Source organism: Pleurodeles waltl, chromosome 1_2 (genome assembly GCF_031143425.1).
Source record: "Pleurodeles waltl isolate 20211129_DDA chromosome 1_2, aPleWal1.hap1.20221129, whole genome shotgun sequence".
Classification (NCBI taxonomy): domain Eukaryota; kingdom Metazoa; phylum Chordata; class Amphibia; order Caudata; family Salamandridae; genus Pleurodeles; species Pleurodeles waltl.
In genome coordinates this window covers 206,934,375-207,006,463 of record NC_090437.1, presented here as the reverse complement: position 1 = coordinate 207,006,463, position 72,089 = coordinate 206,934,375, and positions in this window count along the sequence as shown.

Sequence of the window (72,089 nt, the reverse complement as noted above, 5' to 3'; positions counted from 1 at the left end):
GTGAGACTAATAGACTGGACTCTGACATGGACATTCCTCCACCATCACCCCTGACCATTTTACAACCCCCCTCAAATATTTAGCACTTAAATAAACACCCTTAAAGCACAAAACAATTTGTAGTCAGTCTGTGCTTTCGAAAATGTGTATTTGCAATAACTGTGTAAAAATGATATATCCATTGTAATGTCACACAGATCTAGTCCATGAGGAAACAAAGCAGATGTCACACATTGAGACCCACATCTGTGAAATTGAAAGGGAAAGTGACAACACAGGGTCCATACACTGGGTGAAGGTGACAGGCAGATGAGAGGTCAAACAATTATATCAGATGTAGCAGGCAGTGATGTCTTCTTACCTGTGTCTCACTGGAAGTATTGTTGGATCACCGTGATTCTGTTGTCGATGTCCTCTTCTTCTGCTTCCTCTTCTTCACTGTCCACAGGCTCCACAGCTGCTACAAAACCTCCATCTGGACCATCCTCCTGCAGAAAAGGCACCTGTCATCGCAAAGCCAAGTTGTAAAGAACAGCAGGCCACGATGATCTGGCACACCTTCTTTGGTGAGTAGAATAGGGAACCACCTGTCAGATGGAGGCACCGGAACCTGGCCTTCAGGAGGCCGAAGGTCCTCTCTATAACCCTCCTAGTTCGCCCATGGGCCTCATTGTAGCGTTCCTCTGCCCTTGTCCTGAGATTCCTCACTGGGGTCAGTAGCCATGACAGGTTGGGGTAGCCAGAGTCACCTGCAAATGTCGAGGGAAATCTGTTAGACACACACTAACTCTTAGGGACATCCCCAGAACCAGACACCTAGTCACACTGTATAGGGTCCATGTCCTTGCCTAATAGCCACACACGGTGCCTCTGAAGTTGCCCCATCACATAAGGGATGCTGCTATTCCTCAAAATGTAAGCGTCATGCACTGATCCAGGAAACTTGGCATTCACATGGGAGATGTACTGGTCGGCCAAACAAACCATCTGCACATTCATTGAATGGTAACTCTTCCGGTTTCTGTACACCTGTTCACTCCTGCGGGGCGGACCAAGGCCACATGTGTCCCATCAATGGTACCTATGTTGGGGATATGTCCCAGGGAATAGAAGTCACTTTTCACTGTAGGCAAATTCTCCACCTGAGGGAAAACGATGTAGCTGCGCATGTGTTTCAGCAGGGCAGACAACACTCTGGATAACACGTTGGAAAACATAGGCTGGCACATCCCTGATGCTATGGCCACTGTCGTTTGAAAAGACCCACTTGCCAGGAAATGGAGTACTGAAAGGACCTGCACTAGAGGGGAGATTCCTGTGGGATGGCGGATAGCTGACATCAGGTCTGGCTAAAACTGGGCACACAGTTCCTGGATTGTGGCACGATCAAGTCTGTAGGTAACAATTCCATGTCGCTCCTCCATTGTCGACAGGTCCACCAGCGGTCTGTACACCGGAGGATGCCGCCACCTCCTCATCTGGCCCAGCAGACGTGCTCTATGGAGGAGAACAGCGAGCAGAGAGTCAACCAACACTGAGGTACGTTAACACAACTTTATTCCTCAATTTTTTAAAACTGCTATGTGCCTGTATTAGTGTGTATGCAAGGCCTAGATATGTGTGACACATTTAAAATTAATACCATGTGGCCCCCTGAAATGGTGGCTGCCTGACCTGTAATGTGGGACATGGGGATATGAGGTAACTGTGCTGGTGTTGTACACCGTCGCGGTAGGCGGTCGTAGACCACGGCGCAATCCTGCATTGGTTAACATTGGACCCTATGGGTCCGAGGAACCAATGACGATGTACGCCGGCGGTGACAGTACGCACCGCAGCAGACATGACCGCCATTTTCTCTCTGTTCAATCACTTGATACCTGATCGTTGACAGGAGAGGACCTACACTGCAAGTGCTGCTCTGACCTCAGTCTGGAAGAGACAATGGCTCATGTGTCTGGGGAAAGGGCCCCTGCCTTCAGCACGGAGGAGTTGGAGAAACTAGTGGAATGGGTCCTCCCCCAGAACAAGCTACTCTACGGTCCTCCAGACAAACAGGTGAGTACACTGTGAGCATGCCAAATGGGCAATGCCTGTGTGGAGTGGTGTGGATGGAAGATAGGGAGGAGAGAATGAGGCGTGCATGAAACGATGGTGAGTGCATGTGCGTCATGGCAAGGTTAGGGATGCGGGCCAATTACTGTGATGGTGTTGACGGTTATATCTTCTCCTTTTCCCCGTACTATTCCTTTAGGTCAGCACCCACCAGAAGAAGGATATTTGGCGTGCCATCGTCAAGGAAGTCCGGGCCCTAGAGGTCCTCCATAGACGGAGCACCCACTGCCGGAAAAGATGGGAGGACATTCGCCGCTAGAGCAAGAAGATGGCGGACGCCCAGCTGGGGATGGCCTCCCAACATGGGAGGGGTGCCTGTCGCACCATGACCCCCTGATGTTCCGGATCCTGGCGGTGGCGTATCCAGAGTTGGATGGGCACTTGAGGGCATCACAGCAGCCACAAGGGGGTGAGTACAGTCACATTCAGCTGATTCTGCGCGCAGTGGAGGTGTCTGGGTGGGGGAGGTGGGCTGTGAGTTCCCCTAGGGCAGGGCGAGTTTAGTAGGCAAGGTCCCGTCGTAAGGCAGGCCATGTGGCACCCCACCCCACGTGTGTTCAGAGGCAACTACACCTAGTCAGGCTCCTGTGACTTCCATGTGTGCAGCAATCGGGCATAGGCCTTGTAATTCATGTCCCTGTGATTAATTTGGGAACTCAAAGTGCACGGCGTAGTACAGGGGGCTTCTGTGTCTGTAGTGTCCGCCAACGGTAGCGGTATTGCATGCACTCAACATGTCTTTCTTCTGCCCCCCCCCCCCTTTTTGTGGTATCCCTGTTCTTGTGTGCATTAGCATCTTCAGGCGGAGGAACAGTGGCACTGGAGCTGGAGGGAGCTGCATCCCACATGGCCCGGGTCGGCCAGACAACAGAGTGTGAAGCCACCAGTGGGACGGAGGGCGCGGGTAGCTCCACGGCGGGGACAGGAGCTGGAACCAGTGACACGGACTTGTCCTCTGATGGGAGCTCCCTTGCGGTGGCGGGCCCCTCTGTGCCCACTGCATCTACAGGTACAGCCGCCACCCCCCTACCAACACTGCCCTTCCAGCAGCCCCTCAGCGTGTGCGCCATGGCCGCTCACCCAGGAGGGTGGGCATCTCCTTCGCCCCAGGCCCCTCAGCCCCTGCCCCAGTCAGCCCTGCTGCACTCAGTGAGGCCATTGACCTCCTCAGGTCCCTCACTGTTGGGCAGTCTACCATTTTTAATGCCATCCAGGGTGTAGAGAGGCAGTTGCAACAGACCAATGCATACCTGGAGGGCATTCATTCTGGTCAGGCAGCCCAACAGAGAACTTTTCAGACTCTGGCCTCTGCACTGATGGCAGCCATTGTCCCTGTGTCCAGCCTCCCCCCTCCAACTTCCTCTACTCAGACCCAAACCCCTGTACCTCAGCCTATCCCAAGCACACCATCAGATCAGCATGCACCCACCTCAACACAAAAGGGAAGCTCTGGCAAACATAAGCACCACACATCACACAGGCACTCACACAAGCATCATACCCATGCACACATACCAACATCCACTGCCTCCACTGTGTCCCCCTTCTCCACGTCTCCCTCCTCCCTCCCAGTCTCGTCTCCACTCACACCTGCATGCACTACATCTTCAGCCACTACATCCATCACCAGCACACCCATCACCACACCATGCTCACTTGCACTCACCACCCCCACTACCATTCACACACCCCCTGTGTCCTCTCCCAGTGTGTCTGTGAGCCCACCTTCCAAGGTACACAAACGCAGCCACACACCCACCCAACAGCCTCCAGCCCATGCACCTTGACCCAAAGTCAGCAAAAGTACACCTCCTACAACCACTACCTCTTCCTCCACTCCAAAACCCCCTCCATCTACCCGTCTCCGTGTGTCCCAAAAACTTTTCCTGTCCAACCTTGACCTCTTACCCTCACCTCCCCCACCCCTTCAGTCCCCTAGGGCCCGCCTTTCCAGGTCCCAACCCAGCACCTCAGCCACCACATCACCGGGCACAGTGGTACCAGCAGTAACTGGCTTCTTGAGTGCGGCAAGCAACAGGGCAGCCAGTGTGCCAAGAAGCCAGACCACGGACAGTCCCCCACCTCAAAAGCATAAAAAGTTGGCCAGTGCCCGGCAGGAGAAAGGCAAAACATCTACCACCAAAGCCTCTCCCAGGAGTACAGTTGGGAGTGGGAAGACAGCTGTGCCACCATCCAAGGTGGCGAAGGGGCACAGAAAGACAGGCAAGTCACAGAAAATCTGCACGGTGGACAAGACCGCCACCAGCACCGCTGCCAAGGACACCACCGCCACAAGCACCGCTGCCAAGGACACCGCCGCCACAAGCACCACTTCAGAGGACACCGCCGCCACCAGCACTGCTGCTAATGACACACCGCCACAAGCACCACTTCAGAGGACACCACCGCCACAAGCACTGCTGCCAAGGACACCGCCGACACCGCTGCCACAAGCACCGCTACCAAGGACACCGCCGCCACAAGCACCACTTCAGAGGACACCGCCGCCACAAGCACCGCTGCCAAGGACACCGCCGCCACAAGCACCACAGGCCAATGAGCGCCAAAACCTCAGACGCTACTGGGGCCTCCATGAGCAGGATGAAGCACTCTGGGCACCAAGCCCCCTCCAGAACCAGTGGACTATGGCATCAACTACCTCAGTCCTTGGCAGGATGAAGCACTCTGGGCACCAAGCCCCCTCCAGAACCAGTGGAGTATCCCATCCACTACCTCAGTCCTTGGCAGGATGAAGCACTCTGGGCATCAAGCCCCCTCCAGAACCAGTGGAGACTGTTATCCAGTTGAGAGACTTTGGCTTTGCACTCCCCAGGATAAAGCAGTGGGAAAACCACCCACTTGAGAGACTTGTGATTCTGTGGCTTTGCACTCCCCAGGATAAAGCAGTGGGCAAACCACCCACTTGAGAGACTTGTGAGACTGTGGCTTTGCACTCCCCAGGATAAAGCAGTGGGCAAACCACCCACTTGAGAGACTTGTGAGATTGTGGCTTTGCACTCCCCAGGATAAAGCAGTGGGCAAACCACCCCCTTGAGAGAGTTGTGAGACTATGGCTTTGCACTCCCCAGGATACATCAATGGGCATGGAGCCCCCTTGTGGATCTGGCATCATGCACTCATCCGGCTGTGGTCCCCCCCTTTCCTTCCCCCTGAGGTGCCTGTATTTCAAACTGGTGCCCCAGCAGTGTTCTCTCCGTTTTCATCGGGTATCTTGTGTGGACCTCGCCCATGCATTTTCGGCCCAGTGGTCCACGGACTTTAATGGTGAAATACCTTGGACTTGTATTACTGGTGTATATATTTGGTAATAGTGTATATATATTTTTTGAATACTGAATTTTAATAGATTACAAACGTTCAACTAATTTCCTTTTGTCTTTGCATTCTTCCGGGGGGCTGAGGGGTGTAACTGTAATGTGTCATGATGTATTAGTGTGTGTGTTGTCGTGGGTGTGGGTGGGGGTGTTGCGTGTTGCATGTTACGTATGTGTGTCTTTCTCTTTTCCCTCCCCCTCCCCTGTGTCGTAGGTGCAGTACTCACCGTGGTCTTCGCCGCCGGCGTACGTGCTCCTGGTAGAGGAGCAGGAAGACAAAGGCAGGGAGTATGTGGAGTTCCGGTTCCATGACATCCGTGTTCCTCGTGGGGTGTGTAGTGGTGAGCGTTTTCTCTTCCAAGTCCTGTTTCCACCGTGTTTTTGTTCACGGTGAATCCGTCCCGGAAAAGGTGGCGGATTGGACTGTTGTAATACTGTGGGCGGTACTTTGTCCTCTGCCTGTCTGCTGGCAATTACCGCCGCAGTGTTTATTTGTACAGCCGTGGAAGTCGGAGTGTAAAGTGGCTGTCTATGTTGGCGGTTTCCACCACCGTTGTGATTCAATTTTTTTTACCGCCGGCCTGTTGGTGGTTTTACCGCCACTTTAACACCGACTGCCAGGGTTGTAATGACCACCATAATGTTGCACAAAGGGTTACATATTGGGGCAATGCATGCATTGCGCCACTTTGTAACTATGGTGTGGCGATTTCAGTCTTGTTGGGCCTCATTTGTGTAAAAAGAATGACGCTAATGTGGTGCAAGTAGCGCTAGGTGCTCTTAAAAATGCCTCTTGGGGGCTCATCAAAGCTGCTGTTACACGACTACGTACAAAAGACAGTCATAAAAAGCAGGTTTAAACTGTCTCAGTGTTGTGCTGTCAAGTGCTCCAATAATGAAGACAGAATTAAACCAAACATCACATGAAAGTGGAACTTTGCCTATAAAGCATGCAGTGTGTAATTTAGAATAAATCCATTCAGTGGTTTTAAGAAATTAGCATTTCAAAAAGGCACCCTTCAAAGGTCTAATTATTTTGTTGACTTAACAAACATGACATTTGCTCAGTTATGATAATGAAATTTGAATGTTTAGATAGATTTGATTGATTCATTTATTTTCATCTGAACATTTTAAATTATGAATTTCACAAAACTGTGAGATCAACATTCTGGAAAAATATTTTCGAGGGAAACAGGGGAGCATGATGAACCTTGCTGAGTACAGAGGTAGTGAGGGGAATCCCCAGATGCATGGAAAATGTCCTTTCTTTTGAGAAAGACAGTCATTAGATGTGCCAATTCACAGGTTTGTGCAAATATGACTTAATTTCCAAATTTGGTCTGTCAGTTTGAATATGCACATGTGATTAAACTTATGATTCCAATGAAATAGGTGTTTCTTGATTTGCTTACAACTGTCTGTTCATTTGCTAAATCTCCACACAGTTTGGCATACATTCATGAGCATGTTGTGATGTGAGCAATTCTGGTTGGTCTGTTTTGTTTTGTGAAGCAATTCTAAGGTTTTGATCCACTGTTTTTTGTTTGCATATTAAGCATTTGTAAATATTTTTGTAAGCAACACTTTATTTTTAATTTTGCTTTTTTTTCACAAGTCTTTGTGTTTTTCTTAAAGTGCTCTTCTTTGGATTCTGAAAAACATGGGTCCTGATTTACTCAAAAGTGGCGCAGTCCAGGGCCAAAAATAGCAGTGCCGCACTGCACTACTTTTGAAACGCAGGGATGCACCGTATTTACAGGAATACAGTGCACCCCTGCATTTCCACCTGTGCCGGCGCCAAATTAAGCTGCCTGCACCAACGCAGGCATCCTTTCACCATATAGAAAGGTGTCTGTGTTGAGGGGATAGATTGTTTATGTGCAGGAAGGTGCTCCTTTCTGCATATAAACAATCTATAATGGTGATTAGGCACTACTATGTGTGCAAAATGCAGCACGCATAGAAGTACCAAAGCATCATTTTGGAATTATTGTTTATGTGCAGCAGGGGACTCTATGGCATTTTGCTCTTTCAATGTGTGCTGCAGGATGCAGCACACATGGAAAAAGCGAAAAAGTAGTAGAAATAAAAGCATTCCTTTTCGTTATGCCATGCTAACCCCACCTCTGGAGTGGCGGTAGATTTTGGTGCTGCCACAGGTTTACGATTACTCGTTAATCTGGGGCAGCGTCAAAAGCAATGGGTCTTGCTGTCGAACGCCCACTGCAACACCCATTATACACCCCTCTGATGGAGAAAACATGTTGGAGGGGCCCATATTTACGAAGAGGCGTAACAACACAAATAGTGATGTTACACCTCCTTGGAAATATGGAGCAATGGTTAGCGCCACCGGAGTGTCACTAAAAGTGATGTTCCAGTGGCACTAGATGCTATTAAATCTGGCCTGTGCTTTATATGTTTCTGTAGAGTCCATAACCTGCAGGTAGTGCCTGCAAAATGTAGCAAAATGTTCCATCTTCTCTTACTCCTCTTGTCTCTGATGCAGAACTTCCGCTGATGCCATCTGTTCCATTTCTCCTGTTTAACTCCTGTTATTGGAATACATGGCTCTTTAGACGTTTCCTCATTCTATTCATTCATATGAAATATTAGCCAACGGTACCCCATGGAGCACCTGCTTGCACAAAGTGCATGCAACTTATTCTGCGCTTTTTTGAAGAAGTGGAAGTTGAAAAAACTCGCACACTAATTATTTTTTACGGTGGTTGTGATGCTGCAGATGTTGAAGCAATCATAACAACGTCATCATCTTGTGATGCTACACATGTGCTATGACCTGTGCATGGTAATGCCTATGCCCAAGGCTGTGCCGTGCCCTCTAAGGCTTTGATAGATAGTGCTTATTTTCACACTAAACTGCCTCTCTAAAACACAAATGTGTTAATGATGTTCAGGTAATTTTTTGAGCCTTTTTCCAAAAGCTGCAGGCTTATTTTTAGTAGTGTTTACTGGTGGGGCAATCAAACACCTGATTTTATTTCTTTATATCTCCTTGGTCCTGCAGTGCCCATACATCCAATGATATAGTTCTGGTTCATTCTTTAAGGCTTTAATTTCCTTTTACATGTGATGGTGTCATACCACTGCAACTGGACATTTTAAAAAAGATTGTGCTTAGTATGAACTGGTGCATTACTTTGAGCTAGGGGGTTCCTGTCATGTCCAAATAATTAAGATATTTTGTAGATCTTATTAAAATTGTATAGAATTTAGGAGATACAGTACAGCAGGACCTATAATGGTACAACAGTACCAGTGACTAAAAGTAAAAGCACATCTGATTGGTTGAAATAACAGTATGTGGATGCATTTTTCCAGAAAGTAATACCCCATTATCATCATTAGGGATTTGCACTTGGGTGTATCAACATTTTGTGGCATCCCCTGTCTCTTTTGGTGGGAATTATCTGTTTATTTGAGGTCTTGATCAAATACATAACATGGCATCTGTAGGAAAGCAGAAACCAGATGAAGAGCCTCGGGAGCAGAAGGAGCAGCCAAGGACCTCACCAGAATTTGTCACCAGTTTTTCTATTCCAAATAGAAAGAAGAAAGTGTCATCTAAAGTGGTCAAATGCACTCTATGCTACAGAGTTTAGCAGGGGTACTGAGACAGTTTACTCTTTTGGTGGTTCTTGAATGATACACCACCTGATCAGATTGCGCCTGAATGCTGCAATATGTAGATGTGAAGCAGAAAAGTGGGATTCAACCTCTTCTGCTGCATGCCTATCTGCGTAACGTGACAATGTTTTACCAGTAGAAGTGCTTGCCACACAGTGAGTTGCCAACCATTATATATTAGTATAGGTTTGTAATGTACCACATTCTCTAAAGTAATATATGTAGGAGAGCAGAGGACTGCACCTGATGACATCCATGTGGATACACATCAGCTGCACTGTACATACGCACTCACACATACGGAAGTGAGTCAAGGAGTGCAGCATTCTGCTGGAGACTGGCTGTCCCAGGAGAGGAGGGGCCGCAGCCTGAAACCAGTGCTCAAAACACTTTCCAGCATCCCGCTGTGCAGGAGTCAAGGAGTGCGACATTCTGCTGGGGACTCGCTGTCCAAGGTGCCCCGTGTCAGGAGAAGAGGGGCCGGACCCTGAAACCAGCGCTCAAAACGCTTTCTAGCATCCCGCTGCGCGGGAGTCAAGGAGTGCGGCATTCTGCTGGGGACTCGCTGTCCCAGGTGCCCCATGTCAGGAGAGGAGGGGCCAGAGCCTGAAACCAGCGTTCAAAGTGCTTTCCAGCGTCCCGCTGCACGGGACAATCGTGAGGGCAGAACCCGAGCAAAGCCCGGGCCAAGGGCGGGTCTGTCTGTGCCCGTCTGAGACCGTGTGAGGCCGGGCTGGGCCACCCCACTTGAATTTAATGTAAGAACTTTTTTGATACCTTTGTTTGGCTTCTGTATATCTGCTAGTCCCAGCGCCATAATGGCGAAGCGCAAGGCGAAAGGAAGCCCAAACATGGGCCCAGCACAACCTAAATTGCCGAGGCTCCACAAACCATTGCAGGTTCTCAATAATTGTGTATCCAATGAGATTGACAACTTGATTGAAGAGGTTGAATCCATAATCAAACAAAAGGAAAAGAAGTTCCCACAGAAAAGGCCTAAATCTGGTTCCCTTGCCTCCTTTTTTTCTGCAAGTCACTCAGCCAAGTGGAGTATTACCCCAAAGGATGATTCTTCGCTCATGTCTGGATCTTAGCCTGATGGACCAGTCGCAAAATCAACAGAACAGACTGTAGTACAATTAGATCCAGTCAACCATATGTCAGATACCACGATTGTTCACACCATCCCATGTTCCAATCGTTTTCTCCCATTAGTCTCACAACCTCAAACAAGCGACCCTGGGGGCTCGCTTTGAAGTTCACGTCCCTTAGACCTCTTATCCCCTGTGGCTCCTTCTCAAAAGGAGTTGATTCCTCTTATATTGGGTTTGCAAAAAGAGGTCATGGAACTAAAGCAAGCATTATCAGAAGTACTATCTATTTTCGGTGTTATCAGTCCACTGGGGGCTACAGCTTCTGTACATAAAAAAGTTTGTTCGAGCACTACTATTTCTCCACTTTTGCATTTAGACTCTATTGTGAATGCAGCTGGTCCTAATGTGTGTGTCTGGCCACCTTATAACCCAAGAGAAGCTCCAATCAAGCATTATAGGCCATTGTGTTCTAGGGCTCTTCCTAGAGCTTTATCCAGGTCAGGATTGCATGCTAAAATGAAGTGGGACTCTATGGTAGTACAAACATCTTGTACGCCCCCCAATACGACCAATTTTCTATACATGTGTAGGGTTCCTCCATTATCTCCGAACTTGGGTGAAGATGAGGCATTCCTGAAAAACAAGGTCGTACATTGGCTGAGACACACTAGACAATGTTGTTGCATCATTTATTCTGATATAATTTCGGTTAAACGTTTTACCAATCAGCCAGGTCAATGGGACTTTATTAGGTTAAATCTAGCCAGCCCAAGTTTGGTAAAGGGTTTGTTATCCATGGAAGTCCGTCATTCTATCCAAAATGGTTCAAGTATCTGTTTCCAAAACACCCGCCCTGAGCCTATGCCTTTGCAGACTATATTGCCTTCATGTGCAAGTAATAGGTTCCATAAGGTGGGATCTGACCTATTAGATAAACACAAAATTCAAAGCCAAGAAATTACAGGAGGTTGTTCATCAGTTAATTCCCAATTTAGGAAATGCAACTCTTCAGAGCACCGGCTTGGCTTATCTGCATTAGATTCTCAAGAGGTATTATCAGATATTGACTGACTGCCATCTGGGACAACTCCAAAAGATAGAAGTTTATTCCTTCCAAAATCCATCGCAAACGTTGCTAAAGGTCGGCCTACAGACCCTCTTCTGCATAGGATCTCAGCGCTGTCAGCTAAAGATATCATATCTAAACCACAACCTACTCAGACCAAAGTGGGGACAAGTCTCTTTGAGACCCCTCCTGAGAACGCCAGGGCCCACATGACTTTAACCTCAAATTTCTTAACATGGAATGTGGAAAGAATTAAAAATAAAATAGATGACGTTGATTGGGGATTGTATATAGACAAATTTAGTGTATGTTTGTTTCAAGAAACTTGGTCTACCACAAATATACATAGACAGGGGTTTAGTTCCTTTTGCAAGGAAGCCAGGCATTCCCCTGCAAGTAGAGCAGCAGGAGGGCTTATTACATGGTTAAGAATATCAGAGGTGAGTAAAGTTAGAGAACTCCATGTGGAGTCGCCAGATATACTAGCTCTGTCCATTCAGACAAAGCAAGACTTACCCTTACTTTGTGTTAATGTATATATTAGACCTGGACATCAAAACCAACTGTCTAAAACTATCCAGATTCTGAATGCTTTTTTGTTAGAATGTAGCGAGACTCATTGTATTATTATAGCTGGCGATTTTAATGTATTGTTGGAGCCGAATTCTGCGTTCTCAGAAGCTACTCAGATAGATGATAGAGTATGGAACATTCTCCCATACACATCACAGCGAAAGCAGTTAAAATCTAATGTCAGGGCTTTGCAAATTATTGATCTTATGTTAACCTATGGTCTTCGCCCAGGAAATGGTTGTTTTCCATCTGATACTCCCACAAAATCTACGTATTTTAGAGGGTCCTATAGTAGCATTCTTGATCTCGCACTTATTGATGTGAAGCTATGGCACATTGTTAAAGACCTCAATGTGGGTGATCAATATAATAGAGACCATGCCCGTTTTATTGTAATTTATGATAGGCAACTTCTTTTAGGAAACACTGTATGATTAACTCATGAAGTTTCCTTTCCACTAGAGGTTTCTTCCAAAAAACGTACCCTGAAATGGGATTCATTTAGAAATTCAACTAAATTGTGGGGGAAGCTCTGTAAACTAGTTTCTAGTTATCAATAGTCTATTACTTCTTTTCCATGCTCTCCAAATGAGGCATTGGATTTTCATGAGAACTTATTTGCGGCTGTAAGAATGCTATCTATTAGATCTAGTGGTGGGAAAATATGTTTGGGCAAATAATTGCACCTAAGTTGGTATGGTAAGCCATGTAAAGATGCCAAGAGCAATCTCTTACGAGCAATTAAATTGAAAGATAGAACCGGGATAATGCACGTCAGGTGTGAGTACGCATCTGCCATTAAAACCAGTAAACACCTATGGGAAGAAACATCATGGCAGGAATCATTGCTGGCGGCTAGGGATAAAGATTATTTTCGTTTCTGGACCCTGGTTGCCAGAAATAGGCGTGGTGACAACTCAAGGCCTGACTGTCACATTTCTTCTGAGGTCTGGACTGCCAACTTTACAGAACTTTACAGCCGTGAGTCTGCCATTTCTTGCGTTCTTGAGAATGACCCCATTGAGGAATTGCCACCTATATCTAGCATCACCCCCTTTTCCCTTAAGGAAACTGAGATGGCTAATAGGGCCCAAAAATCAGGTAAAGATCCCGGATTGGATGGCATCCCGGTGGACTTGTTTAAATCTGATCCTGCTTTTTGGGGTCCCTATGTTAATAGGGTGTCCAATGCCGTTTTAGCAAGTGGCAATTATCCAAAAACTTGGAAGGGAGCAATTATTGTCCCTATCCACAAAAAATGTAAAAGTGGGGTTCTGGGTAATTATAGACCCATCAGTTTGTTGGACAATTTACAAAACATTTTTTGTCATCAGGTATTGTGTAGATTAAAAGAGTGGTTGGAAGATAATCAAGTATTGAGCCATTTACAGGCTGGTTTTAGGCAGAAGATCAGTACGGTTGACCAGGCTTTCTGTTTCCTTACGATTAAGTGGAAGGTAGTGGACGTGGAGGCCAGGAAACTATTTGTTGCCTTTGTTGATCTCAGGTCTGCCTCCGATTTGGTCCCATGTAGGAAACTTTGGGAAGTTCTGAATAAAGTTGGAGTCCCGGGCCCTTTCTTAAACCTAATTAAGGAGTTGCATTCAGAATTAGATGGGGGATGCAAGGAGAACTAACAGATGAGATTGCAGTATGAAGAAGAGTCAGGCAGGGATGTGTGTTGGCGCCTACATTATTTTTTACTGTTTATTAACGTCTGTATCTCCAACTTAATGGATTGTGACAGTGATGCACCCAAGGTAGTGGGGCAAAGGGTGCCGTGCCTGCTCTTTGCTGATGATACCTTGCTATTATCGCAAACTGCTTCTGGTTTAAATAAATTGCTTGAAAAGTTCTCATGCTTTTGCAAAGACCATGGTTTGGAAATAAACAGTGCCAAAACCAAATACATGACGTTTGGTGTTCTCAAACAAAAAGCCAGAAAGAAGATTTACTTGGAAAGAGAGGCTCTAGTAAGAGTTTTTGACTGTGATTATTTGGGTATAAGGTTGGAGGACTCATAGATGGAAGGCACATTTATCCAAGTCCTCTATGAGTTTAAAACAGAAATCGGGATGTATTCTGAGATATGTTGCTAAATCTCCCAGCTTTGTAATTACTCCTCCAATAGAAATATACAAAGCTCATGCTAGGGGAGGAGTGTTATATGGTGCCGAGCTATGGGGTTATTGTAATTTAAACGACCTGGAGAAAGCCAAAAATTCTTTTTTGAAAATGCTATTAAAAATTCCGGTAAGCTCTCCAACTTTGCCCATTCAGTTGGATTTAAACCTTTATCCTATTTCACACATTACTGCCCTACGGCCACTGGTGTACTGGATCAGGTTATGGTCCTCGGACATCCTTGGCCCATACAGAGTTGGACTTAGTACTCTGATGAGTGCGCAAGCCCTAAAGAGGGTTAGGTGGTGCAGTTATGTGAAAGAAACTTTTTCTGATCTTGGACTGAGTAGTCTCTGGCTGGATCCTGTACACCTCCCAAAAACGCTGTACAGCTTGTGAAAGATGCATATTAGTTGAGAGTACAAATGGAAAAATTAGCAGAGGTTTCCTCGCCTAGTTTAACCAATAGTTTTTTATCTTTGAAATGCCACTATGAATTTGAGCACTTTATGGACTTGATTGTAACTCCTTCGGCATGTGCACTTTATATTAGATTCAGGTTGGGAACATTACCATTTCGTTCGTTTACTTGTAAATGGTCTAATATTGGTGTTGATAGTGATTTATGTCCAATGGGTTGTGGAGTTGTTGAACACATAGACCATGTTTTATTCTGTTGTCCAGCGTATCATAAGCAAAGAGCACGTTGGCTGATATCACTCTGTAGATCCATGGACTTTGGGAGTGGGTCAGTAGCCTTTAGGATTCTTAAACACCCATGATAAAGTGGCATATCAATTGGCAAAGTTTCTGGAGGCTACTTGGCCTTTCAGATGCAAATTATTGAAGACATGAGTATGAAGAGATAAGAACGAGTCTTTATGTGCTGAGGATTGTAGTTATTTATCTTTCTCTGTTATTGCATTTGATTATTCTCCATTTAACATATCATATGTATATTTATTTAAGAGTTGTGAGCTGATTGAATTGCTGCTTTATAGCTGTTATTTTTATCTATCTATTTTACTATTGTTCATTTTATTATTATGATGTATTTATGTGTTTGTATGTGCTTTGATGGTATTTTATTTTGCCGAATAAAGTTATTACTTACAATTTTTATTTTTTATTTTGTTTGGTTCAGATGTACTATTTTGTTGAAGTAAAAATGTTTTTAAAAATCAAAAGGTTCTTGTTGGAATCACCTTTCTTGGTTAAAAATAGAAAAAACAATTTTGTTGTTTGTCAAGTTTATTTATTTAAAGGCGTTACTATATTTTAAATGGGAAATGTATTTTTCTTTGGCATGCCGGCATGCACCATTCAAAAATGGTGCACAGTGTTTTGCAAAAGTCAAAAAGGGAGAAAACATAACCAAGATATGGTGTTCTCTTTTTCTCTCCCATAGCATTGACAGACTTTTGTCTGCTGTGCACTAATGCAGATACCCTTCCAGCATATTGGAAGAGTGTGTGCATTGTATTAAGCATATGTGTTTGTACTGAAAGGGGACCCTTCTAGTATAATAAAAATACTTCAATATTGTTCCAGCTTTGAATGTTTACTATAGAATGCAGCACACATGCAAAGTTGATAAGGTATAGAGGGGTAAACCCATTTGCTCCTGTAATGCTTGTCTTCATGAGGTGTAATATTGTGAGTCAAATCCCTGTGTATAAGTTTGGGAACATGAGTATTTGCATTAAAATCTCGCTGTCCATTGAAAACAAAGGGGCAGATGCACAAAAGGTTTTAGCGGTCACAAACAGAGAATCGGGCCGTTTGAGACTGACAAATTGTCTTTTGCCATGCCTATTACCAACTTGCAAAATAAGTGCTGTGAGTGGGTATTAGGAATACGCATGGTAAGGATATCCCTTAATAATAGCGAGTTGCAAGTGCATGTATGAATGTTTTGCAACCGGTATGTGGTCGCAAAACATTCATATTTTACTGACTCCATGAAGGAGAAGGTAATCCATTCACAAATGGGAAGGAGTCTCCAAGGAACTCATTTTCCTTTGTGTATGGGGGCGCCAACATTTTCTAAGAGCAAGTAGTGGTCACACCGACCACTGCCTACTCTTAAAAAATGAAAAGAAAACTTTTCATTATTGTTTCTGTAATGCACCCTGTTTTTATTTAAGGAAAACATGCTGCATTACAAAATTAAGGGCCAGATGTCTGAACAAAGGCCTCTGTGAATCGCAAATTTCGATTTTTAAGAAATTGCTATTTCTGAGTCGCAAGATGCTATGTAACATATTTGCAAATCGGAATTAGTGATTTCTGAAAAATCGCTATTTGCGAGGCCCAAATACTGAATCGCAAAAATTTTGTGATTCGGTAATTGAAAATCACAAATTGCAAGAACCCACACCTGGCAGAGCCTGATGACATCACAAGCAGGAAGTGAGTCATCCCAGGCAGTTTGCAGGTGCCACACCCAGAGGAACAGTGAGAGAGACACAGCCCAGCCACAGGGAGCAAGTCTGTGAAAAAGGCAGGACTGCACATCACCATGGACACCTCTGCACATAGAAAGGAGAAGGGAGAGAGGAAAAGAAAACTCAAGTTCAGTGAGCAGGAACTGGAGGTGCTCACTGAGGAGGTGGTGAGGAGCCATGACCGGCTGTTCGAGAAGAGCTCACTCAAGGTCCCTGAGAGTGAGAAGCGCAAACTTTGGGCGGACATACAAACAAAAATCTGGGCTGTGGGGGTTGCGCAGCGCTCAGTGGAGGAGATCAAAAAGAGGTGGTAAGACCTGCGTTCCCGTGCCAAGGAGAGGGTGGCAAGAAGACTACAGGAGGCAAGGAGCACAGGAGGCGGACCATCCACTGAGACACCCTCCACCCCGATGGAAAACCTGGTTGAGTCGACACTTGTAGGAGGCTGGCCTGACTTGTAGTGGGTACCAGAGGTACTTACACCTTGTGTCAGGTCCAGTTATCCCTTATTAGTGTAGAAGAGGTGTTTCTAGCAGCTTAGGCTGATAGAAGGTAGCTATGGCAAAGCAGCTTAGGCTGAACTAGGAGACATTTGGTATTTCATGTCGCAAATTGCAAGACACAAAATGCGACACGCAAAACCATGTCGCAACGCAAAAAACAACATTTATGTGATTCCTTATTTTTGGTTTGCGAATGCCTTTCATGCATCGCAGATCACGTTTTTGTATTCGCAAACAGCTGAATTTTGCGATTCGCACCGTTTGCGAATGCATAATTCTTTGATACATCTGGCCCTAAATGCTTTATTGAAAAAGCAATCACAGACATAGATGTCTGCTGACCCCATCAGGCCACCATCCCTGTTATTGTGGCCATTCCCAATGTGGGACCACATTTAATCAACCGGAACTGGATGACTGGTGTTAGATACAAACAACTTTGGCATCAACAAGGATTCATATACCCTTTCAACAAAGTGCCACCATTCTAAAATGAGTGTAGCATGCTTGAACAAACTTTTGTTCTGGTCCTGTGAGGTTGGGGACCTAAGTATGATTTTAGACAATGCTGGTACCTAGAAGTTTATGTCCTCTTTTGACATTACTTTGTTTCCAGAATTATCTTTACTTAATGAAGAATTAATATCAGGATTTACTGGTGAAAATTGAAGGGTTCGCTAGTCGGAGTGATTAAGCAAACCATGCTGGTTGCAACAATAGTGGCGTTGCTCGCTATTCATGAAGCTTAATAAAATAGAACCACATAATGAATATGTATATTGATCCTACAGGTATTGCACCATAACACATTTTGCAACAGCTCAAACGAGGATTCAAGAATTACGTCAAAGTTTGACATTTATTATAGATGACTTAAACTAAAAGCTAGAACCTTTAAGAATCATTCTTAGTCCTTCCTAAACATTATGTATGGTTTCTGTCACGTCACTATCTTCCGCCTGTTCATCACTTGTTTTTGGCTTCCTTATGTAGGATACACTGTTCTATGAATGCCACCTCACGCCTGAAGCAAAGATGCTTTGTGAAAAGTGTCTACTGTCCCTTGGAGTTAGGCCCATTCTATATACCAAATACTTAAAAATATAGAAAGCTGCTTTGAGGCTACACACACACACTAAGACACACACACACACACACATTTCACAGACACGTGTTTTGTGAAGCAGGAACATTCGCCCACTTATTGTTTTAGCAGCATTGTAACATGACCTGAAAATATGTATGCACAAGTCAGAGCAGTAGTCAAATAACCTTGTTAGCTATCTAATTGGTTTGGAGCCTGTAAAGTGCAGCTGACAGTGTCGCGTAGCCTCTCATTATTCTAATGAGACCACTGGAATTGAGCGGCAGAATCACCCACTGTGTGGGAGACTGAGTCCATCCCACTACAGGTGACACCTGTCGCTCCAATCTGGGTTTTTCTCCGGCTAACTAGCAGTGCCTCATCTCTACCAAAAGATAGTGATGACTGGGCAGCCGAGCGCATGACATACTAGGCTTCTCAGGGAAGTCGTGGTCAGTCAGGTCGCATCCGGTTCTCTCATCTACTATTCAGTCTCATATATAAATGACAAACAGAGGCAGTATATGTTTCAATAATGAGTTTAATAAAACGACTGCATCTTAGATAGAAAAGCGTGAGTTGCAATAACCAGGATGACACAACATGACAGTATTAAAATTGTGACAAGAAGGGAAGCATAAAACAACTCTATCATATTGTCACTATGATCGATGGACTATTTCCTAACTAGGTGGTAATTGAGCACAGCATGTTAAGCTCTTATTCTGCCTTTCAGGTTCCCCTGGGAAGAGATCCACCCCCATACAAGGAAGTGTTTATATAATAACACAGCTGAGGCTCGGAGAAAATGTCCCTACGTTAGGATGTGTATTTTCTACGAATGTTGGAGACTAAACTTCTACCACGTTCACTGGCAATGTACCGAGCTGCAGCCTTGAATGAAGCACAGAGTGATAAAAAATGTCTTGTTTGAGAACAGAGTGCTGGCTTAGGCAAAAACAGTTAGATAGATGAAAATAAAACAAGACTGTAAAAATGGTTATTGTAATAATAATAAAGCGAAGCTGCATAAAATATATCTAGGTTAAAGTGCACAGCGGTCTAGTGTGTTAAAATAACATGCATGGAGCTATAACTAAAATGGCTACACAACAACAGGTTCCTACTGGTGAATGTATCCAATAGCTTGTGGCAAAGGTTGTTAGCAAGCTCATCCTATACCACAACAAAATGCATATATAGACATAAATGGCTTCAAGATGAATAAGTAATTAAAAAGGTCATTCTGTTTTTTGACTCGTTTAACCTCTACCCTCCTGATGATGGTTGTGCAACCACCCAACCCTTGCTTAGATCAATTTCTCTTAACAGGGTACACCTCAGAGATGGTTGAAAAATGTCAAACACCCATGAATCTCACTGAGTAAACTACCCCTGACCTCTTAACTTCCATGTTACCTTCAGCAAGATGGAGTAGCTGAACAGCTAAGGCATATAAGGTAGTTACTTGGTATGGATGCAAAGATTGAAAATTGAGTGATGTCTAATGAAGTATTCATAGAAAATATGCTTTTGACCATTGACATCAGCCTTGCTAGAACTGGTAACTGGTAAATGGAGACAATCTCTTTATATAACCAATTAGCAAGGTCATCAAGATTTGTAAGGGAAGATTGTAACTGTTATAAGAAGAATAGCTGGTTTTCTAAAGACTTCAAAAGACTATAAATTGTGAAATTAGAACTATCAATAGAACACTAAAGCACCACAATCATATAGAATAGTTAGGCTCTCTCTGAAAGGCTTGTCAGAAACCCACTTGCCAAGCAAAGAAGTAATTTATGCAAAACATTAGTCACCATTTGTAAACAAAATGACTAAAGAAAAGGAAGCAATGAAGCAAATGCCATAAATAAAAAAAACTATAAAATGAGTCATAAAAATGTCCTGGCTATAGGTTAGCTTATCAAACATGATTAAAAATTCCATTGCTGTCAACATGCGACTTCATTTTAAGAGTATTGCTACAGTTTTCAAGGTAAGCATGGGACTTTGGGCCCTAATATTCCAGGAATTCTTGACATGTAGGGTCTCCATTCTGACTCCTGAATGTTGGAAAGGTCATACATTGAGCCCCATGCTCAGGGCAGGTGTTAAAAGGAGGCACATCATTGATTACAGTGGGCCTCAATTGACTTTGCAGGATTAGAGTAAAAAAAAATTACGGTAATCCTGCAAAGCTCTGGACTAGCGTAAACAATTACGATGCAAGTCCCCTAACTACATCCCTGGCGTGCAGTATTTTAAATACAATGCAAACATGGTGGCATTAGGTGGGCGCTAAGGGGCACAAGAAAAGTGGCGCTGCACTGCGCGCAGCATAATTTTTCTTAAATATGCCTTTTGTACCTGAAGTAGTCAAGCACAGTACTTCTTATCAAAATTGCTTTTGCCCTCCAAAACACTACTTGATAATTCAAGCATCGATTAGAAGGCAAACCAATTGGCTCTCAATGTTGATAGAACAAAAATTATTATTATTGGTCAACACCACATATGGAATTTTGAGGATCGAATCCTGAAACATATTCAACAGTAAAAATATCTTGGGGTATGGTTGGAGTCAAAGGAACGCCATCTGACACCTTTAGTTTCCCTAAAGAATATGTAAAAAGTATGTGATGTTTTCCCTTTGCCTTCTTGGAATATACATTAAAACCCATCACTTTTACCTATCCTCCCAGTTGTTAAACCTCGGCTAATGTCCACAGTTTCCTGATGCAGAGAGGCAATTGCCTTTAAATACTTTGCTTCCTTGGTCTTTGTAAAGTGGAACACAAATTGAGCTTTATTTCATCCACCACACATTCCTTTCAAGTGCAGATTCTGCCAAGTATCAAAACTGGAAACATCTCCCACAGTACCAAATTGTTTGAACAGATTGGTATCGTGGAGAGATGCTACCAGTTGCGATAGTTTCATGAAACCCACATTGTGTGAACTAAAATTGAAACCGATCTTGATCATTTTTTTCATAGTTGGGGCAACCGTTTCAGAAAAAAAGAGACACATCAAAACAAAAGACATTCGATGGAAATATCCTTTCAGGGTTTCTATATAAGTGAGGATAAATAGCACACTAACTCTGAGCATCGTTAAAGAGGGTTACCTCGAAACATGTGTTGCTTGTTTGTGATGTTTCAAAAAGAAGTAATAATAGAGAGATTACAAACCACATTTTAGCGCATGATACATATTTACTAATTGGATGTTGTGTGATCATCAAGGAGTCAACAATATGTTTTGAAAGCATTTATTAAATAACAACCTCATGTGCTACACAATAAATTAAAGATAGACCATTTGTTCAAATCCATAGAAAATTCACTGGACTCTCTCAGTATCAGAGCAAATTGACAGTCCAATGTCATTTCCATTTAATAAAAAATAACATAAGGAGTGGGCAATAAATTCTGATCTGCCAGTGGAGTTGGCAACTTCGTGTTACACTTGTAATGCATAATTTTGGCTAAATTCCACCAACCGCTGAATGATTGAATTTTTTTCTCTTGCAAGGCTCGCCAACGGTAAGTTGGTGAGTGAGAATAGGCATCCCTCAGCATGATTTTTGGGAGCTGGGAGGGAAACCAGCAAGATTTTCCTACCTTGAATGATCGCAGGCGGTCTCAACAGTTCACGGTGAGAAACTGCAGTTCGAGTACAAAATCTACTTGAGCAGCAGCAAAATAGGCTCAAGCAGCAGCACCCTCCGACGGGCCGCACAGTGCCATTCGCACAGATTTTTCAGAGTGGAACAAGCTCATGGCGCTAAAAACTTTCACAGAACTCCACGGAATCTCAGAGTTATACTGTAACTTCATGGAATTCTGTGACGTGAAACTCCACGAGTTCTGCTCACCCCTAATTAATATACAAGTTAAGGGGATTACTTTCAACAAGGTAATCTGTAAGTGGCTCAACATAAGTATTCTCAGTATGTACTCCCATTGTGTCAATGGTGAATTTGTGAACAAAATATTTTCTTTGCACTGCAAAAAAGGATCTATGTAGATACAATTTCACCCCAGTACAGAACGTTAGGGTAAACTTAAGTGGCAGACTACACAACTATAAAACGGAACCAATGATCCTTACCATTTGCATGTGATTCACCTTATTGAGCCTCCAATGGATATGGTTGCAGCCCTTGTTTATTAGGTTGAGCATTACCATCTCCTGGCAAACAGAAAAAACAATCAGATAAGTTGCATTTAGTTTCATGAAGTTTTTGTGACAAGTAGAACAATTCTGCGGCTTGCATGTTGAGGAGAATTTGTCTAATGTCACTACAATCTCAGGCTGTGAACGGGGGTTTGGGATGTTGCTAACCAACCAATTACACCCATTTAAAAACTCACTCAGAGAATAGTTGATAAGTCAGAGAATATTTCTTGACGTTTTTATTATCTTGGTGTTTTAATGCTTAAGTTGCTAGGTCCTCCACTGTGACTAACAAGGTTTTACATTTTTGCTCTCAGGACCAGTGGATTGGAGGCTATTATATAGTGATTTGGTTTTAATCATATTGTTTTGATTTATACTGTAATAGTTGTCATCAAACAATCAAATATAAATACATACCTCTGACTTGCATTGAAATCCTGGGATCCATTCGAGTGCATGGTTAAAAATGGTGTTGACTGTAGTTTGCCCTAAATAGAAACAGTGGGGTGCAATGTGTGAATTCTGAAGTAATAGTGTGGCACATAATTATCAGGTGATGAAGAGAATAGACCTAACTGAACATGAAATATAAGACCATCTTTGTGTATATAGTGTTATATGTACAAATGTCCATTTAGGGTATCCACATGTCAGGCATAATACTGGGTGTGGCCAGTTGTGAAACCTTAAACCTATCATCAATATCCTGTTCACCCTGAGTCTCAATCTATTACCAGTCCAACCTTAGACTACTAAGAAGTGAGAATCTGTTGACAGTAGCCTCGTGTTATGCAGTGTAGTGCCTGATGACCTAATACAGACACTTACAGGAGAGAGCCAGTAGACTGTCTCCCCTCCATGAGGTTCAGGTAAAAATGCCCAATACCCCACTACTAGAATAAGCTCCTACAAGCCATTACTAGTATAATAAATTAGGCATGTGAGCAGTAGTCTTCAGAGCTAAAAGGAGTACCACTGTCAGTGGATCCCAAAACTCAAACAGAGTCTTGCGCTCTGTTAGTGAACAACATGCCATAATCATGCACAGCAACGATCAGAAGACTTTAGACATGACCTCTTGTTCCACAAAACTTACCAGCTCTATCCAAACATAACAATGAGGAGCAAGGCATCAGGTGGACATTGAGCAAGAGAATTTCAGCTGTACATCTGCCAAGAAGGCGGTACTAACACAGGCATACTAAAATAGAAGTGTAACCCAATTTTGACATATGTAATCTCACAAAATATTTGGGGGCATATTTAAGAAAAGTGGAACTGCACATAGTGCGCACACTTTTTTTGCACCCCTTAGTGACCCCCGTACGCTACCATGTGTGCAACGTATTTAAAATATGGTGCAACATGGCAGTAGATAGGGGACTAGCATCTAAAAAATGTACGCTAGTCCGGGGCTTTGCAGAATTAGATTAAAAGTTTTACCACTAATCCTGCAAAGCACCCAGATGCCCATTGTAACCAAAGGAACCCTCCTTTTATTGCCTGCTCTGAGCAGGCATTAAAAGTGCAGAAAAAATTACTCAAAGAAATCTTTTAGATTTCTTTGTGCCCTTTTTTGCCCCCCCCTGTAGGAAAGTACCATCTTGCCTGGCATGTTACCCCCATATTTCACTGTATATATGTTGTTTTAGTCTATGTGCCACTGGGACCCTGCCAGGCAGGGACCCAGTGCTCATAAGTATGTGCCCTGTACAGTATGTGTCCCCTGTGTGATGCCTAACTGTCTCACTGAGGCTCTGCTAACCAGAACCTCAGTGGTTATGCTCTCTCTGCTTTCCAAATTTGTCACTAGCAGGCTAGTGACTAAATTTACCAATTCACATTGGCATACTGGTACACCCATATAATTCCCTAGTATATGGTACTGAGGTACCCAGGGTTTTGGGGTTCCAGGAGATCCCTATGGGCTGCAGCATTTCTTTTGCCACCCATCGGGAGCTCTGACAATTCTTACACAGGCCTGCCAGTGCAGCCTGAGTGAAATAACGTCCACATTATTTCACAGCCATTTACCACTGCACTTAAGTAACTTATAAGTCACCTATATGTCTAACCTTCACCTGGTGAAGGTTGGGTGCAAAGTTACTTAGTATGTGGGCACCCTGGCACTAGCCAAGGTGCCCCCACATCGTTCAGGGCAAATTCCCCAGACTTTGTGAGTGCGGGGACACCATTACACGTGCGCACTATACATAGGTCACTACCTATGTATAGCGTCACAATGGTAACTCCGAACATGGTCATGTAACATGTCTAAGATCATGGAATTGTCACCCCAATTCCATTCTGGTATTAGGGGGACAATTCCATCATCCCCTGAGTCTCTAGTACAGAACCCGGGTACTGACAAACTGCCATTCCGGGGTCTCCACTGCAGCTGCTGCTGCTGACAACCTCTCAGACAGGTTTCTGCCCTCCTGGGGTCCAGGCAGCCCTGGCCCAGAAAGGCAGAACAAAGGATTTCCTCTGGGAGAGGGTGTTACACCCTCTCCCTTTGGAAATAGGTGTGAAGGGCTGGGGAGGAGTAGCCTCCCCCAGCCTCTGGAAATGCTTTGATGGGCACAGATGGTGCCCATCTCTGCATAAGCCAGTCTACACCGGTTCAGGGATCCCACAGCCCTGCTCTGGCGTGAAACTGGACAAAGGAAAGGGGAGTGACGCCTCCTCTGATCTGCACCTCCCAGGGGAGGTGCCCAGAGCTCCTCCAGTGTGTCCCAGACCTCTGCCATCTTGGAAACAGAGGTGTTGGGGGCACACTGGACTGCTCTGAGTGGCCAGTGCCAGCAGGTGACATCAGAGGCTCCTTCTGATAGGCTCTTACCTCTCTTGGTAGCCAATCCTCCTAACCTGGTAGCCAAACCTCATTTTCTGGCTATTTAGGGTCTCTGCTTTGGGGAATTCTTCAGATAACGAATGCAAGAGCTCACCAGAGTTCCTCTGCATCTCCCGCTTCACCTTCTACCAAAGGATCGACCGCTGACTGCTCAGGACGCCTGCAAAACCGCAACAAAGTAGCAAGACGACTACCAGCAACATTGTAGCGCCTAATCCTGCTGGCTTTCTCGATTGTTTCCAGGTGGTGCATGCTCTGGGGGTAGCCTGCCTTCACCCTGCACCAGGAGCTCTGAAGAAATCTCCCGTAGGTCGACAGAATCTTCACCCTGCTAACGCAGGCACCAAAAGACTGCAACACTGGTCCTCTGGGTCCCCTCTCATCCTGACGAGCGTGGTCCCTGGAACACAGCAACTCTGTCCAAGTGACTCCCACAGTCCAGTGACTCTTCAGTCCAAATTTGGTGGAGGTAAGTCCTTGCCTCCCCACGCTAGAATGCATTGCTGTGTACCGCATTGTTTGCAGCTGCTCCGGCTCCTGTGCACTCTTCCAGGATTTCCTTCATGCACAGCCAAGCCTGGGTCCCTGGCACTCCTTCCTGCAGTGCACAAACTTCAGAGTTGTCCTACGGCGTCGTGGGACTCCCTTTTGTGACTTTGCGTGGACTCTGGCTCACTTTGCTTCTAAGTGCCTTTTGGGGTACTTCTGTGGATGCTGCCTGCTTCTGTGAGGGCTCCCTGAGTTGCTGGTGCCCCCGTCTCCTCCTCCCAGTGGCTACATCCTGGTCCCTCCTGAGCCACAGCAAAACCCAAAAACCTCTACTGCGACCCTTACAGCTAGCAAGGCTTGTTTGTGGTCTTTCTGAGTGGGAACACCTCTGAAAGCTTCATCACGACGTGGGACATCAGTCTTCCAAAGGAGAAGTCCCTAGTCCTCTTCTTTCTTGCAGAACTCCAAGCTTCTTCCAACAGGTGGCAGCTTCCTTGCACCCTCAGCTGGCATTTCCTGTGCTCCTGCCCACTCTCAACACTGTTGCGACTATTGGACTTGGTCCCCTTGTCTTACGGGTACTCAGGTCTGGAAATCCACTGTTGTTGCATTGGTGGTGTTTGTTCTTCCTGCAGAACCCCCTATCACGACTTCTGTGCTCTCTGGCGGTAGTAGGTGCACTTTACACCTACCTTTCAGGGTCTTGGGGTGGGCTATTTTTCTAACCCTCACTGTTTTCTTACAGTCCCAGCGACCCTCTACAATTTCACATAGGTTTGGGGTCCATTTGTGGTTCGCATTCCACTTTTGGAGCACATGGTTTGTGTTGCCCCTATACCTATGTGCTCCTATTGCAATCTATTGTAATTCTACACTGTTTGCATTACTTTTCTTGCTATTACTTACCTAATTTTGGTTTGTGTACATATATCTTGTGTATATAACTTATCCTCATCCAGAGGGTACTCACTGAGATACTTTTGGCATATTGTCATAAAAATAAAGTACATTTATTTTTAGTAACTATGGGGGTCATTTTGACCCTTGCAGTACATAACCCCCAGGGCTAAAATGACGGAAGCACCGCCAACAGGCTGGCGGTGCTTCCTGGGTCATTATGACCGCGGCGGAAACGCCGCGGTCACACTGCCGGGGCCGGCGGTTTTCCGCCACAATGACCCCGTTGGTAGTAATCCGCCAGGGCAGCGCTGCTAGTAGCACTGCCCAGGGGATTCCAAGTCCCTGACCGCCAGCCAAAGGCTGGCGGTACGGCGAGTCACGGGGCCCCTGGCCTGGGCAGTGCAGGGTCCCCCTGACAGGGCCCCATGCGTCGTTTCACTGTCTGCTATACAATGAAAAGCACGACGGGTGCAACTGCACCCGTCGCACGGCCGCAACACCACCGGCTCCATTTGGAGCCGGCTCCCATGTTGCGTCCCACATCCCCGCCGGCCCAGTGGGGATGTCGAAATGGGCATCACGGGAATGTGGCGGCACAGCGGTTACAACTTGGCGGGCGGCGCTCGCCACCCGCCAATGTTGTAATGAGGCCCTATTTGTATTGTGTTTTCTTATGATATTGTGCACATGACACCAGTGGTATAGTAGGAGCTTTACATGTCTCCTAGTTCAGCCTAAGCTGCTTTGCCATAGCTACCTTCTATGAGCCTAAGCTGCTAGAAACACCTCTTCTACACTAATAAGGGATAACTGGACCTGACACAAGGTGTAAGTACCTCTGGTACCCACTACAAGCCAGGCCAGCCTCCTACACCCCCCAGTGGGGGAAAGCCCCCTTTGCATACATTACGCATGGTGCAGGCATAATCTAGTGCAAAGTGTTACAGAGTGATACAATGCATGCATTGCACCACTTTGTAAATATGACACAGATTTTTTGGCCATCTAACTCCACATTATTGTCAAAAAATGACACTAATGTAGCGTTAGAATGGCTCTTAAATATGCTCCTTAATATCCTCTACTGAGGACAGGAAAGGATCTACTTGTATAGTAATCAGTAGTAAACAGAATATTTCAACTTTGTAGCATAGCAAGCTCATGTAGTTGTATTTATTACTTCTTTAAGAATATGCATACATGCCATAGGAAGCTCAAAGAGGCAAAATGTAAGATCTCGTGGGCCAAAGTGCAAGATTTCTTGATTGTGGACTCAGGTGCAATAGTTGTTGTTGTTTTTTTTTTTTTTACTGGCCAGCCAGTTCTTCTTGACTTAGCAGCTTGTCATCTGAATGAGTTCCAATTCGATTAGACGTCCTAGATTTTTTGTGTTTTGGGCCACAGTTTTTTGGGTTTCTGCTATAAGACACACTGACTCTCAATCACTGTAAGCTGTAGTAAAATTGGCTTGAGTGCTAATCGCCAGTGCCCACCTTTATCAAATCTGATCGTCTGCTTCACAGCTGGGCTAAGAGGCTCTGGGATGGCTGCATGCGGTTATGTGTGCAGGCTGAACAAATGGAACTACTGTCTAGCTCAAGCACGGGTAACCTGACATAGAAACAAGTGTAACAGTAAGTTCTGTAGTACTTAACTGAAAATCTGTAGTACTTAGCTATATTATTAAATAAGCAAATTATTTACTAAAGTGTAATTTCTCACTGGCTGGGCCTCCATGGAAGCTAAACACATGGTTCCCTAGGTAAACAATGATTTCCAGTCCAAATAAATGTTACTTTAAATATATCTGCATTCCTTCATATATTTTAAGTTTGGTCATAGCTATCTGAGTCAGCCCATAATTAGCTTTGACTTTGCACTATTCTGGTGTGGCAAGACATTTACACTGCTGACCAGCCGGTAGATCAATGCCTTCTGCCACACAATAGGCCCACATGGAAGCAAATACATTTCTTCCTGGAAGACGAAGGGAGTAAGGGCAGCATCTGCATAAGATAGCTACATCTACACTGCCTGACAAGCCTGGATACTCTCTTCCTGGAACAAAATAGAAGAAAATCTAGATCTGTGTCTTCTGTTTCACCAGGAGAACTCTTTAGTATTGGGTAGGAAAGAATTGATTTTGCATTGGCAGTTCAGGGCATGATGTGGCACTCTCTGAGAACCATGCAGGACCAGTGAGCACTTGAAGTAGGCATTTTGAAATTTCAAAGATGTTGTGCAGCAGGATTGGGAAAGGGGTAAAGTGATAATATGTCACCTGTGGAATGGGCAGAGGTACCTACTTTAGGGAACCTTTTACCACCTTTTAAAACCCCCTGCATGAGGGACAAGGGAGAGACATTGAGAAACACTGGATTCTGAAAGACCCCCAAGTATGAATGGACTCCTTGTGGGTGGACCCCTGAGTGGAAAAGAGGACACTCTGGACTTGACTGACCTGGACTAAGTAGATCTGTCTCACTAGGACCAGTAGTTCTGGTTTCACAACTTATTCTGGGGCATAGTAAGATGCTAAACTGGCTGTGGGGCATGGAGAAGAAATTTCACTGGAATGCCTGTGAACTGTTCCAGTAGGGGGTGAGCATCACACAAATGAGAACACCCTGACTCACACTAGATACATAGGCACCCTGAAATTGGCTATGTAATATCGGGCACATGGCAGAGTAAATACGAAGTGAGTAAGCCTTCTTGGGAGCCAAGGGATGCTGTGAAGGAACACACGAGTCTAAGGAGAAGTACCATAATCCTGAGAAAATAAGCAGGTCCTGGGTTTGAGGAGATAACAATTTAGTGAGTAGGCTCTGATCTCTACCTCAGAAGGAAAAAAATGGAAAAAAAATAAAGCACTTAAATAAAACTATAAAGGCTAGGATGAAAAATAGGAACATTCCTGGGAGATAGAGCAAGCCACCAGGAGCAAAAAGAACTAAACCACATTCTAATTTGGAAACACAGGATTAGGGAAAACAATGTTTAGACCATCTGTTTTGAGTTTGCCTAGTAGGTTCACTGAGGACACAGGCCAAAGAAAGCTGACAAAATCACGTGGTCTCTGTCTGATGCTCCCAGGGAGGCTATGGGCATCTTGGTCCCATGGGGAACCCACCAAACTCAAGGAGCATGTGACATCTGTGACCCAGAAAGTCTTGAGAAAATCAGTGCCCAAGGGAAAAAGGATTGCCACCAGGCAGCATGAACCTCTTCCCCATTCTTTTAACCCTATGCTTCGGGAAAGGCCAGGAACCCAGGAAAGAGCAGAGCATCTATGTGCTTTGGAATAGGAAAATTCAATGAAGGGTCTGAACCCTGGAAGCATTATGGTGCACTGCCTTCTATTGCCTGAGTTCATGTATGTCCAGGGACAGAAATTAGAAGGCACAGAAAGAAATCCACCTCTAGCTGCCAGTGGTAAATAAATACTGCTAGCTCTCACACTGGCACAGGAAATAGTATCAGCCTGGTGGAGATGCAGAAGTGTTGCATTGGCTTTGGGTTGGAAGTCATTTTTGAGGGGCTACCATCATCCAGGTGACACACAAAAGGCTCTTTAGCAATTCATGGACATGTGGATAAAAAGAAAATACCTGCATACTATATATATAAAATGTTGATGTTAATCCTGTAAAGCACCCAGAGGCCCATTGAAAACAACGGGAACCTGTCTTTGATGCCCACTGTTAGCAGGTGTTTAAAACGCCAGTAAAAATGACGCAAAGAAATCTCTTAGATTTCCTTGTTCTACCTTTTCAGCCCCCCATAGCGCAGGAGCATCCCCTTTGCATACATTATGCCTGGCGCAGACATAATATGGCGCAAGGGGTTACAATGCAAGCATTGCGCCACTTTGTATATATGGAGCAGAGTTTTGGGCCTTCCAACACCACATTAGCCTAAAAAAAATGATGCTAATGTGGCGTTGGAATGGCACTAGGTCCTTTTAAATCTGGGCCTTAGTCTTTTGGTTCAGGGTTGTAAAAACCTTTGTTTCTATGTCTTAGGCCTTTACATTTGTAAAAGAAAAAAAAGACTCATACTGCATAGTGCTGAGCATTGACTGCTTTATTGACAATAACAGTATTTACAGTAACTCATGCACATGTTGCTGAACGTTAATGAAAGATGGTACCATCCTGAAATGTTTTAAAACTGATTTCATTGATTTCACAGTGTTTTCACCTTATGATTTTAACTAGTAAGGGGTGTGGTGAAGTGCATTAGGGCCCGTGCTGAGTCTCCATTTTAGATTGCACGTTTTAGCTTGACATCTTTATCCAATGGTGACTTTTTATATGTTTTTAACACCTATGCGATAATGTGCTTAGAAGACATTGTACATGCAACTTATTCCTAGTAAGCTTTGCTGCCAGGTAGTCTGTGCACTTTGTCCAAGACTAGGCACACATAAAGTGATGTCCTTACATTATGATTATCTGTTGGGGACAGCTCTGAGGCTCCAGACAGACCATTACATCAGCTCTGCACCTTTGACACAGTACAATATGAACAGTGCTTTTTTATATACACTGTCCACTGTCTCCATGCTACATTTGCCAGAGGAGCACTTCTGCTGGGGTTATCCTGGACTGTAACTGAGATTCCACCTTACTGGCTCTGACCACCATCCTGCAAAGGATGATAGCCTGCGCTACATCACACTGGCGTCCTGTCACATCTTATCCAGGTATGGAGGATTAGGCTATCCCAATGGATATGGCAGATGTACTCCCACTATGTGCTCAATAATATAGGAAATAGCAGATAGGAGTGTCACAACATAGTAACATTACCATGGCTGAATTGTTTGTCTTTTTTACGATTCTCAAAATGCTAGTTACAATGCTTTGTTTCATCAGTCAAATAATCACAGCTCATGCTTTCTATGCAAGATTTCGACTGTTTCCATAAAACAATTTTCGTATCTTTCTTGTTTACCTTCAGCATGCAAAGTAAAAATGAAAGGGTAGATCTGTTTCCATGATTTTCTTGGTAATCAGAGTGGTCATGTTCAAGGTTGCTGAGGCCATCTGGTACCCTGGTAAGTTTAGGGGTTCAGATGGAGCAATGTCAATCAACAAATCAATCAATCAATTAGGATTTGAAAAGCATGGATAATCACCTGTGATGGTATCCAGTATCTGAGAGCTATGCTGCTTCTAGGGGAGGTTCAGTGGTACAGTCAGGTCTTGATTCCTTTCCTGAATTCTTGAAGATAGGTTGAGGTCCTGAGGTGAAGGGGGAAGATGTTCCAGAACTTAGCAGCAAGGTGGGAGAAGGAGTGTTCTTCACCATTGGTTCGGCAGATGTGGAGGGTCTGCAAGGAAGAGGAAGGCAGAGCCTAGGAGTCTCAAGGGCTGGTGAGAGTTCATGTGTTTATTATTGCAAGCTGGTCACTGTTTGTGAGGGGCTTTGTATGTGTGGATCAGCATCTTGAATTTACTTCTCTTTTTCCAGTTCCTAAAGAAACCTACACCAGACTTTGATGACCTTTTCAGCTACTGGCCCACCACTCTCATGCCATTCATAGGCAAGAGTATTGAAAAATCAGTCAATGTTCCACTCCAAGAACACATTAATTCTAACAGACTTCTACACAGTCACGTTACTGGAGGGAAACCACTACCTTCCACATCATAAATGATGCCCTCCTAAACACTGGTGAAGATGATATGACCCTCCTGACATTGCTGAACCTCCCAGCTGCTTTTGATCCTGTTGACCATTCCATCCCCATACACAGCCTGTGATCCTGAATGGTATTAATCTGCCATGTCCTTCATTAGTTCTCCACCTACCTTTTTCACTGACACCAGTTTGTTTAAATGGGCGCTTTCAAGCCCCAAAAGGTCCCTCTCACCTGCAGATTCTCCCAGTGCTCCATGCTGTTCCACTACTCACAGATGACAATATTACATCAAGATTTACCGTTATGCCAATGCCACACAACTCTACTAGAAAGCCTGCTCTGTTTCAAACATTCCACTGCTAAAAAATGGCCTGAACATCATCCATACCTGGATCTGCAGTGCCTTCCTGAAGCCCACGTCAACCAAGATGGAATACCTATTATTTTTCTTGAACAACTAACAGGAAAGAATACCAATCTGGCTCCATGTCATGAACCTTGAGGGATTCGAGCCTCAAGTCCCTTGGATTCACCTTGGTCACCAATTTCACCTGCAAAGACCACATTGCCGAAAGATCAAAACAGTAATGAAGGCTACTTTGCCTTCTGGCCTTCTGTTGAAATAGAAAGAAAAGGTGAGGCTTATTGAATGCACCGTATATTATTATTAAATGAAAAGTACAATAAATAACAAGTATGCCATACCCCTGAGCCACTGATGAGAGGCCACTTCCGGGAACTAGGTGGAGAATAAGAGGGAATTGCCAGCAGGGGAAAAAGGAGCATACAGGGAATGCAAAGAGGGGTGGGGAAGAAACAAAAGCAGTCAGGGGATTGAGGAGTGCAAAGGGAAAGAAGGAGTGGCATGTGGGAGTGACAAAAGGTGATAGCAGGTGGGGGATGGAAGGACCTCACGGGATATGAAGGAGAGTGATGGATGGATGAAAGAGAAGGGCGGAGGCTGAAAAAAGGACCACAAAATGCACAAAGAGGAACGAAGAGCAAGACACACAAAGGAGTGAACGAAATCTGGCAAAGATAGACAGACAGTGGTTGGAAAGCAGTTCATCATGCAGTTTAATATAAGTACTTCATCGGAGGATGAAAGATACATTTCATTAAAGCCAACAGTATGAAAGTAAAGACAAATATTCCCCTAGACTGAGCCAAGATGTGACTGAAAAAGTTTTGAGCAAATGCCTGAAAAAAGCTGGTACAAAAAATCAGTGTTTGAAGAAGGCGAAACAAAAGCCCCTTTTAAGTACATTGTAGCAAAATGTCGGTTTTACAGTTCAGCTGCTAACACAGATCTAAAAAGGAGGCCAAACGACCTTTTTGACATATTAGATTGTATTCAATGTAAAACAAATCATGACATAGGACCTCATTTAAAATTCGGCAGACGTATAACTCCGCCACAAACGTGAAGGATATCCCGTCGGCTCTAATACAAATGCATCATATACAAAGACACTTGTAATACGGCAAACCGAAAGTCCGTCGCGTTTGGGACCGAGTGACCATCCGCCAAAATCTAAATCAGGCCCATAGTAGTGTGATATAGAGAGACATATAAGCATGTGAAGGATATTGAAAGTATTTCAAAGACATAAGAAAGAGAGCAACTGGCAGAGGGCAACAACTTTTAAATAGGTAAGTAGATGGCAGATGAGGAAGCGAAATATATATTGTGATTCAGATTTTTACTGAGAAGAACAAGGAACCAATGCCAGAAAAAAATACGTTTTTTCAGGCGGCAGAATCTGAAAGATAAATTGTGAAAGGGGCCAAGTGTGGGAGTAGTGTGCCAAGACATTACCTGGTGTTTCAAAAATTTTTTTTTACATAATCCAGAAATAATGTCTTGAAGTGTATCTATGTGTTTTTATGTTCAATTATTTCTGTTATAAGTCATTTCTGTTTATGTGCATAACTCTTAAGTGTTACCACTTAGCAGAACAAATCCTTGAGGAATAGTTGAATCATTTTTTATTCTTGAATATTTTTATAAAATTATCTTTAATGCATATCACAACTCTAGCTTTAAATTGAACATAAATATTTAAAAAATGATGGGGCATATTTAAGAGCACCTAGCACCATTCAAACGCCACATTAGCGTCATTTTTTATGCTAATGTGGTGTTAGAAGGGCAAAAACGCTGCACCATATTTACAAAGTGGTGCAATGCATGCATTGTGCCACTTTGTAACCTTTGCCCTACATTGTGCCTGCGCTAGGCATAATGTATGTAAAGGGGGTGTTCCTCTGTTGGGGGGGGCTGGAACATGGCTCAAGAAAGTCTTGCACCATTTTTTTTAGCTCTTTTAATGCCTGCTCAGAGCAGGTGTTAAAAAGAGGCTTCTATTGGTTACAGTGGGCCTCCGGGTTATTAGGATTAGCGTCAGAATTTGTTATGCTAATTCTGCAAAGCGCTGGACTAGCATAAATAATTCTGAAGCTAGTCCCCTATTTACCGCCATGGTGCATCATATTTTACATACAGTGCACACATGGTGGCATTAGGGAGCCCTAAGGGGCGCAAGAAAAGTGGCGCTGCACTGTGTGCAGCGCTATTTTTTTTAAATATGCCCCTCTGTTTGCTGGCTTCCTTATGCATCCAGACATCAATTTTGTATCAGCTTTAAAATAGTGATATAATTACTGAGCTGCTTCATTTGTGCTTGACGTTTTATTTTTCGTTTGAGAATAGTTAGTGAATTTTTCTCTTCTGTGTGCTCCATTTTTATTCAGTTTTGTTCCAGGGCATTACATATTTATGCTTTGTCTGTTACTATAAACTTTCTCATGGCCTCCTCCGTGTTGTTGAGGGCATAACTTCTTGGGAGATTATGGTCCATATTTAAGAAAATGTGGTGCATCAGAGCTGATGCGCCACTTTTTCTGCGCCCCCCCTACCAATACCTATTTATATTACGCCACACCATGGCGGTCCTTAACACAATAGCGTGAAACGTTTTGATGCTATTGTGGTGCTTTGCTACACTAGCGTCAAAATTTTTGATGCGAGTGTAGCAAAGTGCAAGAGGCCCATAGGTTTCTATGGAAGCGTCATTTTAATTCCTCTTTTGAGCAGGCGTTAAAAATGATGCCACAAATAGAGCAGTGAAATCTGTTAAATTTCACTTTGCCATTTTTGCAGACCTCCTAGTGCAGGAACGCCCGCCTTGTATATAATATGCTTGGTGAAGGCCTAATGTGGTGCACTGGTTTACAAAGTGGCGCAATGCATGCATGGCACCACTTTGCAAATACGGGCCCTCATTATGAACTCGGCGGGAAAACCCACTGAGTTTGGCGCTGGCGGTCAACAAAAGACCGCGCGCGTGGAACCCCCCTCGCCGACCACATAAAGATCATTCAGCTGGGCCAGAGGGCGGAAACAGTGTCGGAAACAGTGTTTCTGCCAGCCGGCCCAGCTGTATGCAGGACCTGAACATTGACGCCGGCTCCATTGGGGGCCCCTGCACTGCCCTTGCCCTGAGACACCCATCCTGCTAGCCTTTCCCTGGTGTGATGAACCACCAGGGAAAGGCTGGTGGAACGTGTCATATTATCCCGTTGGATATGTAACTCCGCCACCGCCAGGCTGCCTGGTGGCGGAAGCCTGGCAGTGGCGGAGTTACAAAAGTCGCTGTTCTGCCACGTATATTATATAGCAGTCTGGACCGCAATGCCGGTGGCGGTAATTACTGCCACCGCCGGCATGGCGGCCCAGACCAACATGTTCATAATGAGGGCCATGGTGTGGGGGAAAAAGCCACGTTAGCACTGCCTTAACATAAAAAAAATAATGTTAATGTGGAGCTAGAGGTTCTTAAATATGCCCCTAAATTTTCATGGTTTTTATCTGGTTCATGTGGTTCACGGGCTGTTAGAAATGGGGTCTTTGGTTGGCAGTCAGGTTACCCCCTGTCCAAGCAAGGACCCTACAAAATGACAGAACACAGGTCTAGAAAAAAATATATTTTTCTAAACAAAACAAGACCAAAACAACAAAAATCTAACATACACAAGTCAAGTTATGAATTTTTAAAGAATAAGGGGGTTATTCTAACTTTGGAGGAGTGTTAATCCGTCCCAAAAGTGACGGTAAAGTGACGGATATACCACCAGCCGTATTACGAGTTCCATAGGATATAATGGACTCGTAATACGGCTGGTGGTAAATCCGTCACTTTTCCGTCACTTTTGGGACGGATTAACACCTCCTCCAAAGTTAGAATAACCCCCTAAGACTCTTAAATCCTTTAGAAAACAGTGCACTGTTAGCGTACAAAAGTACCTGGGTTGCATCAAAATAACACAGCGCAGGCGAGTGTGCGTTGGAAAAGGCCAGCGATGAGTCAAATTCTCATTCAAAAGCGAGACTGTGCGTTGTTCCTCCTCCGCAAGAGAGTGATGTGTCGATCTGGACAAGCACTTCGGGTCCAGGCATGCTTTGCGTTGTTTTTCCGCACCCATCGAGATTGCGGTGAAAATCTAGTCGCACGGTATTAGAAAACTGTGCTACATGGGGTTTGCGTTGTTATCAGCGTCCGTTAGTGGGTGTGGCACGTCGTTTCCCCAGCCGCTTTGTGTCGATCGTCCAGCCTCAATGCAGGTGGAGCGGTGATTTCAGCCCTAAAGCCAGTGGCGCATCATTTCTCAGCCACGTCTAGAAAGGTGCATTGAAAATGTCCCCGCACGGCTGTCTGTGCATGGATTTTCTGTCTTGGTCTGCCAGCTTCAACTTTCAAGGGCCCAGGGACTGGATAGGGCACCACTTGGCAGGGCAGGAGTCTCAGCAGAGAGTCCAGGTGATGGCAGGGGAAGTCTTTGATGGCCCTGAGACTTCAACAACAGAAGGCAAGTTCAGTTCAAGCCCTTGGAGATTCTTCACAAGCAGGAATGCACAACAAAGTCCAGGCTTTGTCCCCTCCCTTTCACCTATGAGAGAGAAAGGCCTTGCAACAGTGAATAACAAATTTGACAGTATTTCACAGCCAGGGCATATAAAACACACTATTATATGTCCTACATCAAACATACACTGCACCCGGCCCATTAGGGTTACCTAGGGCATACCATATGGGTGTCTTACATGTAAGAAAAGGGAAGGTTTAGGCCTGGCAAGTGGGTACACTTGGCACATCGAATTGGCAGTTAAAAAATGAACACACAGACACTGCAGTGGCAGGTCTGAGCCATGTTTACAGAGATACTAATGTGAGTGCACAACCAGTGCTGCAGGCCCACTAGTAGCATTTGATTTTCAGTGCTGCAGGCCCACTGGTAGCATTTGATTTACTAGGGTCTTACCAGTAAATCAAATATGACAATCATGAAAATCCATTTACACATACATTTTACATAGGAGCACTTACACTTTAGAACTGGATAGCAGTGGTAAAGTGCCCAGAGTAACAAAAACAGCAAAAACAGAGTCCAGCACACATCAACAACCTGAGAAACACAGGCAAAAAGTTAGGGGAGATGACACCAAGGATGCCAAGTCTAACACGGGCTGATTGACTTTTCAATCAATTAATGCATGTTTTCATCTAGCACGCCATAGTTTTAATAACACACCACAAAACCTCCTTTTTTCTCGCTAGAGAGATGGCTTGAGCAGAATTGTCTTCTGGGAACTGTAAAACTGGAGTGTGCTGCGGGTTGTACGTGCAATTTACAGAAACTGGCCATCAGGTCGTAAGGGAAATGTGCGCAAAATAATTTATGTTGACAGCTGCTCCCGCCTACTGGCATCCCTCGTGGGGGAGCACTCACCACATGTGCTGCACTTGTTCAAGTAGGGCGCTTGACAGAGGTGGTGTAAGTGCACAACCTACAGCACAGTGTTGTAAAAATGCATGCTTTTAATACGCACGCCTTTACCAAGCAGACTTTCAATGCATGTGCCTTTATCACACATGCCTTTACAATGCATATCTTATCATATGTAGGATGAGATTAAAATTATCCTTTTGATGCATACCTTCACCAAGCACACGTTTAACACGCAAACTGTTACCATGCAATTATTTTTAAAGGATACAAATAGCAAAGAATAAATTAAAATTATGTTTCCATATGCAATTAATATATAGGCCCTCAATATGTCATTGTCGGTAAGGGTTCCGCCATACCAGCGATGGCGGTCAGACCGCCGCCAAGCCAGCAGCGCAGACTGTCATATTACAACCACGGCAGTCATCCCTCTGAAACCAAGCCAGTTTGCCGACAGTACTCCCAGTGCAGCCAGACTGCCGACTATGGCGTTTGCCATCCACAGGCTGGCGGTAGCCACTGCACTTCCCACTCTATTACGACACTGCAGACTGCCACGATTTCCAAGGCGGGACGCCTACCACCCAAAGCCTGGTGGAAACAGCAAGTAGAAAAGGACCCACCCACCTCCAAGAACACAGACGACTCCGCCTGAAGCCATGGAACGCCACCTTGAAATCTTCCTCACCTTCCTCCTCTGTGACCACCGACGCCATAGGTGAGTAGCCCTGCAGCACAAGGGGGGACGGGGAGATTGACACACCCACACACAACATACACACCATGCACGGGCTCCAGTGCACAGACACGCTCACACACACAACACAATGTCCGTACACACACACACGCAAAACACAGCCACACCAAACACTCACATCACATGCACACACCCCGGATCACAACTATACAATCACACCAATAGCACCAAGAAGCAGAGACACACAAAACAATACAAGGGCACAACACTACATACAATGCCCAAATACAAGAAAGAACAGTGAATCTGATTGAAAAAATGCCAACAAATGCACATTTCACAGCACATGATAGATGGATGGAAACTCACCGGAAAACAAAAAGACTCGACAGCTGTATGTTAAGAAAACAAACAGGAATCCTGTTTTGTAAATATATATTAATAACAAATGTGGTGTAAATGAGAACATAAAGCACCAAGGCGTGCAGGCCAGTTCAATGTCCAACTGGCACAACTGTGCCTGTCAAATGCCCCAAGTTGACTCCTGACAGCCTAATGGCCTCCACAAGGTAGAGGCATCAATGGGGCAGGCAGGCACCTCAAGGATCTGGGAGTGGGGTTTGGGAGGGGGCTCCTAGGGCTTTGGCTCATGAGGAGGCTTTTTTGGCCTTGGTGTGGGAAGTAGTTGAGGTTTCAGCTTTGCTCTGGATGGAGAGGCAGGGGCTTTTGATCCATGTTTTGGGGCAGTTTTTTTGGGGGGGTCAAGGGGAGGCTTCTTCGCAGGTGGAGGGGCAGCAGAGGTAGAAGGGGGGTCATGGGAGGACTTGAAGGTGGAGGGACTTGGCTTGGGAGGGAACCATTAGTGGGAGGGGCAACACGGGGTGGGACAGGCTCAGGGAACAGGTCAAGGTGGACAAGGAAAAGATTCTTAGGAACAAGGGGGACGGACTGGGAAACAGGTCTGGAGTGGAGGTAGAGGGAGTGGTTGTAGGACGTGTAGGTGTGCTGGATATGGATGCAGATGTATGCAGAGTAGGAAAGTTGAGTGTCTGAGTGCCGTCATTTATGTGTCTTGGGAGGAGGGGGAAGAGATGCCTGGAGTGGACAGACAGGTCGTGTGGATGAATTTTGGGAAGGTGTCTGCATGTAAGTTGAGTGTGCTCCATGTGTGAGTGATGGTGGTTGTGGTGAGTGCAGTTGGGGTGCATGTATGAGTGTCTGCTGTTGTGGGGACTGCGGGCAAAGTAGTGACAGGAACTGGGAGTGAGGATGCAGTGCTGGCAGGTGTGAGTGGTGATGTGATTGCACGGCAGGAGGTGCTGGGGAGACAGGGGAGGTAGTGGCTAATGTTATGTCTGCTCTTGTGTGTTGAGTGTGTGCAGGCTTGTGAAGTGATATGTGTGCCTGTGTTTGTCTTTGTATACCTTGTCTGTTGATTTGGGTGAGTGCTTGTCTGTAGGCGTGGGTTGGCTAGGAGAGGGGAGGGGGCTCTGGGAAGGGCCACAGGTAGCATGAGGGAGGACGGAAGTACTAAGAACACTGGCTGCCATCAATGAAGAGGCCAGAGTTTGCAATGATCTCTGTAGGCCAGTCAAGGCACTGTGAATGCCCTCCAGGTAGGTATTAGTCTGCTGCATCTGGGATGCCAGGCCCTGGATGGCATTCTCAATGGTTGACTGCTCTACAGAGATGGCCCTCAGGAGGTCAATAGACTCAGCATTGAGGGCGGGCAGCAGGGCTGACTGGGGCAGGGGCAGAGGTGCCTGCGGCGAAGGAGATGCACATCTTCCTGGGGGAGAGGGAACAGGCAACTGCGTGGGGAGCTACTGGGGGGCGGTGCTGGTAAAGGGGGTGGTGGACGAGCTTGGTGCTGGGATGGTCCCAGAAGGTGCTGCCACCACCAGGCAGCTTCCATCGGAGGGGGACTCTGTGTCAGTGGTATCTGCTCCAGTCTCCCCTGTGGTGCTCCCCTCGCCCTCCGTTCCACTGGCCCCCTCGGCTTCATTGGTCAATGCCTCCTGGGTCCCGTGGGCTGCAGCCTCCCCACTCGCCAGTGCCCCTATTCCTTTGCCTGCTGATTCTAATGCATATAAGGATAGGATAGTACACATAGGAGGGGAGGGGGTGAAAAAGATGGGAGGATAGGGTCAATACCAATCCCATTTGCACATTTGTACATTTTAACAACATGACTCTATGAACATTCCTGAATGCACTCTCTACACCCACTGTGTATACACTCTGATTCGCATACTCAATCATTGTACCTCTACAATTACACTCAGGTACTAATCTACACTCTCAGGGCTCTTGTACACAGGATCATTACTGTGACATTTGTACACTGTCATACCTACTCATGTCACCCATAGTGGACATGTATAGATAGGTATGGGAACCAACTTAAGATTCTGTATGTCCATATCAAATCCCACAATTTGGCACTGTAAAAATGCCATGACAACCTGTTGCTCAGATGCTCACCTATCACAGCTACTAGTGTTCACAGCACAACTGGATCCTACCTATATTAAATGTCATTCCTACAGTAGACATCCTTGATCCCATGGCTAACAGACCCATCTAGTCTAAAGCAAACTATATAGGAACTTTACTCCGTCACTTACCCCCTTGTGGCTGCTGTGTTGCCTTCAAGCACGCATCCAACTCCGGGTAGGACAACGCCAGTATGCGGGCCATCAGGGGGGTCAGGGTTCAACAGGCACCCCTTCCTCATTGGGAGGCCATCCCCAACTGTGCCTCTGTGGTCTTCTGGATCCAGCGTCTCAGGTCCTCCCACTGCTTCCTGCTGTGGGTGCTTCTTCGGATATGGATCCCCAGGGTCCTCACTTCCTTGGCAAAGGCTTTCTACAATCCTTTCTTCCGATGGGCACTGACCTGCATGGGAGACACAGAAGAAAAGGCACTTTAATGTAGACCGAACAACCTATGACATTTATTGGCCTACTAACAGTACGCAAATCAGCCTGGTACACAACTTCACACTTCCACAACATTCCTAGCAGTCATATCCGTAGGTACACCCGCCACTGTAACATTCTGCGTACACATACTATAACACACTTACATACCCATGTAGCAACAAATATAACCATAATGCAACCTACCTGCTGCTCTGGAGCCCCATACAGCTTTGTGGTAGGACCCCATCCACAAGCTTCTCCAGTTCTTCTGATGTGAAGGCGGGGGCCCTATCCCCTGCAACATGCGCCATCGTGGCTCCCAGGAACACGACACACCAGCACACTCAGTGTAGGTCTTGATGGTTGGAGAGTCAGGAGTCAACTGAGATACACTGTAGAAAATGGCGGTCAAGGCCACAGCGGTCTGCACCATCACCACATGGGGTAGTCGTCATTGGTCCCTGAATGCCACAGGCGTCAATGTTAACCAATGAGGAGTTGCACAGCAGTTCCAACCGCCTACCGCCATGACGGCATACGCCAGAGGAAGGAACTCACTGACATCTGTCCCCTGCATGCAGGACAGGCAGCAGCCATTTTACACTGCAACAGTTACGAATACATAAATTCAGAGCAGCACTACTCATTTCCATCATGGACATGTGATTACACCCTGGGACAGTGTAAATTACAATCAGGCAGTATGAACTTGCAAAGTGCACAGATTCAGGAAATGACATCATGACAGTCTGTGAATAAACTTACATATTGATGGTGACTGTACACTAGCAGTGACAGAGAGGCATCTCAATGATGTCATCTATTGTTAATCCTAGGTGTATGTGCAACTAACATGGGCATCACAATGGCTCAGCACATGGAGGTCTGCTTTGCATGCAACAGGTGGCAGCATATGTGATGTTGACTCTCCATTTGTGACCCAGCAGTAGGATGCATTAATGGTAATCATTGACATACTTGTGTTGTAAGCCATGTGCAGATTGCAGCCACTGTGGACGTTGAGGCATGCACCTGTGTATTGGCCCCCAGTTGACTTAGCAACAATTTAAGAATGCCACATCATCTCCCACCATTGACTGAACAGTGCTACATTAGGAAGCTGTGTACCCGGTTTGGGTCTGATATGCTGCCAGCCATTCGACAACCTACAGCCATTCCTCCAACTGTGAAGGTGGTATCCGTCCTCCATTTCTTGGCCACTGGCTCATTCCAGGAGATAGTGGGAATGGCAACAGGCATGTCTCAACTTATGTTCAGCAATGTGTTGAGGAATGTGTTGTCCCCCTTAGTCAAACAAATGGACAGCTACATTCAATTTCCCAATCCTGTAGATTTTGCCAGTGTGTAGACTGATTTCTATGCAATGGGACATGTCCCTCATGTGATTGGGTCCATTGATGGCAACCACATTCCATTAATGCCACCCAGGGCTGATGTGCAAGTGTACAGGAACCATAAGGGCTTTCACTCCGTTTCGGTGCAGATAGTCTGCTTAGGTGACCAGTACATCTCTCACGTGACTGCAAGAGTGAGGGTCTACCTCATCAGTGAGTATGATGAGTGTATATGTGATTACTGTTACCCCAGCCTTAATACTCAGTCTGTATGTGACATAGTGGAATGTACATTTTAGTTTACCCTACCCACAGGTGATTCAGGATATCCCTATGTTTCCTGGCTACTGACACTGGTGAGGAATGCAAGGATCAGGGCTGAAGAACAGTACAATGAGGCTCATGGGAGGAACAAGAAGGGTGATCAAAAGGATATTCGGTCTCCTGAAGGCAAGGTTCAGATGTCTGCCCAACTCTGGTGGTTACCTGCATTACTCTCCACAGAAGGTGTACCAGATTGTGGTGGCCTGCTGCATGCTCTACAATCTGGCACTAAGGAAGAATATCCCATTGCTGGAGGAGGTAGGAGTAGGGGGCAATCCGGTGGCAGAAGAGGGAGGAAATATGAGTGACGAAGATGGGGATGAGGAAGATGTAGGCACAAGGACAGATCTCATCCAGCAGTACTTCAGCTAAGCTTCCGGTAGGTACTTCTCTATGTATAACATGTCACATGTTGGTGTACAGATTGGGTGTACTTCCTTATCCATTCCTGATATGAGTAGGTGTTGACCCCATTTGGGTTTCAGATGAGTGTATACAGGAGTGGTCTGACAAGTAGGTCAACAGTGCCACTGTGATGTTAGCCAGTCCATCTGTCTGTGTTGCATATGTTAAGATATCCTGTCTACTTCTTCACACATTTGTGACTTCTACATTCTGGTATCACATGTTCATTGGCATAGTTTGCTGATTCTTTTAACTTCAAGTGCTGTTAATACTTGGCATCCAAGGGTCTGAGCTGTTTAGTATAATTACAATTAGTGTCTATTACTCAGGTAATTTCTGTTAGATGCAATGATTATCTTGTCTCATAGTACCTGAACAACGTTGTGGTCATGTGTGCAATAGCATTGGATTGTCTATCAATGTGCACACCTACAGTGTAAAGCGTTTAACCATCATGATGTGCAGGTACATACTGTTGGCAGCATTTAAAATAATATGTGATGTACATTCTGTGCTATCAATTGCAGATGTATTATGGATGCTGTTTTGCCACTCTTCTCAGTCTGCTACTTGAGGACCCAGGGATGTGTGGACACAGATTTTGCTGCAGGAATCCGAATGACAGCATGATACATGCACATCTTCTCTGTGTTTTATGACTCAATTTCAGTGACATTTCACACAATTGTTGCACTATTACAATGCGTAAACACATAACACCAAAAACCTGTGCGTAAGTGCATTTATTGTGTACACCAAATGGTGGATAGGGTGCAAACCAGTGGGATCATGGTGATTGATTCCATCAGTCTGTAAGGCCCAGCAGTTGGTAGCACAGATACAGTATCCATGTGGCATTTGGAAATGGGGCTATGGCAGTAGCAAGTCAACAAGGTGTCTCAGTTACACAGAAGAGAGACAGTTCTTGAGAGGCTCATTTCCTGGCAGTTGGGTTTGTCTTGGCTTCTGTCCCTGCAGGATGTCTGGGTCTGCAATCATGTTTGCGTGCGGGTTCCTCAGTAACAGGGGGTAGCTCAGTGGTGGCTTGTGAGTCCTCAGACATGACCACCATCCCACTAGCTGCAGCAGATGTAGAGTGCTGGTCAGTTGGTAGGCTAGTGGAAGGGGCCTGGTGGTGGGTGGAGGACTTACACAGGACTGTGACAAGCTCCTGCATCAAGCCTTTCATGCAGGCCATGGTGGCATTGAGGGCATCACATCACAAAAAAGAGGGGGACTGGGAGGTTTTTGATCCAGTGTCCAATCTCCCAAATCTAATGAGTACAATAAACTAAGTACACTGTTCCATAAATAAAGAGAGTCGATAAACACAGGGTTAAAGATAGTCAGTAGTTAAGGAGAGCCCTCACACACCCAAAAGGATGTCAAGCTTCATCACTGGGCTACCTCCTCGCCAGACCGGCGCTGCAATGCCTGACTGGCCACCCCTATTACGGTGGTGGTACTTAATCGGAGATCATCTACCAAATTTGGTTCGACCTAGGATCAATACTGACTGTTGGAATCCGTAGGAGAGAAGAAAAAAGTTAAAATTGGCTCAGAACCATAAGAATCATATTTAATAAGTCAGGGATATGTTCAGGCCAAGATTAAAAGAGAAAGTGGGAGTGCTGATGTGAATGATGTTCCACTGCACTCCACACAAGGAAAAGAGGTAGTGCCCCAAATCCTAAAAAAATCTGGTCAACATGTTTTGCGTCTGAGTGGTAATACTGACCCCGTGACGCTTCTTCGTAGACCTACCCTGGGCCGCGCTCCTGTAAACAGTTGTTCTTTACAGGAGCGCGGCCCAGGGTAGGTATACGTTACGGACCAGGGATTATAAACTTGTTACTCCCTTGGTTTGAGGCTTACGCATTCCTATGAAGTACATACTCTGCAATGGGATATTCCCTTCAAAAGGTGTAACAGACTTCTGAAAAATGGTGGATGTATTTATTATAAAGAGATAGTAACTGAGTCCAGCGGTCATTGGAAGTGTGTTGAATATTTCTCATTCCATTGCAAGTACAGAGAGGTTACCTTTGGTGACATAGTTGAAATGACCATCAAGGATAACCACCTTGCCTCTTCAATGGAGATTGAAGTTATAGAAAATATTCAGCAAATTTGAGATGAGCTGCACTAACACGGACTGACCTCCACCTGGCAGAGGGAATAGACATGCACCAGGAGCAGGACAGGACCTGGGCAGAAGGCGCAAGGCAGTGCCCACAGGGAGTCTGCACCCACCCACCAATGGAGTCTTGGAGAAGCGCACCAGCGATAGGAAGGGATGGAAGTTTGAGGACACAGAAACCATAGTGGTGATGCATTGGACATGGGATAGGGAGAAGGAAGGCTGCAAGATATGGAGCCAGAAGACATGGTAGAGATCCTTTCAAGTCTAGAAACCACATGTTTCAGCCCAATGACCTGAGGGAAGGAGGCAGACTAGTCTCAGATGCTGTGACCCTGATTCAGGGTCATGGCTCATGCACCCAAGGCTTGTAGCATTTACAGATGAAAACCAGTGGTGGGGAAGCGGGAAGGGCACTTGATAGAGAGGCTATGCCACACATGCAAGGCTGAGAGTCACTGGATGCATTTGATCACAGAGTGCACTGTTGAGGCACTTGGTGGTGACAGACACATATAATGAGAATTAAACAGTATTTTGACTTTACAGAAACTCAGTACTCTTGTTTTGTTTTCTCAAGAGCCTGAACCTTCACAGGAATCAACAAGCAGCAATTTGATGAAGGAATCTGCTTGTTCTGACTTGTCCTTACTGACTTCTTATAACTGAGAATTGGGATACCCCATTCTATGGAGATAAACCCCTGGGTTTTAGTGAAATAGATCATGAGGTTTTGATTATGTTGCACTCTGGAGCCAAGAGATCGAGGCAAGGAGCAGCGCTGAAGCATGGCCGGGATGTGCAACACTCCCAGCCTCCTTACTGATATTAAAGAGCAGGAACTGTGGCCTGCTGGGACTTGGAATAGGTGAGTGTGTGGTTCAACTGGGGAGGTGAGGTGATTGGAGCTTATCCTAGAGCTCACCATGGATGGCGACAATGGCAGTTCGGTCTTGGGAGCCTGGGAAGCCCGGGAGGTGATAGTCTGAGCCCATCTGGTGTGGGGATCAGCCATGGGATTCTGCCAACTAAGCAATGAGTATTGAGAACATCCTGATGACAGTGGCGACCCGTGCTGCAGTCCCAAAGCAGGGCGTAGACCTGCGAATGCCCACCCAACATTGAAGTGCTGCAGAGGCAAACAATAAGACCCAGTATGGGGAAGAGGAATCTCCCAACCACCTTAATCCCTAATCATTCCAGTAATCCTACCCTGGACTCTTTTTTAGTAAGAGCTATGGGGTTATAACATAGGAAATCGATTTAGTTGAGAGATGTCTTTCCCTCAAGTCCAGTGAGAGCCGAAGCCTAGTTTCCCACAATAATAGGCCAATTGTGACAATTGTGAGGAAACTGGAGAGGAAGAATCTGGTGATGGCAACATTTGAGATTGAGTGATTGTGGCCCTATAGCTAAGAGAAAAAAAAGAATGAAACAACAGTAAGGTTGAAAAATGGCCCCAAAGGGAACTCAAGTAAGGCAACTGTGAAAAAACAATATGACATTTTGACTCAGTGCTCTGTGAGTGCTTCAATTAATCATATGTGGGATATGTTACACAGAAACTTAAGGTAATAGTGGAATCATGCATGCCTCCCTTGGTGGAAAGACTGGGTGGCCTGGAGGAAGCAATTGGAAAAATTGCTAAAATACATTATCTTCCCAATCTGCAGCACAACAATGTTCGGCTGGGTCTGCCACAAATGCAACTTGATGGTGTAAGAACATCATCTCTGCCTTGTGGTAATCCTAATATTCTGGCTGGCCTTGTACCCTTGCCAAATTGTATACCCAGAGGGCAAACCATATTTTAGCTATGACGTGCCAGCAAGGGACAGCAGAAGCATGAACAGAACCCACAAGCTGCTCTACTGATACTTAAGTAGATCATTCTAAATGAAGAGATAGATGACATATGAGAGCTAGTTACCAATTTAACCTCCCTCCGCAATGCTGGCCTTATCTGGGTGTGTTGTCAAACCAGCATTATCTGATTGTGTTGTCAAATGTCCCACCTTTATTTGTAGCCGTAGAAGAATTCAACATACAGCTGAAGAAGAGAGTGAGCCATTGGCTTTTTAAAAACTCAAACTTCTCTCTCCATGACTGTACAAACATACTCTTTGTTTGAAGAGGTAGTTGGATTGTCCCCAGTGTCACACAGTTTTCTTTCGTCCAACCAAAGAGAGCCTACCCAGGTTTCAGTTTCAAATCACTTCTCCCTGCTCACAAATTTGAAAGAACTTGATTGGCTGAGTCATAACTCTAATATATATAATCACAAAAGTAGAGAGGTAGAGAAAAACCAACACACGTCCTCACAAGACTATAATCAAAAACACAAGTACAGAGGCCACTATGGCAAAGTATCCCTTAAAATTTGGATTGCTATCCTAGCGAATAAGTTCTCTAGTGGATCAGAATTATCGGAGACCAGTCCTTTTGGAAGAGGAAGCCTCACACACACTAAGGGGCATATTTTAGAGCCCCTAGCGCCACCGGAGCGTCACTTTTAGTGACGCTTCAGTGGCACTATGCACTGCACCTTATTTACAAGGTGGCGTTAAGCCACTTTTTGTGGCTTAACACCACCTTGTAAATACGGCTCCTTCACCTGCAGCACTTTGCGTGGAAGGGGCAAGCAATGGGTGTTGCTGTGGGCATGCCACAGCAACCCCTATTGCATTTTGACGTTGCCCCAGATTTACAAGCTTTCATAAACCTGAGGCAGAGCCAAAATCTAATGCCATCCCATGGGTGGCGTTAGCAAGGTGCACCGAGAAGAAATACTTTCATTTCTCCTCGTTTTTTGCTCTGGAAGGGCCATGCAATGGGTGTTGCTGTGGGAATGCAACAGCAACAATTCCCACAGCAACACCTATTGTATTTTGATGCTGCCCCAGATTTACGAGTTTTCGTAAACCTGATGCAGCGATAAAATCTAATTCCACCCCATGGGTGGCATTAGCAAGGTGCATCGAGGAGAAATGCTTTAATTTCTCCTTGTTTTTTGCTCTCTCTGTGTGTGCTGCATTCTGCGGCACACATGCTACAGCATGCATAGGAGGAGAAAATTGCCAGTTAAGATTGTTTATGTGCAGGAAGGTGCTCCTTCCTGCACAAAAGCAATCTCCTCCTCAACGCAGCCATCTTTGCACAATGGTGCAAGGTTTGCTACATTGGTGCACAGCAGCAAATTCAGCACCAGTGCAGGGGGTAACACAGGGGATGCTGCATTCTATTTAAGACGGCGCATCCCTGCTGTGTGAAAATGACGATTCACGACACTGACAAATTTGGTGCAGCGAATCACACCATTATTTTACCTTAAATCTGGCCCTAAGTTTCTCGCTTTATCATACACAATTTCTCCCCACCCCAGTAGTATAATACCACTAGGGGTGGACAGAGAGCATTCTTCAGTAAGATGCTGCTGGATAATAGGGATCCAAATGAAGCTAAAATTGCCTAGAGGTACCCAGGTTGTCACCTTTATTCATGGGAGCCTCTGATATGTTTAACAACTGAAGTCACAGAGACCGAGAGCTCAATGGCACAATCTGTCTTAATCTGCCAACATGTTTCTGTCCTTCCTTTTTGCCAATACTAGTTACGGGCATTAATCAGAGACATGGATCCCTATTGGACCGGCCTAATCACCACCACAAACTGTGAATGATAAAACAAGGAGATTTAGGGCATAAACTATAAAAGTGGACCCTGAAGAACAGTGTCAGGGACCATAATCCAGACAAGTTCTCTTTCATTATACCAACAGGGATGGAACTGCCAGTAGTGAAAGGGATGAAGAAACTGGAGACCACCGACAAAGGATTAAGGACATGATTTATAGTTTGGTGGATGGGTCACTCTATCACAAACATGACGGATATCTTGTCCGGATATTATGATTTTCATAGGAAATAATGGAATTGTAAAATAGCAGGCATGACATCCACCTTGTTTGAGATGGAGTAACCTGTCTGCCAAACACTCTAAATCAGGCCCTTAGACTGAAATGCAGAAGTGCTCATTTTTGGACCCTGCTTGAATCCATCATCAGAGCCAATCAGGCTTGTTGATATTCAATTGGTCTCTTCAAAATATTATGGAAGCTTCATTTAAGCTCAATGACACCATTAAGAGAGCTCTCTTGTGCTCCGCGCCAACCAAGAAAAGCTCTTCCATCAGCTGGTTTAACAAAGAATGTAGAATAGCTATCTACATGCTATGCTGTGCCTTGAATGATGTTCCTAAGATCCAAGCCAACATTAGTAGGGCCAGAGCTTCCTATAAACTAGCCACTGAGAATCAGAAAGCTGAATCAAGGGACGAAAGTTGGCAAAACCTTACTAAATCCTGGAACGATAAAGACTTTTGTGCCCTCTGGAAAATGTAAATGCTAATAAAAGTGGCCCTGATAATTTGAATGGGCATGGCACTATATTAGTGCCAGAAGTTGGGTAAAGCATGGTATTTATATTTATTCTTTTAGATGACAATAACAATAGGTGGGAGACCCTTTTGAGCTTCCTGTTACACATCCACTTCTCACTTTTTGAGTTTGTGAGAGCCATTAATGACAGCCCATCCCACAAGGCTCTGGACCTGATACGGATCCTATAGACTTATATAAACTGAACATTGAGCTCTAGGGACCCATCATAACCAACATTTTGAATGCTGCCATGAAAACTACTAATCCAACTTCACAACAGACAGCTTCCCATTTACAAAAAAGGGTAAGACATTATAACCTAACTGCTGTAGGCTGATTTCTTTAAAAGACTCAGAAGCCAAAATAGTAGGTTGTATTCATCCTTCACAGAATTGAGGCCTGGGCAAATGAAATTAAGGTGATCAACATTGTGCAGTTCAGACTTAGAGCAGGTTTAGGCACTTAAAAGCAATGATTGAATCTGCATCTGATTATTGAAAAACTTACTGTAGACAAAAAAGGAACCATATACCTTTCCTTCATTGACTTCAACAGCTCCTTTGACCAGGTTAATCATTCAAAGCTATGGAATGTTGTTTTACTTATGGGCCTATCCAAACCTCTTGTTATTTTTTTTACAGGCCCTCCTTAGTGGGGTGACACCTTCTGTAAGGTATTACCTAGAGAGGGAGTGCACTGCACCATTTAGGCTAGCTAGAAGTGTTTGTCAAGGCTGTGACCGTGCCACATATTATTTATTCTGTATAGCAACAGGCTGAGCGATTTTTTGATTGCTAATGACAAGGACCTGCTGAAAGTGGGATCCCAGGTTGTTTCAACACTGCTATAGGCAGCACCCCCAAAGGTTTGAGAAGCCCCATTGATAATTTTGTTAAGTTCATGGTCTGGCAAATCACTATCTAGGGAAAATCTATTACCAGAGTGAATGATTTCTCTCACCTAGTGGTGACTTTGAACACACAGATTTCTTGGTTATCTTGTATTTCACACAGGTGTCTCCCTTGTAATCAATCTTTGGGAGTGGTTTTTGACTTAGATAGAAAGGTAGGAAACATACCAGTGCTTCTTATTTTGGAAATTTATAAATGCAAGTACATCACAGTTTATTCTATGGGGCAACTACCTAGGGCAAACAAAAATGAGCTAAACGGCAACAGGAGGAAAAACAGCTCTGTAGGCGCATGCTAGGACTCCCACCATCTAGTCTGTATTTTTGTATACTTGAGGAGTTGGGCCTTCCTTATTTTGAGGACGCTACCAAGCTAGCACTACTCCCCCTTTGAATCTGTAGTTGGGTAAATGAGCAGGATAGCTTTAATCATATAGTCATTACTGATTGTTTAGCTTGCGAGAAGAGCCATAACATTGAATGGCTGAGTTTTATTGAGTATTACCAAAGCATTGGGGAGAACTGCTTTGTTTTCCTCCTCTCACCTGATAGCTAAAGAAGATGCTGAAGGTGTCAAAAATGTATTTATGTATTTTTATAGGGCAAATCATGAAGAGGAAGAATATGAAAACACTAATGTTATTGACTGTCATGATCCAACCGTGCCATGGTACCGAACCCTATTTAGATTTTGTGATGAATATCTAGGAAAGGCTGTTGTTAACCAAATGTCAGGTAGGCACCGTTAGAGGTCATCTGCTTTCTCCCCTTGGTCAATCTGATTTAGCATCTATTTTAATTTGTTCCTGTGATGTGAATTCCCCTCAGTCTATGGCACATTTTTTTCTGCAAGTATTTATGTTTCCTGGGATCCAAACAATGCCAATTTTAAAATCAAATTGATTGTATCAGTACAGGCTGTCTCTTTGCTGTTAAAATATGTTATCTTCTTGCGTGGTATTTTTTTCAGTTGGTGTTTTTTCAAAATGTACCATTCATTTACCCAAATCAATGGATTTTTTAGGAAACATAGGACTGTTAACCAGTCTGTTTTTTAACAGTTTTAAGAATTATAAAACACTTGTGATCTATTACAATATTATACCTTTGATGAATTTGGGCTATTGTATTGTTTTGATCATTTATAGGTTTTGTTTAAAATCTGAAATACAGAATAATTGATTGAATTTTCAACAAATTAATCCACATGCAGCCACCTCCATTGAAAACTGTGACTCAGTTTTGAGAGAGTTGGCCCAGAACATCCCCTTGCATGTTGCCCGTAGTATCCCCACAATTACAAAATTAAGAAGGATGGTACTACAAAATCAGGCAAGGAATTCCCAAAGAGTAACTCATTAATCCTACTCTGAGATTAACATACCTGAACTAGAGGCAGAGTTTGCCAGGGGTGAAGATGGCATTTCGCTGCATTTTCTATCCTTCATAATTCTGTACCAAAATTGTAGCTCAAGGCTGCCACCGTAGCTACCCTAATTGCTGTGTAACTGGTGTCAATACCCCGATGGAAATTCCACACCACAGCAGCACCAGAGACCATGGGACCGCTCCTCGCTGTCGGCTGTGCGGCTGGGAGTTTGTGTGGGCAATGGGGCCCCAGTGAGACATGTGAATTAGTGCGAAATCTGGCAGGCACGTTTTAGCGACTTTGGTACTCGGGAGGGGAACTACAATTCCTTGAGCACCTGTTACTGCATGCAGACCTGGGATTGACTGGCATGGCTGGTGAGGTCCACAGAGGAGGCCTGAAGTGTGGACTAGGCCTTGTATCTCTGGCCAGTGGACTTGCTGAGGGCTGCAACTTGGGGGGCGGGGGGGAATGCCGAGTGACCCAGACACCTGGGCTGGACCTGTGCACCCTACTATCATTGGGGACTTGAGGCGGGCGACTTACGGTGCCCACCTGGGGACAGCTGCTTGGTGCACAGGAGTGTCGGGAGGCCCTGAACCCCCCATGACCTCTGGATATGGGCCACACTCCTGCAGATTTGGAGCAGCCTACACCAGCAGCTATACTGGCACCTCATGGGTAAAACATACAGCAGAGATTAATAATGACGGTGCAAGTGGTTGGACGTGGCTCTTCCTGAGCAGCCCCTAGACTGTACACTTGCCTTCCACAAAGCCTGATTGAATCTGCCCCTGCACTGATAGGCGTGCTGCAAAGTCTGTCTTGAGGTGTGGACTGGAAAACGGAACTAATGACTGAATAAGATTTCACCCAATTTGGGGTGCATACTGAACATTCTCAGTGCCCCCCCTGACCTGGAAGCAGTATCTTATCTTCAGTAGTCTCCTCAATGTTGCTCTTCTGGGCTAGCGGCTGTGCTCCTTACCACCTTCCTTGGACTTGCGGTAAGTGTTGGGCTAGGTGCTCTGCTGGGAATCTCTGTCCTGGTAGTGACAGCACTGGTGAGCTCCACAGCCCCTACAGGTCATCTAACAGTGTGCTGCGACCGCAAAGCATTAGGGCTGTCAATGTCTGGGCTGCTGCTGGGCCTCTTCAAAGGGTACACACAGTGTAGAGGTTAGTTGCGGGCGCTGCAGGCCGTTGTTGAGGCACCCCCGTGTGACCGCTTGGTTGGATACTTATCTGAACTTGGGCCAGTCCTGGGCCACATCTCTAAACTGGAGTGTGCAGGTGTTCCTGTCATTTAGGGGTACTCAGTGGCCACAACTTTTAACTGCCAGCCTATTCTTGCTTGAATCCTTGCTCCATGTCATGACTTTTGACCCTACCAAGCACCTTGTGGCCTTAGGCCTGAATGCGGTGCCCCCTACAGGTTCTTTACTGCTGGTGTACCAGCACAAGGTGCTATATTGAGCTGCTTGTGGTACTTTTGAACAGCTCTGTGGTACGTTTGCCCTGACTATAATTGTCTCCATATGTGGGTCTGTCAACTTTGGTCGAAATGGGCAAGACAGATAAATCTCAGCCAAAGCTTCAGTTCAAGTTGCAGATGTTGCCGCGCCCACACGAGGAAGGTGTGGCGGCACCTGAATTTGGCCCTGATGCCTTAGGTTCAGAGTTGGGTGGAGAATTGCACCAAATTCTGAATGCCATTCAGCTTAGCCTCACCATGATCGATGGGAGGATAGACGCTCTCTCCTATTGTTTAGACAGGATGTCGAAGTGGGTTGACAAGCATGCAGAGCATCTGGGCATGGTAAAGTGATGGGTATCCGAGGCAGAGGATGAGCAGATCACAGCCTAGGGGGCTCAAAAACAACTGGAGATGACGCTTACTGCAGGCCAAGGCTGAGGACTTAAAGGCTCACTCACGGCACAACCTTCTGTGTATAGTAGTACTAGCAGAATTCACAAATGTGAGAAACATGGAAACCTTCATCCAAAAACTTCTAATTGGCTTGATGGGGTGAGAGACCTTCTCTTACATCTTTATGGTGGAGCGCACCCAACTCTCTCATGCGCCTCGCCCAGTGCCGGGTGCCAGGTCCTGCCTGATTATTGTGAGACAGCTGAATTACCGTGTCCACGATACAGCACTCTGACAGTCTCAGGAATTGCACACTTCACTACGAGGGCACTGAACTATCCATTTTTCCCAATTTCACGTCACAAATCCAGGAGGCGCGGAGACAGTTTATCTCAGTAAAACGTAGGCTGCAAGAACTGAAACTAGAGTATGCTATACTTTATCCAGCTCACTTAATTGTAACTATCAATGGACCTAGACCTAAACTTCTGCAGCAATTTCTCAAGAAACGTGAAGCGGCTGGTGCCAATAAGCACTCACTGTGGTCTAATGAAGAGGAGTTGGAGGCCTCTCCTGGCCTACAGAGGCTGGACTAATGTGGTGTTTTTTTTTTTATTTCTGTCTCCTGTATTGTCTCATATTGTTCCTGTTCTCACTGGTTTCTTTTTATTGCGTTGTTCTCCTTGCGCACTGTTGACAGTGTATATGCTGCCATTGAATATGTAATCAATGTTAAATTGTCCTGTTTTGGAGGAGGAGTGCCTGGAGATATTGCGTGGATGTTAAATGTCCAGGCTGATTGTTGCCTTATCTGTTTGCTCCTTAAAAAGATTGTTTAGTGGCCCTGGGTGAAGTTTGACATTAGGCTGGCACGAAGCCCATGTTATGGCCCACGGGGGTGGTTGTGAGGTGGCTTTGTGTGTCTGGAATTGAAGTAAGGATGCTTGGCACACATTATCCTTAGGATGCGACCTCCTATGACTCCCTGTGGCAGGGGTGCTCAGCAGGCACTGTCTGTCCCCATTTGTGTACCACATTATTCATTTTGGGGTTTTCTTCAGGGTGTTTTGGGTGGGTTCAGAGAGGGTGATTTCCTGCTGTGTTATCTGTTGGTAGGCGCAGTCTTTAGATTTTATTTAACTACTTACACTGGTACAACTGTTGATGGTGATATGAGGCGGGCATGGTGCTTGTCATTCCTATTCTGAGAGTTGTGTCCATGCTTGACAGAGCGGTGAAAATTTAAACAGATATGAGGTGCCTGTTAGAGCTGAGTTTCCTTACACGGAACACGAGAAGGTTGAATGATAATAAGAAAATTCACAAGGTGATGATGTACCTGCAACACCATTAAATTGATGTAGCCATTTTGCAGAAAATGCACCTGGCCCTGGGCAGTGTACTGCTCATGTTGTAACGCATGTGGGGTATTTGTTTCACAACGGGTTTTACTGCACATGCCCATGCCATATTTGTATGTGTGTTAGGTGCAAATCTGGCATCAAACTTAAGGATGTTTCCTTTGACCCTGGGGACCATTTTGCAACATTGTGCTGACACAAAGGTCATCTTTTCATAATACTGGAGGGGGTACATGGACCCAATTATGATGATTCAAAGTTTTATTATGCCCTGAGTGCCTAGCTCGTGCAAAAGCGGGACTTGCCTCAGATTTCGGGTCGTGACTTCAATTAGGCCTCATCTCCAGATTTGGATCTCTCCTGGCGCCCCCACATCATCAGCCTGTGGCTGCGGCCCACACAATCACTGCTCTAGCCAACCAATGTGGTTTGTTAAATGTATGACGCTTTTCGACTTACTACGGGCAGAGAATACACTCACTACTTCGCTGTGCATGACATACACATATGCATTGATTATTGGGTTCTAACTCACAGCCCGGTGACTCATATCCTTCGTTGTGAACACACATACTCTGACTATTCCCCAGTCCTGCTTCGTCTGGAACTGAATGCCAAAAGCATGGTGGTTTCCGCAGTATTCGTTATTGGAATCTGCATTCTGCAAGGAGCTTACCCAGGTGATAGATCTTTTTTTTTTTGCATTAACCTAGGGTCTGTGGAGAAATTTGCTATTATCTGTGAGTAATTGAATGTATATCCCCTGGAGTTACTGTCTTGAAACACATTGATATGCTCTGCTCGATCGGTGGTCGCTGGGCAAGACTAGGGAAGGAACTCGCTAACTTAGCGTGCACCCACAGTGAAACGGCAGAGCAGGGACTTTTAGGCGACGTCTCATTTAGATGAATATAATAAACTGCCTCAGAGCTAGGTCCCGCACTTCGTAAATATGTGATGGCATGGATTTATGGTGCGAGTGAATGGCCTGGCACCACCTCAGCAGCTCTTACCCGACCTGTCCGGGAGGATTGCACGATGTTGTCCATACATGCAGCAGAATAGGTGGCCGATCGTTCTTGCTGTTATTATTCTGACCTTGATACCGTCTGAATCACCCATGATGAGCAGGCCACAGCAGACTATCTGTCCCATATCAGCATGAAATGGTTAATGGCAGTGTATCTGAAGCATCTCGAGGCGGGTCTACGGTCCTCTGAGATTTTTTGTGACATTGAAGAACATGCCAGATGGGAGGGCAATGGGAACTGACAGGCTGACGGTGGCCTTTTATAAGGCTTACCAGGGCAAACTCATACCACACTTAGTCAACCTCTTTGTGGAAATGGGGCGGGATGGATACATGCCCCCTACAATGCATGAGGCCCTGCTAATCACTATACTTCATCCATGTAAACCAGCTGATTCCTGCTGATCTTATAGACCATTGTCATTGTTGAATACTGATGTGAAAATCTTTGCAAAAATACTTGTGAACCACCGTACACCTTTGCTTCCAGCAGTAGGAGGCCCAGAACAAGTTGGTATATAATCTTTGCACCCTCTTCAGCACAATCTCCCATATTGACCTCGATGTGCACACCACAGTGATTTTTTTTAGATGCAGAGAAAGCATTCAACTTGGTTGAATGGGGCTGTATACTCTCTGTGCTGTGGTGCGTGAGGGTGGGATATGTCTTCCTGAAGCTGGCACAGGTCTTGTACACTGAGCCAACCACGTGCATCTGCATCAATGGTATAGTATCTAACCCCATATCCATCATCAGAGGCATTCGTAAGGGTTATCTCTTGTCTTCTCTACTGTACACGTTTGCAGCAGAGACCTTGGCTTGTGCACTACGTGAATACCATGCACTTTGGGGTAGCCATTTTCTGCATTATAGCTTGCTAGTGTCAGCTGATGCAGATAGGTCTGTGATCTGAAGCGCAATCTCTTTCCAGTCCTCTGAGGGGTCGTTATTTTCGGTGAGCACTCTCAGTTACATATTCATTGGGAAAAGTCCCTAATTTTCCCCCTAACTGCGTCTACGACCCCAGTACCGATGGAGTATCGCTTGCACTGGACAATAATGCCAATGCAATACTTGGGCATACTGATGCACATATACCCAGAGATGGTGATGTGTGAGAATTTTGGGAAAGCAGTTCAGCACCTTACAGAGGCGATTGACCAATGGATCCACCTGCCTCTCTCTTTGCAGCCAGATTACGATCATGAAGATGGTGGTGTTGCCTCTCTTTTTGTTCCTGTTCACAAATATCCCCATGCTGCTGCCCCCTGCCTTTTTTTCAGACTCTGCGGACCTTGATGGTGCACTTATCATGGATGGACAAACAGCTGTGGGTGCGATGGGACATGCTCACACTCCCTTATGTGGCGGAGGGGATGAATGTACCAGATCTAAAAGCCTGTTATTGCGCCGTGCACTGCATGTTTGCTCACTTCTGGCTGCATGGGTCAACTCATCTCCCCTGCCGTGTGGCTGTAACGCAATGCTGCTCTCCCACTATCTCTGCCCCAATTTTCATGCAGTTGGGCTACACAATGATATCAAATGGTGAACCTTACTGGTACTACACAATGCCTCTGGAAGAAACTTGCTGATCTGCAGACTGAGTACCTGTTTTACTCCCCCATTGGATTGGTGTACACGGTTCCCCCTTAGGGCAGGAGAGAGCCACCGCAGGTGATCTTCAAGGGCTTGGACTGAAGAACATGGGGGACTTCTTTGAAGTGGGCACCCTCTGTGACTGGGCTCAGGTGAGTGCCCAATGTGAGGGGCCGGCAGTCCCAGCGCAATTAAAATACTATAGAGCGTGGCACATGCTGCATGGTCTGCTGGGTGGGACACTGGCAGAATTCACTGAGTTACCCTCTCTGACCAATTTACTTCAAACTAAAATGCCACTGTGCATGATCGCTCGTCTGTATGCATACTCACAAGAAACCTTTCGGCTTGGCAGGAAGACTTGGAGATGGTATTCGGAGACAAGCAATGAGTTTATTGCTGCTCAGTGGTCAGGTCCGTTTCCATATTCAGCCAGCATCTGCTGATCTACTTCAAATACCTCAACTGGGTGTATTACACCAGGCACATCTATTTTGCTATCGCCTAAATGAGGACTCCAGCTGTCCATGCTGTGGTGCAGGGAGAGCCAACTTTGCACATGTGGCATTGTATGGTACTGGCCCGGCATCCAATGCTTATGGAATGCTGTGTTCCAGGCACTGCGACAGTTCACACGAGAGTCAATAGCATCTACCCCCCTCTTAGCACTATTAGTCTATGATAAGGAAGTGTTTGGGGCTCACATACTGCTTGTGGCAATAGGGATCTTAATGGCATAGCATAGAATAGTCATGCATTCGATGGAAGACCCCCTTCCTACAGTTTTGCATACTGCCATGATGTACTGCAATACCCAATGTGTATGCAGAATCTCGTGCTGATTTGTAACCACCCAAAGGACATTTGGGGGCCATATCATGCATACCTGTTATGATTGGGGAAGGATGATGATGGAGGAGAAGGATAGAGTGGCGGGGCGTTGTCAAGGGGGCCTGCCTGTCAGCTCTTCGAGGGTGTGTCACACTGGCTGTGGGCGTGAGAGATAAGGTCCTTCAGTATGATGGTGATCACTGATTGGGCCACTAGGTGATATGGCTGGTCTCTGTGTGTTATCTACCATGGACACTCGCATCTCTGTGATGGGTTAAGCCCTTTTAATCACTGTATGCTTTACAAGCACCGTTGGGCCCACGTTGGCCATGGTCAGAATCACTGTTGACTTGTAATGACTGCAATCGCCCTTTTTTCTTTTGTATATCACCAGTAACTGTTACATGAGTGCATAATGCTTGTTGTTATGTAAAATGTAAATACAGTAAAGTAAAAAACATATCCCCTGAACTAGCAGTCTTTTGTTAATGAACATTTTCCTCTCTATGATAAGCAGAAACCTTAAAAATGAATTCTAATCAGTGCAGTTCATGATGAAGTAACCCTTGAAAATAATGAAATTTGAATGATAAATGGGACTTTTAAGTTAAACAGTTGTAAAATCTAACACAATAAATGAAAGTCCTAGGAAAGATATAATTGATTTCCAATTACAGATAATTAACCCAATTACTAAACTTTACCTGAAAACCCAACCTTAAGGAGTTTTTCATTTTTCCCAGATATATTGGCTAAAAAGTCAAACACCATCCTTAGTTGAGGATTATATGTCAAACAGTAAACTTCAAAATCAAATCTGAAATCCCATTGCATTCTATTTTGCACCTGGTGAGCGTGTGGATAACTTCTACACTTTAATTGTACAATCAGAATTTTGTTCACAGAATGAAGAAAATTTGGCCCCATTTTTGATATTGCTTTGATGACACGTGGATTGGGCATTTAAGTAGAGTAGGCCACAGAAGGAAACAAAGGCACTGAATAGTGGAACTGTTACTCAACCTGCATAGCGGGATGCGCAACAAACAACAGTGCCATCAATGGTTGGCATATTTCTTTTAATAGTTCTACTGAAAAACATCACCCCAACCTCAATCATTTCAGATACATTTTGGAAAAAGAGTAAAGTTCCCAGGAAATGAGAATGGCGCTATCATTGTTTGGTACTCTGCATCCTTAAACAAAAGACTAGTGGCAAAAATTAAACAGTTTATATTGTAGGGAGCTTCAGACTACCTAGAAAATATTTCATACATTTTACACTTCTAAAATTGGCCAAATAACTACATTCCATTGGTATTTTTGAAATTCTTTATCAAAATTTGAAAGATCTATCTATTCTTATCTGTAGTTGTCTTCTTTCTCCCACTCTTGGTAATAATTTAAGAAATCTCCTAGTAAGAGTCACTGATAGCCAGACAATCCATAAGATTTGCAGCAAATCCAATCCCCCCAAAAAACAAAAGACACAATCCAATTTTCAAATTGCCATCTTCGGAACTCCACAAATGTCACAATCCAAAATCCATTTTATTTATCTACTTTTTTAAACAAAAAACAAAAATAATTTCAATTTTATGGAAAAAATATAATGCAGCAGAGATACCGTTTTTACTTCCAAAACATTGACACCAAAAATGTATTTTTTTTTTAATTAAATTTGGGCGAAAAGAAATATAAACATTATTTTCATTTTCTTTTCAAAGCCTGTTTTTAAAAAAAAAAAAACCTTCCCAATGTGAGCATATCAAAACGTCCTTTTTGGGGAAGTAAATCTGGATAAAATTCAAAATGCATTCATTTTGTTTCTAAATTACTGTCTATGTACCTCTCCCCAACTCTCCTTACAATAAATTGCCTACATTTAGCCCCTTATTTAAGAGGGTCAAATTTAAGAACACCACATTAGAATAATTTTCTTTACGATAATGTGGTGCCGAAAGGCCAAAAACGCTGCGCCATATTAACAAAGTGGCACAATGTTTGCATTGCGTCACTTTGTAACCCCTTGCGCCACATTATACCTGCACTAGACATGAGTTATGCAATTGGGCATTCTGGCACTAGGTGGGGAAAAACAATGGTGCAAAGAAATGTAAGATTTTTTTTCCTGTCATTTTTATCAGCACTTTTACCTCCTGCTCAAAGCAGGTGTTCAAGGGAGGCTCCCACTGTTTTCAATGGTCCTCTGGGTGCTCTGCAGGATTAGTGTCAACAGTTTTTACGCTAATCCGGCAAAGCACCTAGCATGAACAGTTCTGACGCTAGTACCCCTGGCTACCGCCATGGTGCACCATATTTTAAATTGGCGCACATGTGGTGGCTTTAGGGGGGCGCTAAGGGGCAAAAGAAAAGTGGCACTGCACTAGCTGCAGCACCACTATTCATAAATCTGACCCTATGTGTTCTAAAAAGTAAATTGAATTGTTCTTACCTGACCACAGTTCCTCAGTGCCTTCCATTTTCAGTGTGATGCTCCACCAAATGTAGAAAATGACGCCAAATGATTTACATAAAGCAGAAAAAGAAAAAACTAAAAATATTGCAATTTATCTCATTGAAGTTTATAGAAAAAAAATGGGAAAAAGCACTAAAATATCAATTAAATTGTATTCTCTTATTGAAAATATGCCTTATTTTTCTGAGAAAATAAACTAAATACAATTTTTGTGTCTTTGAAATGCTAGCTTTAAATTTAAAAAATATATTTACTGTTATAGTTACAATTATTTAAATGTGTGTCTTGATCCTGCAGCACACAGAGAAAGAGGAAAACACCTCTTGTGATTGTTTTTGTGCAGGAAGGTGTCCTTTCTTGTACCAAAAACAATCCTCTGCACAATGGAGGCACCCTTGCACCATGGTGCAAGGGTGCCTGCATTGGTGCATGGAAGCAATTTGTGCTCCAGGGCAGGAGGAGAGGACAGAAATGTGCTGTATCTTGCAGATACAAAAACAACAGATGATGGACGGAATGCAGAGCAAATCAAACATTCACCCCCAGTCACAGATCTGGGTTTAATCTATCAGTATTTATGCTTGCCATGCCATTCCAGTTTGGACCCAGCCATATGCAAATCAGTCTTGACCCTGTTCCCCATGGGAACAGTCCAGCCTGAACTGCCAGGTCCTCCCTGGACCTGAAAAAAGCATCCCAGGACCAGTTTCAGCGTATCACCCTTCATCAGCCAGGCTAGCTTAAATCTGGTGGGACCCACGTCTGGGCATACCCTTCCCACTTGGGGCAACAAAAGCAAAAACAACAGATACAGCATATTTATGTTCTTTCCTGGTGGCACAGGGCAGCACAGCAAGGCACCTGCTGCACCAACCTATGCCATAGGACTTTTAGATGAGGCCATGGGTCTCTAGTTGGTGGAGGTAGGCACCCTGTCCAAGTAAGGGCCACAATCCAGGTCAGGGTAAGTCATAACACTATGTAAATTATCCTGTGCTCATCCTCTGGTAAGGTGGCATGGAGCAGGGAGCCTTAGCTTGGAAAGCAATGTGTAAAGTATATGTTCAAGATATCGCTTTTTAGAGTGTTAAGGAAGTCTTTATCTATAGGAATCAATGGATGTATCTCTTTAACACCAAGTACCCGGATGCATCAAAAATAACAATGCAATGGGCCACAGAGGAGATGAAGCATTGAAATGTAAAGAAATGTGTCCATTTTTCCCGCAAGGTGAAGGTGATGCCTCAGATCTTTTCTCACGGGCAAGATGATGCATCAATTTCTGGGCATGCAGCCATTGGTACCTTAACAGGGTGCGGGGACAAATTGATGCCCACAGGTGATGCATGGAAAATCCAAATGTGCTGTGATGAAAAAAGAGGGGCTGTATCCATTCTGTAGGTGATGTGGCGATTTTTCAGCATCAACTTCAACTGTAAACAGGATTTCTCACTACCATTCCAACTATACTAAACATGAAAATGCCACGCCTTTCACATCAGAAATTACCACTTAAAAGTATGTAAAGGAACTTCCAATGCAAGCCTTTGAGAGGAGCAAGGTGCACAGTGGTTGAAAACAACTTTGGGTGTTTTTCGCTACCAGGAGATGCAAATCTTACAAGTACATGTCCTGCATTTTATTTACATAGCACTCTGCCCTATGGGCTACCCAAGCCTGCCTTAAAGGTGATGCATATGTAATAAAAAGGGACTTTAGGGTTTGGCAAGTAGTTTTAAATGCCAAATTGAAGTGGCAGTGAAACTGCTCACACAGGACTTGCAATGGCAGGCCTGAGACATTGTTAAGGAGCTACTCATGTCGGGGCACAATCAGTGCGGCAGGCCCACTAGTAGCATTCAATTTACAGGCCCTGGGCACATCTAGTGCTCTTTACTAGGAACCTATGTGTAAATTATATATGGCAACTGGGTAGGAGCCAATGTTACCATGTTTAGAGGAGAGAGCTCAAGCACTTTAGCACTGGTCAGCAGGGGTAAAGAGATCAGAGTCCTAAAACTAGCAAAAACAAGTTCAGAAAAATGGAGGGAGGCAGGCGGAAAGTTGGGGGAAGACCACCCTAAGGCAGTCAGGCCTAACAGGCTCCCATAACTTTTTGTCCACATAAGGCATCCTCCACAAATTTGCATCCTTTTTTTCCAATAGCCTAGGGATTTAAAAGGTGCCCAGGTTTTGTTGATTTTCCCAGATGGGACTGAGAAATTAGCCAAAATACAGCTACATTTTGGGGAAAAAAAGGGCTGCAGAAGAAAGAATCTGTTTTTGTTATATGGAAATGACATTGAGAAAAGGTTTGTAGTGCCACAATCACCATCTTCTTAGCTTACAGGAACAGGCAGACTAGAATCAGAAAACTACATGTCCCATTTTCCTATTCCTCCTTCCTGTTAGTGACAGAAATGGGTATGAAACCAATGCTGGATACTGGAAAGCTATGCATTTCTGAAAAGCAGATCGAATTCTGATTTCAACAAGGAGTAATTTGTGTATATCCATACAGGTTTTCCTATAGAAAGTAACAGCTGAAATAAAAAAATAACATTGATTTGAAAATACAATATCCACTTCTGTCTACTTTTTATTCTGTAACTTTTATCCAGCTATGGTAGATTTTCAAAATCACTATATTGTTACATCTGGTGGACCCTTCAAGTTGCTGGGAAATATAGGGGGTGAAGATTCACTAAGAACCCGAGGTACCCAGAGCCAATAAATGAGCTGCACCTTGCAGTGGTTTTCATTGTGTACTGGGTATCCAGCATTCATTTGGAAAAATATAAAGAGTGAAAATTAGATATCTAGAAAACCTATTAATTTCCAAAATGGACACAAGATATGAAGTTTAGAAGCAGTGGTTATCAACACATTTCTGAATTTGGAGATACCCATACTAGCATGTGAATTAGAGTGCATTTCTTTAAATGATTGCTTTCTTACACTTCTCTTACATTTCGAAGGTGCAAATTCAGAGAAAGACAATTGGTAATAACACTTGTTCTGCTATTATGTATTCCTCCATGACTCCCCCCCAAAAAATGGTACCTCATGTGTGGTTAGACCTAATGCCCGCAATCGGAAACGTCCCAAAACACAACTTGGACACATCACATTTTTTGCATTATGTCTAACTGTGGATTTTGGGCCCTAGCTCAGCTGGCACCTAGGAAAACCTAGCAATCTTATAGATTTTTGAAAACTAGACTACTATGGGAATCCAGGATGGGGTGACCGTGTGGCTCTTACCAGATTTTTCTACCCTTAGGTTTTGTTAAAAAGACCCCTCCCCCACCAACCTAGTTGGTGGCATACTTCATCATTGGGGTCACACCGAGAGACCTAGCGTGTCAGGGGTGTGCTTTGAATGCCTGATTATAGTGGAGTGGGTGTTTTTTTGTGAGTTGAATTCCAAACTGAGAGGAGAAGTGCAATAAATACATCTTGTGGCTACCCACCTACACACACACATACTGGTTGGATTTGGCACAAGCGTGAGTGATGGTTCAATATATAAAAGTTTATTAACACAAAATTTCACAAAAGTGAAACACACTGTTAAATAATTGAAAGGTCAAAAAACGGAACCAATGACTCACAGCTTGTAATCTGTAAAGCTGTGTGAAGGCACCAGCCGCTTTACAGTCCATTCACATACCTTTCATATGTGACACACACAGGATCGTTCATGCCACCAGCCACCGAGCCTAACACATTACAACACTCACATCAACAGACAGCGCCATTCAAGGGGCCATCACATTCATACGCCCACATGCCTAGCACAGCAATCAAACCGGCTGATGGAGTGTGTGGACTGGGGTTTGGCAGTGATGTAGTGACCAGCAGCAAGTCACTACTGACACACTGCCAGCCAAGAGACAGCTCACACACACCACCAACCAAGCACCAGTCCACGCACACTGCCATTCAAGTGCTGGTCCATGCACACTGCCAGCCAAATGCCAGTCCACAAACACCACCAGTTAAATGCAACTCCACACATGCCACCAGCCAAGTGCCACTCCACACACACAGCCACCCAATCGCCACTCCATGTTCACCACCAAACACAACTCCAGGCACACCGCAAGTCAAGGGCCAGACAACGCACACCGCCCTCACATTTTTTTTAATCAAAAAAGAAAACAGAAACTAATTATAAGTAAATACAAAATTACAAACACAAAAGCTCTAACTAAATACATGACACTAATGACAACCGTGAAACTGAACAAAATATATAAAACAATGTATAACAGGCAGTTCACTTTTACTCTCACAGTAGCTCCCAAACATTATTTTGGGTGTGGTACATTCTAAAACAAGCAGGCAAACAACCCAGCTTTAGAAGGAAAGTGGGGGCAGTACATACAACTCTCCTTCCACACACCTCTTCAGATGCAGACTCTATATCTCCTACCAGGTAAGTCTTTTTTGGATGTGTGAGGAATGTGATCAGCAAATAGGCGACCTTTTAGTCTAGCCACAATCTTCAACCACTTAAACTCTATAAGCACTTGCCTGTTCCACTACAACAAGGCTGCCTCTCACAGACTGCTGAAAATGAACAAATGTTATTTGTGACTGGAAATTCTTGAATTCAACAAAAGCAATAAAGGGTGCTAAGTAGAATAAATAGTTAGCCAACTTCTTAAATTAAATGTAAGCCTTACAAACAGCAGTGTAAGGTTCCAACCTCTGATCTTCTCAATCCACATCACCTATGTGCCTATTATAGTCTAAAATGCACAAAGGTTTGCACACTTCAGCAACCAGATCACAAACAATAACAGGGGAAGTACTTTGATCATGGATGGTAGTCAACATGTACGCATCTCTCCTATCTGCAAATTTCACAGAAAAAAAGTTCATCACTATGCAAAACACTGCGCTGCCCCCTCTCAAGTTCTTGGTAAACAAGTTCTCTTGGATCAACTTTACTATTAGTGCCTATTGTGCCTCAAGCAACAGTGTCTCATTTGACCAATTCCCCGAACAATTTCACACCAGTGTAGACGTTATCTACATATAAATGGTGACCTTTGTTAAAAAGTCTTCCACCAAATTCCCACACAATATTCTCACTAACTCCAAAAGTGGACAGGCAACTGGGGGGGTCAATACTTGAATCCCTACCAGCGTACACCCTGAAATTATAGACACGTGCAGTCCTACTCTCAGACAGCATGTGCATCTTAATTCCATAATGTGCCCTCTTGCAAGGAATGTACTTCCTAAAAAACCTGGTAGATTACAGCCTCCACCCACCGTCAACCTGTTGGGATCACCGTTCCCGGGCGGAGACAATGGAGCCCAGGCGGTCCTGACCACTACCATGAGGCTGGTGGTCTTAAGACTGCCACACTCATAATGAGGACCTATGTCTGGCACTGATGTCCCTCAAATACATCACCATACAAATTAGTCTGTTCAGCAATCATATCCAAAAATACATCATCCATAAACAACTGAAAGAAATGTATAGGCAGAAAGTTTTCAGTAGTCACTCTATACCCTGTGACACAAGTTATGGCAGGCAGTGCCAGCTGCACCAAATGTGGGGCAACCCAGAGTTCAGTTCTTCCAATGGGAAGACTTGCAGCTACAGGCTGCAATTTAGATTCCTCTTGCTGCACTATCGGCACATCAGTGTCCTCCTCTAAAAGAGGTATTTTGGGGCATATATAAGAGCCCCTAGCTCCCCCTTGGGCCACATTTGCATCATTGTTTGAAGCACATGTGGCCCAAAGAGGCCAAAAACACCACACCATATTTACAAAGTGGCGCAATGCTTACACTGCTCCACTTTGTAACCTCTTGCTCCACATTGTGTAGGAAGGTGGCTTTCTTCTGGCAAGGTTACCCCCATTTTTGGCCTTTTTGTCAGTGTTTGTCAGTGTGTTTTTACTGACTCACTCCGATCCTTCCAGTCAGGACCCCAGTGCTCATAGTTTGTGGCCTATATGTCTGTATGTTTTATTGTGTTGCCAGTATGCTTGACTGTGTCTCTGGAGTCCTGCTAACCAGAACTCCAGTGATCCTGTTCTCCCAGTATTCCACTCCAGATAGGCGTACTGGACTCCCCCTCCACCTTATAAGTCCCTAGTATATGGTACCTAGGTACCCAGGGCATTGGGGTTCCAGGAGATTCTTATGGCTGCCACCCATAAGGAGCTCATACAAACACGTCTTCAGGAATGCCATTGCAGCCTGAGTGAAATAGTGTAAGCACTATTTCACAGCCATTTTTACTGCCCCAGGTCACTTTTAAGTCACCTATACATCTAACCTTCACACCTTGAAGGCTAGGTGCATAGTCCCTGTGTGAGGCCACCCCTGCACTAGCAGAAGTGCCCCCACATCATCCAGGCCCAATTTCCCAGACCTTGAGAGTGCGGGGACTCCATTATAAGTGTGCACTACATATAGGTAAATACATACGTGGCTTCACAGTGGTAACTCTGAATATGGCCATGTGAGGTGTCTAGGAACTGGAATCTGTACCCCCAATCTGATTCTGGTATTGAGGGGCCAATTCCATGCACCCTGGGGGCTCCACCATGAACCCCCAGTACAGCCATAACAGGCTTCTGAGGTTTTCACTGCAGCCCCAGCTGCTGCCACCTCACAGACATGCTTCTGCCCTCCTAGGGCTTGGGCAGCCCAATCTCAGGAAGACAGAACAATGCATTTCCTTTGGGAAAGGGGTGTTAAACCCTCTCCCTTTGGAAATAGGTGTTACAGGCATGGGAGGGTTTTCTATCCTGTGATGCTCGGCTCCCTGAGTTGTTCTCAGGCGGCATGGGATTCTTTTATGTAGTGCTGCGATGACCGCATTCTGCAACTCCTTTGTCCCCATGTTCTGGGACTCCTGTGGGTGCTGCCTGGTAAGTACTGAGATCCCTCTCTGCCTCCTCGGCCCAAGTTGAGGCACCCATGTCCCTCCTGGGCCCAGGTAGCGCCTTTAACCACCAACCGCAACATTTGTGTTAGCCAAGGCTTGTTGGCAGAATACAATGACGAAAACCAGCCTGCATCCAATGAGTCGACGTGCGACACCTCTTGCACCAAGCAGGAACCCGCAGCTGTCTTCTTTGGTGCATTTCTGACTTCTTCGTTCAACCGGAAAATCTACATTTGCTCCTTTCATCAAGGTTGGCAGGGTCTCCTGTTCTTCCTGGACCCTTCTTTGACTTCTGGACCTGGTCTCCTCTCTCCACAGGACTGCAGGTCCAGGAATCCATCATTGATTTCTTGCGGTCTTGCTTGGTTTTTGCATTATCCTTTACCACAACTCCTAGTGTGTTCTGAGGAAACTTGCTTTATTTTACTCCTGCTTTTTTGGGCTCTGGGTAGGGTAATTTACATACCTTTGGTGTTTTCATGCACTCCCAGCGCCCCTCTACACATTACACTGGCCTATGGGGGAACCAACATTTGCTTTCCATTATTTTAGTATATGGTTTGTGTTGCCCCTAGGCCCATTGCAATCTATAGTGTTTTTAACTGTTTGAGCTATTTTCTGACTGTGTACTTGTCTGATTTTGGTTACTAGTGTATATATTATGTATAATACTTACCTTCAGTAGGAGTATTGCCTCTAAGATATTTTTAGCCTGGGGTCCCTACAATAAATTACCTTTATTTTTGGTAACACTGAGTACTGTCTTTCTTGTGTAGCAGCACAGTGTGGCTATAGTGGTATTGAAAGAGCTTTGCATGTCTCCTAGTTCAGCCTTTGCTGCTCTGCTACAGCTACCCCTAGACAGCCTAAGTTGCTAGACACTGCCTAAATTTCACTAAGGTGGATCACTGGACCTGGTATAAGGTTTAAGTACCTCTGGTACCCACTACAAACCAGGCCAGCTTCTCACATTGGTTGTGCAGTCGTGGGATAAGTACTTAAAATTGCCTTATCACTCTGTCACTGGTGCTTTCCACAAGAAAGTATACAATTAGAGCTATACATAAGTGTATCTAGTAGTCTCACTTTCACTCTAAAACTTCTAAAAAGTTAAAGTAGGTACTTTTCTTTTCTCAACTTTACTCTAACTTTTTCTATCACAATGGGGTCATTACAACCCTGGCGGACGGTGTTAAAGGTGCGGTAATACCGCAAACAGGCCGGCGGACAAAAAAAGGGAATTATGACCGTGGCGGAAACCGCCAACATAGACAGCCACTTTAACACACCGCCCGCCACGGCGGTACAGAGAAGCAGCGCGGCAGTCACTGCCAACAGACAGGCGGAAGACAATGTACCGTCCACAGTATCACAACGAGCCAATCCGCCACCTTTTCCGGGGCGGATTCACCGTGGATAAAAACACGGCGGAAACAGCTTTTGCAATGGGAAAACGCTCACCTCAACATACTCCACGAGGAAGGAGGACACCATGGAGCCGGAATTACAAATACTCCCTGCCCTTGTCTTCCTGCTCATCTACGAACACCAGCAACGGCGGCGCCAAAGACAACGGTGAGTACTGCACCTACGACATAGGGGAGGGGGGAGGCAAAAGTCAGGGACACACACACGCAACACCCCCACTCCCACCCCCACCCTCGCACATTACAACACACACACCAATGCATTTCCAAACATCACAGTAACAACCCACAACCCCCCCGGAAGAATGCAAAGACAAAAGGAAATCAGTTCAAACATTGTAATGTATCAACATACAGTTCCAAATATATACAGATATATATACACCTTCAAAATTATATACATTACGAGAAGTAGTGCAGGTATGCACATATCAATGTCTGTGCACCACTGCCCACACTAGATACCTGTCCACAAACGGAGAGAACACTGCAGGGGCATCAGATAGAAATACAACAGGCACTTCAGGGGGTAGGGGGGCACCTCAGCCGGATTACAGCACCACGCCAGATCCACGACGGGGCTCCATGCCCATTGATGTATCCTGAGGAGTGCAAAGCCACAGTCTCTTAAGTCTCTACAGTGGGTGGTTTGCCCACTGTCCATTCCTGGGGAGTGCAAAGCCACAGTCTCTCAAGTCTCTACAGTGGGTGGTTTGCCAACTGTACCATCCTGGGGAGTGCAAAGCCACAGTCTCTCAAGTCTCTCCAGTGGGTGCTTTGCCCACTGCTTTTCCTGGGGAGTGCAAAGCTACAGTCTCTCAAGTCTCTACAGTGGGTGGTTTGCCCACTGTATCATCCTGGGGAGTGCAAAGCCACAGTCTCTCAAGTCTCTACAGTGGGTGGTTTGCCCACTGTACCATCCTGGGGAGTGCAAAGCCACAGCTCTCAAGTCTCTACAGTGGGTGGTTTGCCCACTGTACCATCCTGGGGAGTGCTAAGCCATAGTCTCTCAAGTCTCTACAGTGGGTGGTTTGCCCACTGTACCATCCTGGGGAGTGCAAAGCCACAGTCTCTCAAGTGGATAACAGTCTCCACTGGTTCTGGAGGGGGAACTTTGCCCAGAGTGCTTCATCCTGTTAAGGACAGACGGAGTGGATGCATGTCTTCACTGGTTCTGGAGGGGGAATGGTGCCCAGAGTGCTTCATCCTGTTAAGGACAGACGGAGTGGATGCATGCCTCCACTGGTTCTGGAGGGGGAATGGTGCCCAGACTGCATCAGGCTCCCTGTGACGGTTCCTGTTCCATCACTGTCCCAGCTGCACATGGGATAACGATGCTTGATGTGGCAGTGTTTTCCTTGTTCAGCGGTGCTTTGCCCTGTTCAGCGGTGCTTTGCCATGGTGGTCTCTGACCTGTTCAGCAGTGCTTTGCCCTGTGCAGCGGTGCTTTGCCATGGCGGTCTCTGACCTGTTCAGCGGTGCTTTGCCCTGTGCAGCGGTGCTTTGCCATGGCGGTCTCTGACCTGTTCAGTGGTGCTTTGTCAAGGCGGTCTCTGACCTCTTCAGCGGTGCTTTGCCATGGCGGTCTCTGACCTGTTCAGCGGTGCTTTGCCATGGCGGTCTCTGACCTGTTCAGCGGTGCTTTGCCATGGCGGGCTCTGACCTGTGCATTGGTGTGTGGCATGACGGTCCATCATTGCCCAGCGGGGCTGTGGCTGCCGGGGCCCTCCTGGGCACTGACTCCGGCGGTGGTCTCCTGACCAGTGACGATACTGCTGCCCTCCTGGGCGCTGACTCCGGCGGTGGTCTCCTGACCAGTGACAATACTGCTGCCCTCCTGGGCGCTGACTCCGGCGGTGGTCTCTTGACCAGTGACGATACTGCTGCCCTCCTGGGCGCTGACTCCGGCGGTGGTCTCTTGACCAGTGACGATACTGCTGCCCTCCTGGGCGCTGACTCCGGCGGTGGTCTCCTGACCAGTGACGATATTGCTGCCCTCCTGGGCACTGACTCCGGCGGTGGTCTCCTGACCAGTGACGATACTGCTGCCCTCCTGGGCACTGACTCTGGCGGTGGTCTCTTGACCAGTGACGATACTGCTGCCCTGACTCCAGCGGTGGTCTCCTGACCAGTGACGATACTGCTGC